The sequence below is a fragment of the Anas acuta genome, chromosome 1 (assembly GCF_963932015.1).
Source record: "Anas acuta chromosome 1, bAnaAcu1.1, whole genome shotgun sequence".
Classification (NCBI taxonomy): Eukaryota; Metazoa; Chordata; class Aves; order Anseriformes; family Anatidae; genus Anas; species Anas acuta.
The window spans coordinates 98,821,293-98,893,381 of record NC_088979.1 but is presented as its reverse complement, the minus strand read 5'-3'; the positions used below and the strand labels follow the sequence as shown (position 1 = coordinate 98,893,381).

The 72,089-nt window shown below is 36.8% G+C and overlaps 1 long non-coding RNA gene across 1 annotated transcript; it reads right to left on the bottom strand.

Moving 5' to 3' along the window:
* Nucleotides 1-16,225: 16,225 nt before the first annotated feature.
* On the bottom strand, nt 16,226-69,955 carry LOC137850198 (uncharacterized). Its single transcript, XR_011092347.1, has 4 exons — nt 69,794-69,955; nt 67,866-67,948; nt 20,891-21,022; nt 16,226-16,665 (listed from the first exon to the last, which is right to left on the bottom strand). It is a non-coding gene; the product is annotated as an uncharacterized lncRNA (long non-coding RNA).
* Nucleotides 69,956-72,089: the final 2,134 nt, after the last annotated feature.

Here is a 72,089-nt window from a genome sequence, read left to right as displayed (position 1 = left end):
ATCACTGTGATTTTATCAGCCACGATGAGACACAGCTTCTGCCAGGAAACATGTGGTCTCCATTCTCTCTCAAAGAGTTTCACCTGAACTGCTTGTGTAGCAACACCAAGATAAGAATTAATAATAATAGTAATAATTATTATTAATAATAATAAAACACATAAAGGTAGCCCTCCTCCCTGCTGCCCAATGTTATCCCATTTACTAGATTGCACTAACTATGAAAAATAAATAAAAAAAATAACTTTTATCAGATTCATAAACAAAGCCACACATACTAAGACAAAGCAACAAGTGGCCCTTGGATTTATTTATTTTTTTAACTACAACACTCATGTGCTACTTGAGCTGGAGAAGAGGGAATAAATGCTGCCCCAGATTCTTTCCAAATCACTTTTAAACAGAGTGGAAAGAACTTGTGTTTTACATCACATAAAATGAATTTGCATATTCTAATAATCATGTACCATTCTAAATAACATTGCTTTGTTTTAGGTAGTTCGACATTAATCAGTTTATGCTATGCTACTGCCTGGAATACTTGCACAAGCTGCAGGTGTTGTGTTGTGTCTCCATGCAACATTGAATGTCCTCAAAGGGTCTCTCATTTTGACCCTGAGGTGATCTATGGTCATAAAAGACCTGTGGTGGAGACAAACCTGGAAGCAACAGTTCTGTTTTGTCTGGGGTTGCCTCTTGAGTGTCTCTTTGCTTTCTACCAGCTGCAGTTTGAATGTAATAGTCTGGGCTGTGCTTCCATCCAGCTCTGAAGCCAAATTGCTCAAGTCAGACATAAACACCTAGCAAATTTTCACCTACACTCCCATAACTGATTTTATAGGCTCTGTTTTTGCCAATACCTGGTACAGCTTTCCTGTGATGAATTGAAATGTTAGCCACATGGTGTGTACATGTACCTTGAGAAGACTTTGGGATTTGCTTGAAAGTAGTTAAGGTCTGAATCCAATGTTACAGGGAACATATAGATAACATTATGGTAATTTAAGGAAGGTGCTATTTGGGAACTCTGTGATTATATTATCTTTATGACAGGCTTCCTTAATTGTCTACATCTCTTGTGATAATATGTGTTTTAAATTCTGCAGAGCCAGCAGTGTATCACTGTTATATCATCCCAACGCAGATACAGAGGATTCATCTTTGAAAGGAGAATGCTACCCCATGGCATGTGATCTGTACCATCTCTGAGGCACCACAGTACTTTTGACAAACATATTTTAATTTCATACCAAACTGAAATTAAACATTACAGAAATATATTTTTCTGTAATCTTTCAGATTACAGAAATATATTTTTTTAAAACTGCATAGGTGCATTCTTCTTGAGTAGTTTCTTCTCACAGACCTCAAAAAAAAAAAAAAAAAAAAAAAAAAAAAAAGAGAAATCTGTTCTCACAAGACTTTTAAAATATGCTTTTAGTGTCTAGCCCTACAGATATTTTAGATATTTTATTACCTGCAACTTCTCCTTTCTAAGTCATTTCCAAAATATCAAATCTGCCTACTGACATACATTAGATGGTTGAGTTTCAAAATTTAACAGCTGCAGAAAAAGCATGGAAATAATTATTTATAATCTGTGTAAAATGTGATCTCTTGCAAGGAAATGGTGCATTCCTGATATCTGTGGCACGAAGTTGATCAAATAACAAAAAACTTTCTCTTTTTAATTTACGGTCAGAAGGATGTCTACACAAGTCAAGTTAGTGCTTATAGTGTAGAAAAGATAGAGAAGAGCTTATTATTAGCTAGTTTGTCTGTCCATAGGAAACTGGCAGTGGCACATAGGAGCCAATCTGACCCATGAATCAGACTGATTTTGGACTAAATTTCATACATTCCTAGATAAACTTCAACCACTAGAGAAATGAGCTAGTTGAAAGTTTGCTTTCAACTAGCTCTATCTCTATTCTGTATTTCAGTCATTTCTATGAGGGAAAATAAATAAATAAATAAATATATAAATAAACTATTTTTGAGATCTATCATATCATATTTTTCTATACTTGACATGTGATATGTCCTGTAATTATTTTCTGTTGTCAAAATTATTTTCTGTTGTCAAAAACTAAATACAATGTTTGAATCATTCTCTACTGTAGTATTGAAAACTGGAGTGTGAAAACAGGCAGAAATGATAATTGTCAATGACACCCTTGAGATACAGTATGAAGAGGAACCAAAACAGTGGTGGAATCAAAATAAAAGCAAAAGTTATCCATTTTATATAGTTCATTATGTGTTATGTTTTAATTTATATGCAGATTAGATGTAATTTCCACATTAAAATGGGTAGAGGGTTTTTTTTTTTTGAGCTATTCTTATTGTGAACATCATCTTTGTGAATATCTACCTCATTGAACAGAAAGCACAGACTGGAAAAGAAAAGTCTGGAAAAAAGTCAGCAAATACGGCTACCAATTTCATCAGGAATTCACAATGCAAGCCACCACTTAGAAAACAGTTTAATGTTTCAGTGCAAAATTTCTAGCTCTCATCTTCATCAAATGAAAATTCACTTCTTTTAACAAGTAATACATAAGCGCTATTGAAGGAAATTTGTTCATAACAGCCTGTGATTTACTTCTTTAATGGAATAAAAAATATTTTTTCTTCCTTATAATATAGGGAATTTTCCTAATATTTCCAAAAATATTGTTCTGAGATTAAACACTGTGGAAATATCTACAACCTTAATGGAATATTATATATATATATTATATATATATATATTATAAATATATATATATATATATTAACCTTCTGCAACCATGAGGAATAACAGAAAATAATAACACAGTGCATTTTAAGGGTTTAGCTACAAATATCTTTCTTATTTGAGAAAATTTTAGTTTCTTATGCTTTGAGGAGGATGATAAAAGGTATTGCTAAATATAATACAGATTTCACTGAAAAGTACAATATATGGAACAATTTTTTTATATTGTTTTATCAAGGTAGAAAGACGCAATGAACAATGAAACTTGATCTTGCATTCATTACCAACTTCATAAATTGTACTTAATTTCTTAGGGGTGAAAAGAAAATTATGGAGGTAGAATTATTATATTGCTGTGAGTTTCTATTTCATATATCACAAATTTAACAGACTGAGTAGCTCAATAGACTTAGCAGTTTAAGTATCAGAGGTATAGTTTCCAGAAAAGACCCTCCCCTCAACGTGATACTAAATAATTTTCATAGACATGCTTTCATCACTTTAGCAAATTCCCAAATCCATAGACATGCTTGAAATAAATTTTATTCCTTCAGTGTGCTTTGGAGAATAAGCCTAAGTAGATTCTAGTCATGAAGCAGGGAAAATTAAGAGAAAGCTACAAGAGAGAAGAACTTTTATTCTTTTCCATTATTTAATGGACTTAACAGCATATCACTTTTTCCAGCCAGATTCAAATAGGAAATTACTAACGCTTTTCTTTTAGTACTTTTCTTTATGACATTTTTGTGTTTGCTTGTTTCCTTCTTCTTAGTAAGCTTCCACATAGGTTGTTGTCTTTTGGAAAATGATTCTTGGCCACTGAGCTTCTTCTTGCACCAAGTTGTAAGATCTGAATATGGATAGTGAACTTATTTGACAGAGTGGGGTGTCAATGATAGCTTTGTTATTAGTCAGTCATTGATTATATATCAGTCATATATCAGTCAGTCATTGAGGTTTAAAAGTTTTACCTGTAGAAAGTGTAAGCTCTCACAGGACATAGAGAAAATATTACAGTGCATTTATTTTATGTAAATGAAGCCTAGTAGAAGCACAGATCCTTAGGGCAATTTGAATATAAGGTAACAGTAATAAGCTAAATGATTCACTGTGCAAGTCGTTGGCAGTGTTGGGAGATTCAGCTGCTGCTTCTTTACCACCTAAAAATGTACACATCAAATCATACTGTGGCTAATTCTGAGTAGACTTGATATCAGAACAATATACTGCTATTTATTTTAAATAAATAAATATTTTTTAAATATAATTAAAATAATAAAAATGCTTGTTATCATTAAAAACTCTAATAACTCTTGATTTTAACATGTATTTAACTCAAATATTTATACTTGAGTATTTTTACAAGCAATAGAGTCTGAAAAATATTATTTATAATACTATGCAGAGATCATTGATGCTGGTGGTGTTTGGAAATACTATATAAGGTTCCCCATCTGAAATACTAGACAAACTGTTTCTTAAAATTAATTTTGTAGTACATATTGAAGCAGAAAAAAAATATTATGCAAAACTAAATAAATTTGTTCTGTGCACTTAATTGCCACATTCTGAGTATCTTAAGTACCAGGGACTCATTTAGTTTAATTTATCATTCTCTTCAAAGAATAATCTCTCCTCTGTATTATTCTTAAGTCTTTTGATATGATTGTAAACATGTTGTGTCTCTTTTCAAAGCAGCTACAAGTGATATTCCTCATTTCTAGATTAAATGTATCCCTTACTACTAGATTCCCTCATGCTTACCAGGCTGGACACTTAGAGATCTGGTATGTAGGTCAGAAGTACAGCTGTTGCTATATTTTTCATCCTTGCTTCATTTTCACAAGTTTCAAGATTACATTGAGACTCTTCTGAGAGTCTTCAACAAAGGAGTGTAAATGTAGGGCAATGTATGCAGAATAGTCTACATCTACAGTGCATAACAGAGGGACCAGAATTGGGGAAAAATATGGAAACTAGAGATGATAGCTAGGTACACTAGTAAGCAATTTTCTAAGGTTTTAGAAAATAAATACTTTAATAGATTAAAAAAATACTGTATTTAATAGAAAGAAAAAAAATGTGTATTTATTTTGATCCCAATGCAAAGTGAGGTCCTTTAAATATCATAAGAATTCTTTGATTTGCAGACTCTTATGAGAAAAGAGGGAGCAGATGTTTTGTCCATTGTCCCTGACCACAGCTTCAAATACAACGGATATTGACTAACCATCTTAGAGAAACTGCAGAAGCTATTATTTCCATCAAATGACACAACTACAATAAACAAAGTTATCAAGGGATTTCAATAAAGAAGAATGTGCAGTTTACTCCAAATAAATAGATGAGCATGAAAGTGCAGAGATTCATTCTGATTTCTCTGTGGTATTTTATGTGTAAAGACTTAATCCAGCTCAACTATTAAGGCTTAAATTTCCTCTAGACAGTAATATACACAATTTATTAACAAAAACAGAAGCAGAGTGTTGGCTTCAATCCACAATAAGTTTCAAAGATACATGAGGTAAACAAAATTATGACTATTTTCTCTGTTGTTCAACATACTACTACTTTAGTAAAAATTAATTGCACATAAATATGACTTCTTGAATTTTAAATATCTTGTGATGAGCCACTTGGCCATAGATGCACTGGCAACTAGGTTCAGATGGGTTTGCTCTCTTGCTTAGATGTTTTCTTTTGAAAGAATAAGAGAAAACAACAGCAAGATTTTCCCATGGTGGTCATTGAGTTAGATTAAACACTGAGATGAGAATATTTTTTCATGTTTAAAGTTAATTTGTTTCTAAAAAAAAAAAAAATCAAAAAAAAAAAATCTGTTTCATTTTAATAAGGTAAAATGTCAGCTCTTGGGCTTTAAGTTAGCTTTGATGTGGATCAGGACACAACAACCACATGCTTTAATCCACTTTTTTCAACAAAAACTGAACAACCCACCTTTCTTACAGAAGCAACTGAGATCCGCAGGATCAGATAGGTTAAAAACATGTTGAAAAGAAATCTCCCTATGTTAACTATGTCAGTGAAGATCATGTCCACTCTCTTAGTCCTGTAGTGAGTCCATCTGAAGCAGCCATTTCCAGAGTTGCAGAGAGCATAACGCAGTGGTTATGGTTCACCTGAGAAAAACTTCTTTCCATCTCCTCAGAGCTCTGATTGCCTGACCCTTGTTCCTCTCAGCAGCCACTTTACTCAGGTTATGAACTTCGTGTCTCTGCCTGGCCTGCTTGCACTTCAGTTATTCCTTCCACCTCAGCCCACCACTTCCCTGTGGAAGCATAAGTGATCCGATCCCCTTTCCAAAGGATGTCATTTGATCCTGACTGTAGAGGGCAGGACAGCATGCCATTTGTGCATGGATTACATCTCCAGAGCGTTCTAGCACTTCTCACGGCTCTCCAGTCACCATCTCTTTACCAAACATATGCTAAAGAAGAATTGGAAAAAATGTATCTCTCCTGCAGGAATCTTAAAGGTTTCCAAATCCTAAGAACTGGAAAGGGCTATTTGTCTAAAAACCTGGTTCCACTGGATCTGTACCACAAAACTATGGATTTCATGTTTGTTGGAATTACAGAATACCCTCCAAAATAGCTTAACTGAAATGAGTAGAAAATCTTTACAGCAACTGTAACACAAGCTCCAATGCTGGCTTAAAATCAAAAATCAATGCAAGCACTTGATTTTAGTATACATTTTTCTACAAGTTAAGACATAAATGCCTACTATATAAGCACTGTTCTATCACTGAAGATGTGGCTGATAATTTTTCCTCTTACCTCATGAATAAATGTGCAGTCACAAAACAATTTTGACTTGTAGTGTTTTTCTTTTTTTTTTTTTCATAATCTGTAGCTACATAAAAGTCCTTGTAATCACTTCTTAGTTGTAAAGCAGTCCTACAGAAATTATTTGCTCTATTGATATACTGAAAAAATATTTAGTTGGGTGTGTGGGGAAGAGAACATACATCTTCTGAAACTATTAATGAAAATTGCAAGTCTAAGTGCTTGTATGTACTTCATTGGAAATGTACTCCATAAATTGTTACTTTGTCTCCTGATACAAATTGCTAAAAACAGCTGAGACCCTGGAGAAGCTAGAAGAGACAGGGTAGTTGTACTGGCACCACACTCTGCTTCTATCTTTACAAGACCCAAGAGATTGGGTAATTTACTGTCTATGATTTTCCTTGCTCAGTACAATCACTTCTTTCAATTTGATGTTTTTAACATGCTTAGGCATGCACAGGGAATCAGAGCAGACTCTGTTTAAGTCTGAATGCTTGAAGTGTGATTTATATTAACAACAATTGTATCACTGAAAGATTATATATTGCAATTCAAAATAATGTTTATCACACATGTTTGCATAAGTCAATTCCCTAGGTGCTGTCATTGTCTAGGAAACTTGTCTTCCATGTTGTTTTCTTTATGCCATACTTATATTCAACCCCCTTTAAGGCTCTTGGTGCAAAAAACAAACACACAAAAATCTTATTAGAGCTCAGACCCCATCATGTAGTCCATCTTTCAGAACTCCTTGGGAAAAAAACACTTCACATGACAGTATGGGACCAGAATGTATGTGTCATTGGCTTCCTAAGACAGATGTTTTTTATAGAATAGAAAATGATAATTATAAATCAATGCATAGGAGATTTATATTATCCAAAGATAAAAGAAATTGATTAAAAAAAAAAAAAATCCTTGAAAATTTGACAGTTTCTGAAATATAGCAGTGGTTTGTCTCTGAATCCAATCCAGACTACAGAAATATTCAGATGTCATGAGGAAGTGGTGATCTTCAAATAATTATAAATCTAGCCAATGCTAAAGAGATGTAGGATTCTTACCAAGCTTCTTGTCTAGAGGCTTAATTTGGTTTTGACTTTGGTGGAAACTTTGCTTTCAGATCTAGGGAGACAAGGGGCTTCAGTGGAGTTGTCTAGAAGGTTTTAGGCCAAACAATTCTCTTTTAAAAACTGCACATCATGGAAGTAAATAGTTGTGTAGGAAAGGATGAAAGGTGTTTTAATTTTTTGACCTCAAAAATAACTGGAAAAAAAAATATATTTGAAAATCAACATGCAAATCAGTTTTACAAAAGCTATACAAATAGTTTTTCATTTTGAAACTATGCTTAGTAAAAAACATTAAAACAAGACATTAGTGACATAAAAAATAAAATGTTTCATGATGAAGTGGAATAATAAAAACACACTTTTTCTCTGTAATTTTTAAACATTTTTAATTATCACCCTACTTATAGGACTTTACCAAATCTTCAGGACATTAAAAATTACTATTCCTAACCTCTTACTTTATTGAAACTTAATTAGCCATGGTTAATTTATTCATACTTCAAGAATAACACAATAATCAGTTAAGTTTTGGCTTTGTTGTGTACTGAACACATAGGACCAACAGCTGCTGTATTCATTTCTATATTGTTTACATTGCAGGTCAGTTTAATATAATTTGGATTTATACTTCATCTTTACTCTTCTTTCTAAACAGAAATGTTTATCTGCTCTTCGTGTCTATTATTTCATCTCTGGTTCCTTATAATTTTTTTTCTTGTTTTCAATTTATTAACTGGTAACCTGAACAGCATGAATTTGTAGAACAGTAATTTTCTTTTCTTCTCCCTGTTCTGTTGACCTCAAGTATATTTGATAGAATGCATGAAGGACAATTCTGTAGGTCTGAGGTCACATGGCATGGCACAGCTTTCATCCATATAGCTAAAGTCTCTTTTCTTCCTAGTGAAGGCAGTCTGTCAGAACTGAGTGTTGTGATAGTCTCTAGTCCACATGAAGACCTGGTGTCCTGTGATCCGGAGGGTATTTGTGACTATTTATCATCACACATCAAATGTGACAAGAAGCATGCTAACAGTTTCACAGAAGGAATGATCATGGGCTATTGCTCAGGTCCAGTCCCTCAAATTGTTTAGCTTAATATGAAAAATGTAGGCCTGGGGTCCAAGGTTATTTCTAAGGAGGTGGAAAGATAAGTTAAGAAAAAACTACCATCAGGGGACTTACATTTGCCATACAGATGCCTCAAAAAATATGGAGATGTAGGGGTTAATTCCCAAAAGGTTGTAAACCAACAACATTTTGGCATTTCAGGAACAGAATGAACATATTAGATTTCTGGAGTGCCTTCATGATCTGTTTCTTAAGATTCTGTCACTCTCTGCCCCCAAACTGAGAGAATGTCAGTGACCATAATCCCAGTGCAGTTCTCCCAGATTATCAAGGCTGAATGAATAGGTAATTATAACCCATCCTTTTAATCCATGGGGACACTGAAGACAGAATAAGTTTATGTGTTTTATAGGATTTGTAAAATTTAAATCCTTGTAATTTAAAAGGGATAAGCAGGAATATAAATTGGCAGTTGCAATCTAGCAGGAGTACCCTTTAAAATCCTTCTAGATAAAAACAAGACTCACCTTCCAACAACCATTACTCCCGCTCTGCAAAGTTCCAGCACCTGAAATCAAAATGATTTAAGCAACAGAGTCTAGACAGAGTCTCGTGATATGTTGCAAATTACTCTGTCCACAGAAGACTCCAGCTTTACTGCTAAAATCCTACCTAAGCTGCTCAGAGTAGCAGCAAAAATTTTTTAGATAGGTAATTGATATTGATTCTAGCAGCAACTATTCACTTGAGCGTGTAAGAAGCAAACAGCAGCAGGAGCAAACTGCTTTTTCTTTTAATGTTTTCTGACTGTAAGTAGAAATCTATGTGTTCACCCACAGATTTAATATCCATTTATCCCATCCCAATGAGTTATCAACACTATAATAAAAATAAAAAGAAAAGTAGTAGTCCAAAACAGGAGTTCTGCAATTCCCATCTTTCTGGCTTTGCCATTATATACTGCTATCTTCTGATTTGTGAAAGCTCCAGTTAATAAGGTAGGCAATACAATAACTTTCATTCTATTTCCTTTGTGATAGCAAATGCTCTCCAGAAGTATTCATATTGCAAAGGTGGTGACTTTTAACATTTTAGAAGTACATAACCGTTACACAGGGGAAGATTCATATCTGTATTCATGTTCTCAGGCTCCCTTGAGAGCCCCAGCTGTCCTTGTATGCATTGGCTGCACTGCAAATGCGAGAGGGAATACACTGGGAATAGCACATCATTTGGCTTTGATTTGGAGCCTTGCCAGAAGGAGTAGGCCTGGGATTTCTGCAGTTTGAGAAGTACAGAGAGAGAATTGGATATTTACAGCCCTTGGATGAATGCTCATTCTTATTCCATGAAGGACTGTACTGAATTTACAGAAAGATAAGCCCATCTGATCCAACTGTTGGTACTTAGGGGAACGCCTGAAAAATTTATTCTGTCAGGATGGCTAAAATGTATTAGAATATTTATGGATTGATGTATTTTATTCAGTCATGTTTCTCAATGGAATAAGCATGAACATTTACAAGATTTAAAGGACACTTGCAAAGCTAAATCTTGACCTTTTGCTAAACCTTTTCACAGCTGCAGGTACCATGAGGTACTTCTGAAAGAAAGACCATGAATGCTCAAGCATGTGTTACACAACAAGGCACACTGTATCTCTGAGACTACAAATATGAAATTTACAGATTGTAAGCATACACAATGATTTGACATTAATTATTCTGATTTGGAACTCCTTCTCTCTCTCTCTCTCTCTCTCTCATAACGAAGATGATCAAGGGGCTGAAGCACCTACGAAGAAAGCCTGACAGAGGTGGTAATGTTCAGCCTAAAGAACAGAAAGCTTTGGGATGACCTCAATGTGGGTTTTCAGTACTTAAAGGGGACTTATAAAAATGATAGAGGGTGCCTCTGCTCAATCAGATGACAGGACAAGGGAGAATGGTTTTAAACTAAAATAGGGGAGATTTAGATTAGAGGTTAGGAGGAAATTCTTTACTCAGAAGGTGTTGAGGCACTGGAACAGGTTGCCCAGAGAGGTGGTGGATGCCCCATCCCTGGAGGTGTTCAAGGTCAGGCTGGAGCAATCAAATTTGTGCACCCTCAGTAAGTCTGCAGATGACACCAAGCTAGGTGTGTGTGTCGATCTGCTTGAGGGTAGGAAGGCTCTGCAGGAGGATCAGGATAGGCTGCACCAATGGGCTGAGGTCAACTGTATGAAGTTCAACAAGGCCAAGTGCCGGGTCCTCCACCTGGGGTGCAATAACCCCAAGCAGAACTACAGGCTGGGAGATGAGTGGTTGGAAAGATGCCTGGCAGAGTAGGACCTGGGAGTGATGGTTGATAGTCAGCTGAATATGAGCCAGCAGTGTGCTCAGGTGGCCAAGAAGGCCAACAGCATCCTGGCTTGCATAAGAAACAGTGTGACCAGCAGGTCTAGGGAAGTGATTGTCCCCCTGTACTTGGCTCTGGTGAGGCTGCACCTTGAGTACTGTGTTCAGTTTTGGGCCCCTCGCTACAAGAAGGACATTGAGGTGCTTGAGAGGGTCCAGAGAAGGGCAACAAAGCTGGTGAGGGGCTTGGAGAACAAGTCCTACGAGGAGCGGCTGAGGGAGCTGGGATTGTTCAGCCTGGAGAAGAGGAGGCTCAGGGGCGACCTTATCGCTCTCTAAAAGTACCTTAAAGGAGGCTGTAGTGAGGTGGGGGTTGGCCTGTTCTCCCACGTGCCTGGTGACAGGATGAGGGGGAATGGGCTTAAGTTGCGCCAGGGGAGTTTTAGGTTGGATCTTAGGAAGAACTTCTTTACCAAAGGGGTTGTTAGACACTGGAACAGGCTGCCCAGGGAAGTGGTGGAGTCATCATCCCTGGAAGTCTTTAAAAGACGTTTAGATGTAGAGCTTAGGGATATGGTTTAGTGGGGACTGTTAGTGTTAGGTCAGAGGTTGGACTCGATGATCTTGATGTTTCTTCCAACCTAGAAATTCTGTGATTTTGTGATTCTGTGTAATCTGATCTGGTGGGTGGCGTCCCTGCCTATGTCAGGGGTTTTGGAACTGGATGATCTTTAAGGTCCCTTCCACCCTGAGCCATTCTATGATTTTATGATTCTATACACATATCCTTGGAAGTTATTTCCTGTAAAAGAATAATTAATCTGATGGTCAAGTCAACATTTTTACAGTATAAGTTTAATAAGCCAAGATATTTTTACACTGTTTATGGGAAAATGGGGCCTAATTGAAATGATATATTTAGCTGATTCTTTCTGAAGAACATTTTGTCTCACTCTGTTGGTTTTATGTGGCAAGGTTTTAGTAATGGGGGTTCTGCAGGGGTGACCTTTGTGAGAAGAGTCCAGGGTTTGCCCCATGTCAGACACAGCTGATTGCAAAGACAGAGATTGAAGAGTGAGAAAAATATGAGAAAAACAACCCTGTAGACACCAAGGTCAGCAAAGAAGGAGGGGGAGAAGGTGCTCCAGGTGACGGAGTAAAAGTTCCCCTGCAGCCTGTAGAGAAGACCATGATGGAAAATGTTTTCCCACCACCACCCATGAAGGATAATGTTCACACAGTGATCACTGACACCTGTGGAGGACCTCATGGAGCAGGCTGACATGCCCTGAAAGAAGCTGCAGTTCATGGAGAGACCATGCAGAAGCAGGCTACTGGAAGGAATTGCAGCTCGTGAAGGATCCCATGAAGGAGCAGTGTGTTCCTGAACAATGGCACCATGTGGAAAAAACACATGACAGAGCAGTTCGTGAAGAGCTGCAGCCCATGGAAAGGACCAATGTTGAGCAGTTCATGAAAGACTATATCCCCTGGGAGGGAGTCTACACTGGAGCAGACAAAGAGTGTGACAAATAAAGAGTGGCAGAGACAAAGATTTATGAACAGACTGCAACATCCATTCCCCATCCCTCTGCACCACTTGGGGTGGGGGAGGACGTAGAAGAATGTAGAATGAAGTTGAACCTGGGAAGAAGGGGCGGGAAAGAGGGAAAGGTGTTTTTAGATTGTTTTAAGTTTTCAGTATTCTGTCTGTTATTAATTGGAAATAAATTAAATTAATCTTCCCCAAGTGGAGCCTGTTTTGCCTTGGACAGTAAGTCTCCCTGTGCTTATCTCTACCCATGAGTTTTTCAGCCCATTTTATCCACCTGTCTTGCTGTAGCATGGTCAGCATGGGACAGTCAGCCAAGGTTAACCCACCACAAACATTTTTTTCACATCTCAAATGTATGGGGATATATAAAATATAAATATAAATAGTACAGAAATTATAGGTGATTATTTTGAAAATATTTCAATAATTTTTAGTCTTATTAATCTTTTGCCCTGTATTATAAAGAAACAACACTACCATGTGCTACAACAAGCACAAAACAGATTTGTTCAAAAGTACTTCTACATATAAGGGAAGATGCCATAACAGTATACTATTGAGTATGAATAGGTCCCCTCCTTTCTTCCTTACTCTTCTTTCTTCTCTCCCTTTTTGTTACACTTTCTCAATTTAAGTAATTCTGAACAACATAAATCTCAACAAATCTAAACATAAATCTCTCAACACCCATTTCAGGAAAGGAAGCACTGTTTCAATTTCATAGAGACAGCAAAGCATAAATGTGAAGTCCAGGGTCACAGAGGAAGTTTGTGGCTCAGCTGAGTTATCAGCTGAGCATGTTTTTTTTTCAGAGTTTCAGATGAGTACTTCATTCACAACACATTTCAGCCTCCTAATAAAGATTTGTCACCAGTAAGTAAAATTCTACTGGCAGCTGGACTTATAAAGAATTTCTTCACTTTGCAAATGATGGTAACATTTAAAAAAAGTTTCAGGGATCTGCATATGAAAACTTGAGAATCACTACTTACAGGAGAATATACACCTGTAAATCATCAGCCACAAAGAAATTCAATGGGTAGTATTAAAATTAATCAAGAAAAAATCATTAGGATTAATTAAATTTTTCATTAATTAAATTTGTTTAATTTAAATTTAATTAAATTTAAATTTATTTAATTAAATTTTATTTTTTTTCTCTGAGCATAACATACCAACTCTGTCCAACTTCTTGACAAGACCTTTTCTCCCTTATAGCCATTTGTGCCAGACATAGGTAGCAGATAAGCTTTATGTTATGTGAAGGCAGAAAATAGCTCAGGCAGCAGACAGAGCTATGATGGGGCTGAGGCAGGCTCATCAGACACCAGCTGGACAGCCCTGCAATACACTGCAGCTCCACTCTGGCATATTCCAGAAATGGCATATCAAGAACCTTGGCACTGAGGATGCTCGAGAAGAGTATAACAGGCTCACAAATGCTTAGTAGCTATTCCTCATGTGAAAACACAAACCAGGAAAACAGTTGTGTCTGCTGAGGCAGATTCCCATTCAGGAAACAGAAGTGAGCTTTTCCTAGAGGTCTAGCTGGCAATCAGACCTTTAACTCTGGGGATCAAGAAACACAAAAAAGGGAGAAACATGCTAAGAAAAGCAATATGCAGTTTTACTAGGGTATCCCAAAGGCAAAGTATCCCAAAGTTTGACTAGGGTATCCCAAAGGCAAAGTGCAGTTATTGTTTTTTAAAATCTCTTCATATATAAACTAAACTCAAATCATGCCCCCAGGCATATGAGACTACAAGTAGTATCATGTTAAAAGGAGAGAAAAGTAAAATGTGTCATATTTTTGTCCTGCATTAATAGCAGACAGACAAACTGAGATTGTGTTGTATTCTGTCAAAGCTTCAAGTTTTGAGATATATTAATGTCCTGGTTTCAGTTAGAACAAAATTAATTTTCTTAGAAAATTCTTCTAAGGGACCAGCACCTGGTTCCTTAACTGCTTTCAAAGGGAGTTGTGGGTGGTGCCCAGAATGTCTTCAAATTTATGACTGTAATTACAGAAAGCAAATGAATCCTATGTTTCTATTCATTTGCTCTGTGTGAAGAGCATAGAGCTTAAGAGCACATAAGGAAGAGAGTGAAAACAACAAAGGAGTAAGGTTATTATTTTAAGGTAAGTCAATTAAGTTTCCAAAATATCTTCCAGAAACTAACACAGGTCCTCCATAGATGGAGATCTTTTTACTTAAGAATATTTCTTTCTTCTTTTTGCTTATAAAAATGAATTAATTAAGAGAAAACAACCTTAAATGAAATACCTGAGAATGCAGGTAAAGATTAGGAGACCCTACACCATTAAATTCCGAGACATAACTTCCAACCATTAAAATGGTCCCATTATAAATCATAATTTATGTCTGAAATAGAACCAAAGTTTAAGCTTCAAGAGTTTGGCCATTCTGGGTGGACAACTCTGTTTAGGGCTTCCAACAGATGTTCAACTCTTACAAGCTGGTTACTCAGAAACTGGGTGGGGAGGAAAGAAAGAGCATGTGATTTATATTTGTATGAGAATCAGGGCAACTTATTTTTGAATACTTTTTAATTTGGCTGACATGCAAATTTCCTCAGTTCTCAGTATTTTTCCTCAGTACAAAATTTTCTAAGTACAAAACCATAAATCCGTATTTAATCTGAGAAATCAAGCAGGATACATAGTTTATATGTCACTCATACAAATTCAACAGAAAGACCAGTTTATTTGTTCTAATAAACATGCCTAACTTGTATCTTATGAGTTATATACTTTCTTTCTCCTTCAGCAGACTCACTGATGACTCTACAGATGCCCAGTACCTACACAATGATTACACACAGATAAAACCAGGAGAAACCTGTTATTTGAAAATGGAGGTCAACCATTTGGTTGTTTCAGCTTGTTAGTTTGATTTTAAACAAAAACTGTATTCTTTCATCTCCTCACCTCACCTCACAGTTACAATTGCAGATTTCATGTGAAAGAAACATTTTCCAGTCTAGTTTTCAAGGGCAAAATGGCTGTGATAACATCCAGAGCAATGTGGGTGATATAAGGAAAATTGAAGACAAAAATGTCAGTGTGTTGTTAACAACAAGATGGTTGATAGTACTGAATTTTGTTTTTGCACATAGGCTGAAAGGAGAAAGTTACTATGTTAGCATCATGTTTCAATAAAGACAAGCCTCCAGGGAAACAGCTCAAGTACACAAAGAAGCAAGAAGCAAAATGTGCTGGAACCCTCTTGAAGGGGGGAGACAGAAATATGCTGTTTCCATGCTGACTTGGCTTCCTTTTAGGATAATGTGAAAATATACCTCTGTTTTGGCCAACACCATTCCAACACCATTCCAGACCAAAAATACATATTCAGTCTGCCAGTGCAGTATACCCTGCTACTGAATACCTTCTTCACTTATTTTCAGACTTAATAGCCTCACTGACATATGTAGCCTGGAAACTTTTCAAAGCATAAAAATATAAAGAATTGCAATACCAAATCTATGACCAGAGTTACATGGCTCATCAGAATATTCATACTGAAAGTAAAAAAAGTAAGCAAAAGCACCAATAGAATGTAAATATATGTCTCTAGTACAAGCACAAAGAGGAAATGAAGACAGAGATAACAGAGTACATTTAGCATATGTGCTTTTGTTTAATGTACAAATACTACAGTTAGAGATGAACTGCAAAATATAAAAGTACGTGTATAAGTGTTGTGAATCAGAGAAGTACTGAAAATATCTGAGGTCACCAAAGTCTCTGAAAACTACTTACTAACAATGTTTTAACACACACATGCACATAAAAAGATCAACACAAAGACAGTGTTTGAGGAATTGTTTTGTTTTGCATTTTTTAATGTTCATGCTAAAATGGAAAAACTTCGAATGGTAAGTTAATGAATCTGTAAATTTTTTTTGTCAGCAGAAATGATATTACTGGGGAAAAGCTCACCCAGAAATTCTTACTATATTCATTATGTGCAGACTTCATTTCAGGAAACAGGCTTTATATTCTTCTTTCGACTATAAGCTCAAGTAAATCTCTTGGGTGCTTCAGCTTTCTCATCTGCAAAGAGACATGATTAACTTGTTTTATGTGGTAGCTGAGCCAGTGACGCAGAGCGATACATAAAGACAAAGTGTTATTACACAAGTACAAAAAAAAATATGTTTTGAAAATTCATTTGGCTAGAGGTAAATTGATGTTTATTATGATTTACATCTAGTAAGACTATTGATGTAACCCCAATAGTAGAACTACACTGTTAGGGAGAAAATTATCATATAATCATAGAATGGTTTGAATTGGAAGGGACTTTAAAGATCATCTATTTCCAATTTGAAAATTTAAATGAATACCTAAAATGTGAGTAAGCAGTTACATAATCAGGAAAAAGCAAGTCTTCTTTCAAATACCACTTTAATCAATTATTTGTAAATTGGTTGTTGAAACTATTTAGAAATATTTTTCTTTTCATTTTTACATTATTAGAATATATAGGGTTAAGCAGAAGAAACATATTGCATAGGATTTCACTATGATCTATAGACTGTGAGGTGCGACTCAGATTTTCAATTATGAATGAAAAGTAGAGAATAAGATTAACTTATGTATGTCTACAAATTGAAGGGGCTGCATATTTACAGGAACTCGGGATAATAAACCATTTCAATTGGAGCTGCACCTTGGAGAATGTGGGATCCAATTCAAAATACAATGAACACATAATTTAAGGTGTAGATGATGTATAGGTGCTAAAAAAACAGTTCAAAACATAAGTGACATAAGTATTACAAAACTGCACATAAGTCAGCTGTGTCACACTGTTGAAGAAGAGAAGACAAATACATGAAATATGTAGTAAAAGCAGTTTTACTCCTAAGGCATTAAGTAATTCTTCAAACGTGTTGGTTTCTGCTGCTTCCCAAAGCATTTTGGTTTTGAATGCTACATTTCAGGAAGATATTAATCAGCTGAAGAGAACCCAGAGATTAGCACTGAGAAGCAGCAGAGGTCTAGAAAATCTGATTGATGAAGACACATAAAAAGCATTGTGGTATGAGACATCAGTCTTCAAATGTCTTTAAACTAGTTATAAAGAAGAAAACTATTTTCCTTGTCATTTATGTTAAGGGCAGAGAATAACCTGCTGAAATAGAAGAAGGAAGATCAAGATTAGATTCAATGAAGCACGATATCAATGGAAGTGAATACCAATGAAAAATATTTGATTTCAATCCTTGCAGCCTTTACAAATATATAGATAGATAGATACTGATTTGAGGTGGGGAATGGTCATTACAATATCTCGATGCCACATCTAGCAAAAAGCAAAGCATTTAACACTGTCTCCCATGATATCCTTGTCATTAAATTGGAGAGGAATGGATTTGATGGATTTAATTCCTTACTCGGTTGGTAAGGAATTGGCTGGATGATCATGCTCAAGCCATTGTGGTCAATGGCTTGATGTCCAGGTGGAGATCATTCACAAGTGGTGTTCCCCAGTGGTCAGTACTGGAACCAGTGCTGTCTACTATCTTTGTCAGTGACATGGGCAGAGGGATTGAGTGCAACCTCAGTAAGTCTGCTGATAACACCAAGCTGTGTGGTGTGGTTGACGTACTGGAGAGAAGGGATGCCATCCAGAGGAACAGGCTTGACAGGCTTGAGAGCTGGGCCTGTGCAAACCTGAGGTTCAATAAGGTCAAGTGCAAGGTCCTGCATCTGGGTCAGGACATTCCCAAGTACAAATTGAGGCTGAGCAGGGAATGGATCGAGAGCAGCCCTGACTAGAAGGACCTGAGGGTGTTGGTTGACAAGAAGCTCTGCACAAGATAACCATGTGTGCTTGCAGCCCATAAAGTCAACCATATCCTGGACTGCATCAAAAGAAGTATGGCCAGCAGGTCTAGGGAGGTGATTCTCCACCTCTACATGTACTCTGCTCTCATGAGATCCCACCTGAAGTACCGTGTTCAGCTCTGGGGCCCCCCAGAGCAAAAGAAGGGCATGAACCTATTAGAACAAGTTCAGAGGAGGGCCACAAAGATGATCAAGGGGGTTGTAGCACTTCCCTTATGAAGACAGACTGAAGGAGTTCAGGTTGTTCAGTCTGGAGAAGAAAAGGCTCCTGGGAGAACTTACAGCAATTTTCCAATACTTAAAGTGGGCCTACAGAAAAGCTGGAGAGGGACTCTTCTGGGAGTGATGGTGGACAGTCGGCTGAATATGAGCCAGCACTGTGCTCAGGTGGCCAAGAAGGCCAACGGCATCCTGGCTTGTATCAGAAACAGTGTGACCAGCAGGGCTAGGGAGGTGATCGTCCCCCTGTACTCAGCTCTGGTGAGGCCGCACCTCGAGTACTGTATTCAGTTTTGGGCCCCTTGCTACAAGAAGGACATTGAGGTGCTTGAGAGGGTCCAGAGAAGGGCAACCAAGCTGGTGAGGGGCTTGGAGAACAAGTCCTACGAGGAGCGGCTGAGGGAGCTGGGCTTGTTCAGCCTGGAGAAGAGGAGGCTCAGGGGCTACCTTATTGCTCTTTACAGATACCTTAAAGGAGGCTGTAGTGAGGTGGGGGTTGGCCTGTTCTCCCACGTGCCTGGTGACAGGATGAGGGGGAATGGGCTTAAGTTGCGCCAGGGGAGTTTTAGGTTGGATCTTAGGAAGAACTTCTTTACTGAAAGGGTTGTTAGACACTGGAACAGGCTGCCCAGGGAAGTGGTGGAGTCACCATCCCTGGAAGTCTTTAAAAGACGTTTAGATGTAGAGCTTAGGGATATGGTTTAGTGGGGACTGTTAGTGTTAGGTCAGAGGTTGGACTCGATGATCTTGAGGTCTCTTCCAACCTAGAAATTCTGTGTGATTCTGTGATTCTTTTACTGGGACTGTAGTGATAGGACAAGGAATAATGGCTTTAAACTAAAAGTAGGTTTAGATTAGGTACAAGGAATAAATTCTTCACTCAGAGGGTGGTGAGGCACTGGCACAGGTTGCCCAGAGAAGCTGTGGATGCCCCATTCCTGGAAGTGTTCAAAGCCAGGTTGGATGGGGCTTTGAGCAACCTGGTCGAGTGGGTCGAGTGTCCCTTCCCACGTCAGGGAGGTTGGAGTTATATGATCACTTACATCCCAAACCATGCTATGATTCTATGAGCCTATGATCTATGCTCAGTGATTTCTGTGTTTATTATAAACAGAGAGAACTGTAAAGGTGAATTAACTCTATTGAAATCATCTGAGTTACTATAGCTGAAGGTGAAAGCATAAACTGTCCTAAAATAACTTTAAAAAACAAAACCAAAAATACTCTTTTTTTTTGTTTGTTTTGTTTTGTTTTTCTATTTGTTCAGTCCTCTCAATTTCATTGGTACCTTTGCTACAAACACATCCTTCCAGCTGTTCTGTGCTACTTTCTTTCTCTTGTTTTGAGCAAACAGCAATAATTTCTTGGCATATGCTGCACACCTGGAAAAAACTTGAGGGTTTTGCTGCATTACACACCTGCAAATAGTTGACAGTTTTTATCTCCCAGCAATCTCCAGGAGAATGACAATAATCAGTGACAGTTTCACCTGCAATTTCAACTCTTTCCTGACACCATGTGTTTTGGAACTGAGGCACCTGAAGCACAACCTGCCTGCTGCTCACTGGCGCAGCAGGCCAAGAAGCCATCACCCAGGGGTACTCCATGGATTTCTCAATGGTTTGCTACAAAGGCTGCTCAGTGTACAATGTGACTTTGAAAAAAATTCTCAGGGTGTCAGTGATATCTTTTACTTTGAATCTGTTAGAGAAGGGTATGGAGAACCACATATGGAGAATGAGAACCATAAAGTGTGTCATAAGTTCCACCATATGTGGAACCATACAGAGAATGGTGTGGAGAACCATACCATACCATGGTATGGAGAACCATCCTCTCTTCAGAACACTTTTCTGTGAATTTCAGGAAAACAGTGCTGGTTTCAATACAAATCTGATGGAAAAAAGACCTAGTAAAATTTCCATTTAAAAGCTCAGAATTTCATAATCAGAGATAAAGACTCTTTTCTAGTTTGTTTTGTTTTGTTCTCCATTTTTTCCCATATGGTTCCCATATTAAACTCAAAGAAGAGAAAAAAACAGAAAAGGTTGTGATGGTAGCTATTTCTATGTGTTAAAGCAAATTTCAAGAGGGATTTATAATGGAAAGGTTAAAATTATTTGTTGCCAAGAAATCACTGTAAAATCATCCGAAAGCATTTCAGACAGAAAATAATTTAATTTATTAACAGCAAATCTACATTCACCCAAATTCCATTGTCTAAATAAGAGGTGAAAGGGCAGTGTAGGAGGATCTCACTGAAATGACAGCAATGTTACACAGCCTCAAATAATTACTCCAATTCAAAACTCCTTTGTTCCAAGTGATGATTTTCTTCCTGTAATGATGGCAGAGTTAATAATCATTGTATAGATTTTTATTTGGTAAGTTGAAAGGAATGATTTTATTAGCAAAGCAGTCTTGCTATGCTTTTAAAATGCCAATTTTGAGAGAATCTCAAGTATACTATTCCATTAAAAGGCAGGTTGGACTGCCTTATTATTCTTATATGAAAAAAAAATAAATCTATGTCCCAATTGACATGCTATAGCTAATAAATCTATTTTTAAGAGATTAAATTACTGCATCTGATCAACAATACAGCATCAGAGAGAAAGAGAAATGATTGCAGCATACATTCTGGGTCCTATTCTTCCTATCTACGGCACATAACATTTGCTATTGTCATACTAGCTTTGAAAACTTTTACAATTGTAAATTTAATTAGTAAAGTTCTTTTCTGAAATGAAGCTAGCTTGACTGATACCTTCTTATTTAATATAATACTTTGTGTATTCATTTCATAGTTGTTTACTATTCACATCCACAGTCAAGCTTTTCCCTTTTGCAAATACATTTATTGACAGGCATCAAGAAGCATCATTTTTAGTATATACTGACAATGAAACAACTTTGCTAGCCAAGAGTATGCAACATGTTGTGATTTTTTTTTTCCCTAGAATGAACTTACCATTGCATTGTGTATGCTGTTATTTCAGAAAGTTTTCTTTCTTTAGTAAAAAAAATAATAATCTTGGGACAATTGTTGAACAGTTCATTACCATTTTTTCCCCTACTCTCTAGGAGAGTTAAGACTTCTTGACCAAATTACGTTTGTTTATTATAAAGGAGAGATGAGATATTGTTCTGCTAGAAAGAATTAAGTAACCATAACCTTTTCTATATTTGTAACATTTCTTAATGGAAGGGACCCACACAGAAATATAATAAAGACATGGTTTCATACCACCCAGTGGGTGATAGTGGTTGTAGGGGATGGTCCAGATGATCTTAGAGGTCTTTTCCAACCTTAATAATTCTATTATTCTGTGCTTCCATATTAGCTTGATAGCCCATTTTATCTAATTAAATAGTTATCCAACAGAATTAAAATGTTTTCTCATTTATTAAATCACACCACCATTTTTCTGTCTTAGACCCGTCTGCCAGTCACTTGCAACTTTATTAAATTTAAGCTGTTGAGGTAAGAATTTCCATATGGATTATACCTATTATTATATCTTGGCTTTATTAACTTTGTGAAGATTTTTAATCATTTTAAAGAACAAGACCAAGGGGAAAATGCACTGCTAATTCCTTAATGAATTTTTTCCTTTGTTTGTTTGTTTGGAATGTGGCTTACCCTTACATCCTGAAGAAACTTGAAATTAAGTTAGAAGCCCTCTCCAAGCATCAGACATTCTTTCTGCTGTTTTGAGGCAAAATTTGTTTCAAAGGGAAAAGTTCATGGACAAGATAGACAATAGTTGTTTTAGAAATTAATTCCCTGGTATGTGCTCACTTCACAGCTAAGAACAGAATTCAGGGTCTTGGTTTTTTTTACCTTATTTTCTGACAGTTTCATCCTTTCATTAAGGCCCACAGAACAAATTACTGCCTACTGCTCTATCAGCTGCTCTGTTAGCTCAGGTGACAGAAGTTTATGTGGTGCATCAAAAGCCCCAGTAACACTGATTATTCACATGGCTATCAGTATAATTCAATATTAAAACAAAAATTATAAAAATAGTAAAAAAAAAAAAAAAATAGTAAAAAAAAAAAAAAAAAAGAGGCAAAATTAAATTCATTGTATATGAGAGGACATTTCTTTACTGTGAGGGTGACAGAGCACTAGAACAGGTAGCCCAGAGAAATTATGGAGGAGTCTCCTTCTCTAGAGATATTCAAAACCCACTTGGATGCCATCCTGTGCAAAGTGCTCTAGGTGATCCTGTTTAGCAGGAGGGTTGGACTAGGTGATATTCAGAGGTCCCTTCCAACCTCAGCCTTTCTGTGATTCTATGAAGATGAGAAGTGCCACAATCAAGACTGTGTTTATAAATATAATTCAGCCCCTTCTGTACATTATGACAATTTTTTTTTTTTAATTTTTTCTTCCCTGCAGAATTTCAGGAAAACAGAAGGGACCAGGCTGAAAAATGAAACATGATGTAGGAATGATGGGGCAATGAAGGAGACTCTTGCCTCAAGGTGCCCTAGTTCATTTGTAGCAGGAAGTAGTAGACATTGAAGACTGCTGGAGATGATCACTGTAATTGTATATTCCTTATTTTCTGAGTGTCTGTCTTAAGACATCTGCAACTTAAGTTGCAGAGCTGCTGTATACTCACGGCTGCATATGAAGTCAATGGAAACTGTGCTGAAATATGTGAAAGCTATGCAATATTAGAGACAGATGAGACAAATCCCAAGTGCTTCAAGCCAAACAACTTAAAAGTAATAGTTCTTTAGACAATAACGTCTGTGACTCTCAATCCCCATCTATATAAAAAAGATACAAACGAAGTCTTTTCTCACAGTGTTGTCAGAACACAGACATTATTGTTTATGAACCACTCATCTGTGAATAAGAACCCCAAAGTAAAATCTACAAGGAAAACCAGTTTGGCCACTGCGGAGGTAAAAAATGTTCATCCAAACTCCTCGTGGCAGTGTTCATTAGGGCAGCATTGTGAATTCTGCACAAACTCTATGCTGCATACGTGGGGAGAAGCAGCAAAAATAAGATGGGATTTCAAAACATAATCAGAATGTCTGCAAATGAAGACAACCTCTACTTTGATTCTAGCATCATCTAAGTAGAAAGTAATTTAATGTACAATATAATAGGTGTTATACTAACACAAACTTATTATTTTATGTACAAATTGTATGAAGATAATGTTATACATCAAAAAGTTTTCTTATTTTTGAGGATTAGCTTTAATAGTAGATTATTGTTGCAGGGAACACCTAAGAAAGAAAAGTCCAGTCTTGGGAGAGTGAGAAACCATTCAACACTCAAACCACACCTCTATAAAAAGGTTGGAAGGTGATAGGATTGTTTTTCCATTTCTTTCTTCTCTATTAATGTTGCTGTATTCATGGAGATTACTGGACAAGTAGATGAAATATGCCCACTCTTTCACATCACAAAGCTTACTCTTATCAAAAGTTCTTTCTGAATGCAGTTAAATGGTTATTTTTTAGTTGATACATGTCAGTTCAAAACAGAACACACAGAGAGGCATACTTAGCATTCATATCAATGTATTATTTGTCACACTTTCTTAAAGTGTATACTGACTCTCATTTAGATGCATATGTCTATTATGTCAGACCCAGGCTCTCTCTTATTTCATAAAGAATGCCAGGATCATTTTGATGAAAAGGTTGGTTTGCTTCCTTTTTTACAGTTTTTCTTTTCTTCTATTTCATCATTCATGGTGAAACACAGCAAAAAAGTGTTAACAACATCCAGCAGTCCCAGTGATGAGGATCATGTATTTACAAAGACACATGTTCATTTTGTTATTACACAGTTTTAGGTCTCCTGAAAAGTGCATATTACAAAAAACATCTGATAAATGTTGACAGATAGCAAATACTCTGAAACATTGACAGAGAGAAACAATATACATTCATTGAAATGCATCTGTATGTCATGCATATAGTCAGACCATTGGAGCCCTGCTATCCAGTGTTCTTCTCAAAGAAACCCACTCCCTATGAGTTTGCATTATACAATTCCCACAATAGCTTTTCTAATTAAACAAACCACTTTACACCCTTAACAGAGTACTTGCATTGTGCACTAAAACTTATGAGTCTAGAAGCTATCTGGTGTATCTTATGATTCTTATGGGGAGCAGTTATCTAATATGCATATGCATTAATGTAGTTTTTAGAAATGATGTTCACTAAATCTTTTGGGCTTGATATTTTTACTGTACGGCTAACAATTCTGTGTGTTTTAACCTACCAAGCAGCAGAGAAAGGTTGTAGAAATTCCTGACCTTCCAGTTTAAAATTGAGTGGTTTCAGCTTTCTTTCAGCTCATTCTAAATCCCTTTTCAGTATCCTAAGATATGTTGTAAGCTATCTGAAAAGGATTAATAAATCACTACCCCTCTCACCTTCACTTCTGCCTCTCCTTGTGTTCTACTTTTAGACACTGCTGTTACTGTATCCTCTCAAAGGTCAGATGGATGCTCTTGTAAGCAAAGATCATGTCTTCCTATGAAATCAAATTCCCTTCTTCCCCTAAAAATAGTAATAAAAAAACATACCAAGAAAACAGAAAAAAAAAAATATGATTCTGACATGCATTACTTCTAAACACATCTTTATGAACCCAGTTTCCAAGGAAATCTGTCAAAGGACTAACAGAATATATACTCTGGCAACAATATAAAACCTATGATCTCATAGTGAGGCCATAAAAGAAGATGGGGAATCACGGTTGGCATCTCAGCAATGCCTCCTCTACGGATAAATCAGAGGTGCAGGTGGTGTGATCAGTGTGCTGCCTGCAACCATAGCATTGCCCCACATCAGGGGAAATAAAGTAGGCAGGTGTCCACATCCCCATGCAATTCTCTGCTGAGCATACTTTGCCTCAGACACAGACACAGAACAGTGCTCAGGTCTCCTCCTTGGTGTAGACCAGGGGTGTCTCCACAGAGACATTCCAGAAGCCAAATCTCAGAACACCGTGTTCTGGCCATATAAATCCATACACTACGATTGCACAGTGCTTGCAAAATAGCATGTGTTGTTCCATGGCAAGAGAGAAGATTCCTTAATTCCCAGGTAGCCTTAAATTACTACCAAGGCTCAAGTTCTTATTTGCTGCAAGATCAAGCATGCATTCCTGTTTTATGGGATGCAGTAATAGATGAACTCAGCAGTCCACCCATCATTGCTAGTTTCTTACATCATTCTGTCAAAGTTCTGCTATTATAGAGCCTGGGATCAATTTTAAATATAATTATCCAGTACAGGAAGGCTTAAGCCCTTTAAAAGTTCAGTTCTAAATTCAGCTAATCTAAAATGTAGAAAAGGTCAGCATGAACAAACAAGGAGAAATAAAGCAATAAAAGACAATCCCATTAAGTGAAGAAATTTAATAGAAAAAGTAATCTATACATATGTTTCTTTATATTGTAAAATGAGAAAACATGTCCTGTACTTTACAACAATGAAGCATGGCAGGTAAATTTTAAAGCAGTAAAGGCACCAAAAACACAGCTGCTAAATAAAATTCAATTTTAATCAAAGATACTTATGTTTAGGAAGCCATTTAGAGGCAAAGGAGACTCCTGCCATTTCTTCATTTATTTTAAATGTATTAGGAGTTAATTCAGTGGGCCAAAATTTCCAGAAGCACTGTAATAATGTGCTCTATTACAACAAAATGACCACAGAACACAGCATAAAAATCATAGAAGGTAAGGTGAAAAGTATCTTCTATTTAATTTTCCTGCTAATAAACAATGTGCCTCAAAGCACAATCTCAAGGGTTTAGTTCGGTTTAATTTTAAATGTCCAGAGAGAGGGATATTTCATCCGTTCTCTTGAGATTGTAATACACTTCCTTATAAACTTTTCAGAATCTTTTCTTGACATTCAGCCTTACCTCAGAAAAAAGCAATCAAGTTTGTCTCACAAGAATTCCTTTCATCTACCCTTAGTGCCCTGTGACTGTGTTTATCTAAATAGCAAAGTAAAGAGTTACCCAAGTAGAAAGATGTTTCTAAAACAAAGAAAAAGTATGGATTCTAAGAAAATAATTTATTCTTATTTTATTTTTGTTCTTCAGTGAAATCATAACACTCAACTTGAAAGACAGTACTTGTAGAAAATAAGACCCCATCAGGCTCTCTCCCTGAAGAAAAATTTAAGTGCTAACAGAGAAAGATAAAACTTTTGGTCAGATCTTAATCTGATATAAAACTTTCTGTATGTATTAACTTGAGTGCAGGTCAGCCAAGTGAAGATCTGAGGATTTGGACCATTAGGTTAAACACAGTCTTTGGAATGGGATAATCATCGTTGATTAAACTTTATCATTTGTATTATATAAATGTCTCTGAGAACAACTCTTTCTGGATTTTGCTTAACTTCTTCTCATAATGATTTTGCACTGTGAAGGGAGCAATTTTAGGTGAAAGTGGCACAACAATGAACAAGGATTTGTTCATGCTAGTATGAATATTTTGACAATGTAAATTTTTTGGATAAAGCTCAAATGTGTGAAGATAACTACTCTTCTTTTCAGATAGTGGCTAATTTCATGTCTTAATATGAAATTACATGAGCATATCAAGTCTGAGAATGTTCCACAGACCACAAAAGTAACATTTTTGGCTAAATAAGTAATTTATGTTTTATAGAAAACTTAAGAATCATTTTCAACCAGGTGGGATTTAGGGCCTGAAAAAAATAGTTACAGAGGATCAGTAGTTCATGGCTGAGACTTCCACATATCTTAACATCATTAATATTTAGTGAAGATCAAGCTCATAAGCAATGGACTTAGAAACCTTTTGTACTTTACGTCACTGAGCCTTCAATCTCCACCCCAAACAACTCGTATTTTCCACTTGCATAAGTGAAATCAACACATCATACATCTGGAAGTAAGCCACTTGGAAATAAAGAACTCACAGTTGTATACTTGATCATCTTATCAGAAATCAAATATCTCAGGGCATATGTCTGATGAGGCTGCTGCTGTGACAGAGAACTTTCTAACTGGGTTTATAAATTGGCTATTGCCATCAACAACACAGTGTAAAAAATGAGTTAGATATAAACCTCAAAGGAGACGTGTTGCCTTGATAAAACTGTTTTCCAAAGTTTTTGTCAATACGACATTATATAATTCATTCTTATGTCTCAAGCCCACTCTCTAATTCTGGCAATGCGAAACCATTTACATGGTCCATAAGACATTGCAGTAGCAACATAAAGCCGTACTAATTGCTTAACTTAATGCATAATCAGTAGTCCTAAGGAGTTCAGTAACACCACTTGCATAGATAAGGACAGTAAAAGTACAGTTTTTGCAGGAGAGTTAAGGAGAAATGATGACAGTCAAGGACTGAATATATTAATATATTGTGTGAACTGTACCTCATAAGTGGCTTTTGAATGTATAATTTTTTTTCAGAGGAAAACCTTTAAAAAATAAAAACAACTTTACTAAATAGATACAACAACTTTAGTAAAACTCTAAAATGAAATGGCATTTTGTATCAAAAGATACGTTCTGTAAAACTAAACAAAAAATAAATAAATAAATTGATTTTTCGGAAATATTTTTTTTCTGATCAAAACGCTTTATATTATTGATTTCTGATCTCCACATGGAATTTAAAGATCATTGAAATGTAGTACAAATCAGTAAAGGATTTTAAAAAGGGGAAAAAAAAAGAAAAAGAAATTTCAGAAATTTCAGTGAAAGTATAGATTTCCTTGCTCATGCAACAGCCTTCAGACCTTATAATAATGATCTTGGTACATCTATAAATATCCATATAGATATATACATATATGAAGGAAATTGATATTGTGTCCCTAATTATGGAAGTATGAGCAGAATATTTCTGAATAATTGCTGAATGAAAGAAATTGGTAGTTGTCTGATCTAAAGACTTCTGCTATGATCAGAAAAGAGTAAATTCAAACAAGAACCCATCTCTGCTAGTGGAGAAGTGCATTCAATGGATGATAGAAGAGGAAGTGAATGAATGGACCTCCTTTGGACAGAAACTCCTGAAGAAACATAGAGGCAGAAGCAGGGACAGAAACAAAGGGCCCATTTTATGATTATGGAGACTACACTTGGGGTAAGAACAAGTAAAAAAGGTATTATTTTAATAAGACGTAATTATGTGACTTGTGTATTTTTAAAAGTAGAAATGTGAAATACCTGCCATCTTCTGAAACTCAACAGTTACAGTAACAGCTTCTTAGAAGCACTAAAAATCTCATTGATGCCAGCAACTCAAGCAACCTTTTGAGGTATTGTGGTATAGATCAGTTTCCTAATGTATAAGAAAAAGATGACTGTGGTAACTTCAACAGTGTGAACTATAAAAAAGTCACGTAAGGGTTCTTGAAAGATGTTTATAATAGAAATGCATTTTATAGCCTATCATTTAAGATATTCACACAAGTTATTGATGTTATAGTTTTATAGTCAGATGGAAATTACCAGAAGATTTAGTTTGTGAATCTCTAACAGTAAAATACACACAGTGCCTGAACTTTAAATGTGACTTTGCAATAGCAATATCATCTGCTACTTGTTAGCAAAGCTAATGGAAATATAAAAGTTTATTTTTTCATAGACATGATGAGGAAAAAAAAATCTTTAGAAAGGCTGTGAAACTTAATTACTCTATGAGCTACTTATCATGTCTGAGTTAAACCATTTCAATTCCTATTTTCATGATTAGTAGGATATTCACTGTAAAGAAATAAAAGATAAATTCTTGATCTTTATCACCCTGAATTTCTTACTATAGTACAAGATTTCTCTCTAATTATTAGAGAGAGTCAGCTTTTCCAAGCGTTCAAAATATTGGTAATATGCTAAGTATAAAATAGACCATATATTTAACTTTGCTACTAATCTACCATGGCAAAAATGTCAGATTAATTAGCATTTGATCTGTAGAATGTATAAGTTATGGTCTAGCTTAAATTTTTACTTTCAAATATACAGTTTTTGTGAATACCACCAACTTTTTTGGGTATCAATTCTCCACCAAGCTGTGATAGGACTTGATGTGACAGTGTACTCTCCTTCACAACCTCCCTGTTTAAGTAGAGAATCCAGCCTAAGCAGATAACCATCAATTCATGATGGAAGTGTCTGGTCATGATGGCTGTACCCTGGAGGCAGGAGAGTGTGGTGGTTTTACCGTGCTGGGCAGCTAAACCCCACAACCTCTCTCTCACTCCCCCTCCTTTAGATGAGGAGGGGGAGAAGTAAAGCAAAGAACAACTCACGGGTTGAGATAAGGATAATTTAATTAAAGGGAAATAATTATAATAATTAAATAAAGACTACCATGAACTAAACAATTTAGCTAAGGGGAAATAAAAAGGGAAAGGGGAAAAGGGAGGGGAAAAGGAAAAATAAAAAGAAGGGAGGAAAACAAACAAACAAAATAAAGCTATATGGAAGTGCAGAGGAAAGAAATTACTCTCTACTTCCCACAAATGAGCGATGATTGACCAGGTCCTTGAAGCAAGGCCTCAACGCACGCAGCCGGTGTTCGAGAGGAGGACAGACGTCTTCTCAAAGAGAGCCCACCCCTCCCCTCTTCTTCCTGTTTCCACCTTTTATTGCTGAGTGTGACATCACATGGTATGGAATATCCCTTTGATTGGTTTAGGTCAGCTGCCCTAGTGATGTTTCTCTCCTCACTTTTTGCCCACCCCCTAAGAGGGTTAGAGGAAGGCCCAATGCTGTGCCACTGCTGCTCAGCAGTAGACACAACACTGGTGTGATAACACTGCTGTTCCAGCTACAAGTACAGAGCACGGCACTGTATGGGCTGCTGCCGAGAAAGTTAACATTCCAGCCAGACCCAGTACAGAGAGACAGAACACAAATAGCCAAGGTCCAGTTTAAGCAATGCACACACCCCCACCCTTCCAACCCTAACCACAGCACTGGCCAAATTTGGAAGAAAATAACATCTGTATGCAAATGTGACCAAAAGTCAATCATCTTATCCCACAAAGAGTGAGCAGCCCAGAAGCCCTTTGTGCTCTGCTGACACTACAGCAGGCTGCACACCAGGACCTCCCCTTGGGCAGAGATGCCTCCCAAAATTACTTCTGCAGATTGAGAGGACCCTTACTGCTACAGAGTCAGTAAGCAGGCTGGGAAAATAACAACATGCTAATGCACTGTAATGGTGCTTTATGATCACTCTAAGATCTTAGCTAAGTAGCATACAGGATTTACGTAATTCATATAATCTTTTAAACATAATCCGTTGACCAAATCTGGGACTAGGAATGGATTCTGCCACACCTAGGCTCTTTATCTCTTTAGTTCAAAGAGTTTAGAAAGCAAGGGGGTCTGAACGTCATAACTCAACAGAAGAGACTCCTTGATGCAATGTTGCCTAACCTAGTTCCTTTTATGCAGTCTTCATGTAGTATAATGTCTTTCACTTAGTGTCTTTGAGGAGTATATAGTGTGTTTTATATAGTGTATGATTATAAATATCTTCCAATTATAATCAGGTGTATCTTGTCATCATCAAATCTTTAAGTCACATGAGCTTTTTTGTCAATAAATCATATTGCTGTTTCGCTCTTTTGAGTGAAGTACATATCATTCTTCTTTTCCTTTTTCCACTGTGACACTTCGTAAATAAAAAATCAGAGAAAAAAAAAATGACTTTAAGCTGTCCTAATGTGTAATGGAGCAAATATTATAAGCAATGATCAGACTTGTGGATAAATGGACATTTCAGGATACTCCTGGAAATATCACAGCAAGAGTTTAGTCTACAGGCATGTCTCCTCTTTAGCTGATGCTAATATTAAGTGGTAACTGACATCAAGAGGGAGTTGAATGAGGAGAAAAAATAATAATAATAAAAAATTAGAAGCAGAGCAGTGTCTGGAAACTTAAAATTTTCAATAGAAAAAATGATGAAATCAGAAATATTTGGTTTAAAGTAAACTAAAGTAAAGTAAGAATAGCAAAGTAAGTTAAGTCTAACCAACTACTTCTTGAACAACCAATATATTTCCTATTTTGTTTTAATTTTCCTGACATCTTAGCACACCTTGTTGTCCTACCAAAGTGACTCTCCCTGTTAGCTTGCTGAAGCGAAAATCAGGACAGAAATCACATAGCTTAATGAAGAAATTTGTCTGTCTTTCAAAAAAAACAAACAAACAAAATGATGAGGAACCTGCAGTGAGTGTGCTGTACATGACTGTGAAGGCTTGTTCTGCTCAATAGCCACTCAGATTTTGATCCTACTGTTTCCTCTCCAAGTAAAAGTTAAGTATGTACTGGGATATTTTACCTTTTTTTTTTTTTTTTTTTTTTTTCCTTCAAAGAACAGAAACTTTCATGTAACAGCAGGACATGATTTTCATGCAAAATCTAAATTTAAAATGATCACACTTTTTGGATGTGGTACTGAGTTTCCTAATCAACTTCCCGTTCATTACAATATCCCCTTTTTAACCTAGTGCCTAAATCAAATTTATAATGCATTTACAGGTAAATGCAGATAGGAATAGAATCACAGAATTGTTTGTACTGGAAGGGACCTTGAAGATCATCTAACTCCAACTTCCCCTGCCATAGGCAGGGATGCCACCCACTAGATCAGGTTAGTCAAAGCCCCATCCAGCTTGGCCCTGAACACCTCCAGGGATGGGGCATCCACAACCTCTCTGAGCAACCTGTTCCAGTGCCTCATCACCCTCCAAGTAAAGAAATTTCCTCCTAACCCTCTTTTAGTTTAAAACCATACCCTTTTGTCCTATCATTATCTACCCAAGAAAAGAGTCCTTCTCCAACTTTTTTACAAGACCATTTTAAGTATTGAAATGTTGCAATGAGGTCTCAGACCCTTCTCTTCTGCAGGCTGAACATACCCAACTCTTTCAGCCTGTCTTCATAGGAAAGGTGCTCCAGCCCTCTGATAATCTTCATGGCCCTCCTCCGGACTCACTCTGACAGGTCCACATCCTTCTGGTGCTGTGGGCTGCAAACCTGGATACAGTACTCCAGGTGGGACCTCATGGGAGAAGAGTAGAGGGGGACAATCACCTCCCTTGACTTGCTGATCACACCTCTGCTGATGCAGCTCAGGATGCAACTGGCCTTCTGGGCTGCAAGTATACACTGCCTTTCATCCACCAGAACCCCTAAATCTCTCTCTGCAGGGTTGCTTTCAAAGAGTTCTCCCAGTCTGTACTCCTGTCTGGGATTGCACTGACCCAGGTGCACCAACTTGCATGTGGATTTGCTAAACCTCATTTGGTTCACATGGGTCCACTTCTCCAGCCTGTCCAGGTTCCTTTGAATGGCATATCTTCCTTCATTGTTATCAACTCTACCACTCAGCTTGATGTCATCTGCAAACTTGCTGAGGGTTCACGCAATCTTTCTGCCATTGATGAACATATTGAACAGTGCCAGACCACTGAGGGACATTGCTTGTCACTGGCCTCCACCTGGACATGGAACCATTGACCATTACTCTCTGGCCTTTGAAGAAATTCCTTACCCACCAGATGGTCCACCCTTCACAGGAGGGACTACCATTATCCTTCACTTGCATTTTATATTTCAAACTCATTGTCCATTTAAAAAATAAAACCTGTACATAGAGTGAATATTCAAATAATATATTTGATAATCAATTCTTCATGTTAACACTGCTTCTTCTTGTTAACACTGCTTATACTAACCTTCATTGTAACATGTAAGCTTTCAGACTAGAGCCAGTGATATATATGATTAATTTCAATATCAACAGTAAAATTAAAAGATACTAGGCTGCATGGAAGAAGCACATGTATATGTTTTACTTAATGAAATGGATCATTCGATTATTTTTAAGAAAAATGAAACGATACATCCTTGCTATACCAAAAACACAGAATTCTGCATTTGTACCCACTGAAATTTAGATGATGTATGGGTAGGTTTGACATTGCTTTGTTTAATACAGATCCTTGTTTGTCCAATCATGTTTCCTATGGTAACTCATACCCTTTCAGGCTCATCCCTATTTTTTCCAGCTTTCATTTTCTCAGCAAGAAATTCAAGAGAAAATTCATAATATTTTGTTACGTTGCGGTGGCTTAGCCCCATCAGGCAGCTCAATATCACACAGCTGCTCTCTCACTCTCACCAGGTGGGTTGGGGGAGAGAATCATAAAGGTGAAAATGCAAGAACTCTTGTTGAGATAGACAGCTCACTAGGTAAAGCAATAGCCAGGCATACAAGCAAAGCAAAACTAAGAATTCATTCACTATTTCCCATTGGCTGGCAGGTGTTCAGCAACATCCAGGAAAGCAGCGTTCATCATTCATAATGGCTTCTTAGGAACACAAATGCCATCACTCTGAAAGTCCTCCCAATTCTTTTTCTCTAATCAATCTATTATTGCCAAGCATGATGGCATATGGCATGGAATATCTCTTTGTTCTGTCGGGGTCAGCTGTCACGGCTGTGTCCCCTTACAGCCTCTTGTGCACCCTCAGCCTCTTTGCCGACAGGGCAGCATGAGAACCTGAAAAGTCCTTGACTTAGTGAAAGCACTGCTCTGCAACAACTAAAAACATTGCTACATTATCCCCACTATTTTCTTCAAAAATACAAAACATAGCATTGTGTGAGCCTCTATGACGAAAATTAACTCTATCCCAGCCAAACTCATGATATACGTTTTGCAGCTAGGATAATAATTCTGTTTTTAGAATAGCACAAAGTATATATGTGGTTAATGTTTCAGTATTTTGCTTACAGCTGAACCTGAAATAATTTAATACTAACCACAGAAGGAGGTAAGGAACATTTAAGGCTAACTTTATTATGGTTAGTGGACCATGTTATTAAAGATACTTTTTTAAAGAGACATGTTTTTCAATTTCTGTTGACTGTTATGTTGAAAGGAACACAATGAATATTGATTTGATTGCATGCTATGGGTTTGACCTAGATTTAAAATTGTTAACTACAGTAACTAAATATGGAACATTAACACAAATAGCATATACATGACTATACAATAACAGAAAAAAAGAATGAATGAGCTGATGGAACTTCCATTCTAAGCTGGCAATACCCAGTCTTCTTCCCACCTTGTTCACCAGCTGCAGAAAAGCCTACTCTCAGCTGCATTCATATGCCTGATATGTTTCCTGCTCAGTTTGGCAGCAGGCTAAGGACAGTGATTTGAGGTGGAGCACCTTCCCCCGTCCTTTTGACAGCTGGTTGCATGACTGCTTGTAAATGAATGTGAATAACCTCATATTTTGGGAAATACAGGAGTATTAACTGATGAATTTTATGTCAAATACATGGACTGAATTTTGAGCTTTACCTTAGGCAAATTCAAATATTCTTTCCAGGCATGGCAAAAGATGGAGTATCTGGAGTTGTCTTAGCTTGAAATGGTTTCTAAGGGACCTCACATACAGAAAATTTGCATTATATAGCTCTGCGATTACATATTCCTTCTATGCATGTATTCCTTTCTCTTTCCCCAGAAGATGGATATAGAAGATTATCTAGGTAAATGTTTCTCTTTAAAACCTTTTTGTCTATGGAAAAAAGTCAATCCATATTCTGACCAACTGAGATTAATAGGAAATACATTCTTTATAAGCAGAAATGAAATATTTAGACATCAGAAATTCTGTATCTTCTTATCTTCACTTCAATAATAGACCAGAATCATGTTAATCACTCCAGATAGAACATGTTATATTTTAAATCCTTTTCTTTGAAAATCTGTCATAATTAGCATTTGATCTAGATTTGATCTGATGTCAGTTTCACAAACGCAGTCAGCCAATGGAAATATTAACCACTCCTTATTAATCCTAAGGAATTCCTATTTATGTAACTTCAGGATGCATTTAACTCAGAAACATATTAATTTATTTATTATTTGTTGCACATGTGTGTTGTGGAGTAAGCAGAGATCAGCTCAGGAGATCAGATGAATTAGCATTAGAATGTATTATATCACAACCAGATTAGCATTATGGGACCCATAGAAATAGATATTATTGATCTATCACAATTTCTATAATTAAAAAATAGCTGCTCTTGATTCAAATTAAGTGAAAGATTCTCATTTTAAACACATTATTTAAGACTTATTTTAGTTTCCATCACCATTATTTTCTTCATCTTTCATTCAAAATATTTTGAGGTAAATGGTTGCAAATTTTAATTGTTATTTTTTCAACATTTTCTCGAAATAGAAAAACTGTGTAATAGGAGCAAACAAAGCAAGAATATATATTAATAAGAAGCAGGAAGGCCATTTGCATTTTCCAGATTGCCAAACAAACTCAGATATCATGCTGGAGACCTTTAACAATAAAGTGGCTTTTTGGGACAGAATATAATAAAGTTACTTAAATACAAAGACAGTGATAAATTATAGAGACATAAAGAATACTCTGCAATGCCTTTTTTTTTCATGACCATGATAAAATTATTTTGTTTCTTTAAGGAAATAATGACTTCTAATCTTACAAATCTTACAAATCCTGATTAGGTAGCTCTGATTCATGTTGAAATCTAAGTCTAAAAATCATATGAGTCTTCAAGTCCTTTAATAAACTATGGACTTCTAACATTGTAAGACAATAATCTTGATTCTTATTTACTCAACAGAAGAATATGTCATGTTTTATGAGCACAGCACATTTTTAGTATTATCACCATTTACTAAAGAGAAATGGTGTGTCAGAGAGTATATCTGGGCTACTTTCCATATAGCTTCACATTTAAGGAAAAACATTTAAACTTCCATTACACAAACACCAAAAAAAAAAAAAATCAGAAAATTTTATAAAGAAAATGCAATAATGTTTTATATGAGATTTTACCACTGCATAAACCATAATGTACATTTTATGAAAACACTTGTTTCAAACTTTCACTGTGGTAAACACATTTTTTTTCTTTAAACTCTGAATGCCTGTGTCACTTGCTCCTGTAATGCACAGACTTATTAACAATATGGGTGAAATCGTGACACTACTGTAGTTGTGGGGAAAAGTACCATTGGCTTCAAAGAACCCAAGACTTTAAAACTGAAGGACAGGAGAACAAAGATATATTACAAGGAAGGTAAACTATTATAAGCTGGGGCATTATGAAACCCTCTACCTTCACATCTTTTTTACATTGCTGTAAATAGAGCACTTTTGAGCTCTGAATTTATCATTTATTTTTTGACCTCTCTCAATTCCAACACAGTGAGAAATGACTGATGTTCTCCTATTAAGCACATGATTAACTTCTAAAAGGAGAGATTCATAACAAATCCAGGCAATTGAGTTGAAGGGCACAGTAATCGGAAAGCATATAAATGGTAGCTTTTTCCAGAAGAAAGCAAACAAAATTCAGCAGTAGAGTAATGAATTTTAGAGTGACCATGAGCTGCTAAATGAGAACAGGTGGCTGTTTCCACAAAGAAAGCTATTTGTAATAAACTTTAAATTAGCAGGGGGGAGGTATAATCTTCAAATACTTTTGAAATCTCACAAGTGTGAAAGACTTCATACATCATAACTGAAATAAAGAAAGGTGATTAATAATTGTCCTTTACCTAAATGAGCTGCCAGATGCACTGACTCTCAAGTGGAAAAAAAAAAAAAATCTTGAAAAAGTAGGTATTCCTGATGCAAAATTTTTCATGTTAACCCTAGTGAGATGGAAGTCAGCAATTGTTAAAATCTCCACAGGAAACCATAGAATTACTTAAGGACTTTTGGGTGAAAAGATAGCTGGGTTCACTGGTTTTGTTTCTCCAGTGTAACATCTGCATAACTCTCACTCATGCATAACAACACATAAGTAATACTATTGACCTGAACACACTTATCTCATATGCTTAAATCATTTGCTAAATTCAGGTTCTAAATTTGCATTTATTATCCCACTGCGGAGGTAAATGTTACTGTGGTACTGTTTGTATTTTCTAGTTATTGTGATGTTTAAAATTGGACTAGCTGCATTTATTCAGGTTCTTTGACTTCGTCAACTTAAAATGTATTTGGAGATATTTTCTCAGATTTGTGTGAAAGAAGGTTGGAGAAATTAAGTCTTCCAGTCAACAGATAAAAGCAGAAGACAGACATAATCTTTCAGGTTCCGGGCAAGGCTGTGAAATTACTACAACGGCAATTAGGGATTATTCAGGTGCAGGAATCCTGGCAGGAAAAGAGTGGTGTTACAATAGAAGGATTTTGGAGTTAACACAAATTTGAAGACATGCAAAAACATTCTGGTAACACACTTGATTCCTAAAGCTCCACTTCACTTTGTGACTGTGGCCATATTTTCCACATCACTGCTTCACTGGAAAAATCTGTTTTTAAGATGTGGTCAGGACAGAAAAACAGCTATGGTGGTACCAGACTACTATGATAGTTTGCTTATAGCCAAGCACACAGAAATAAATCCTTTCCTCAGGTCTTGCTACCAGACATTCTCTTCTATAAAAAAGAACACTAAAAGCCTGTATCTCATTTTTCTTTTCTTTGAAATTATCTAACTCTAGTTTTAAACATAGAAGTAGTTTTTTGCACTTCCTACAACCAGATATGTTTTACATTTGTACATGTATGTAATACGCATGTAGTACACATGCATGTGTTACTATTTTTTTGTTACTGAAGTATCAAATTACTCAAAAGAATTCAAGATTCATTCAACATGTTGATGAAATCTTAAACACATAAATGTACATTAAACTGAAGCATATTAATTACATGAGATGTCATCAATTGAGTAAAATGGGTTAAAGTATCACTTCCTTTCATTTTCAGATTTTACAATATTCATATTTCTTCACCCATGATCTTATTTGACAAGCATGTCCTTGTGGGGCACATCACTTAAACCGTGAAATTTATTTTCATGTAAAATTTTATACCTAGTAGCTATATCTCAATCTTATTTCCATAACAATCCTTTAAGTTAGACTTTCTTTAAACAGTATATGGGAAAATTAATGCTCACACTTCACAAAAACTTTTAATATTAAAAATATCTATTAGCAATAATAAATAGTATGACAGTTTTCATACTGAAATGCCTCTCAAAAAAGACTGTGTCAGGGTTTTTTGACATTCATAAAAGGTGTTCAACTGAGTTTGAAATAAAGAAAAAAAATTTTTTTTTGAAAAATAAGGAATAAAGAAAGCACTGACTTTTACATTAATAAGAAATGCCTATGGACTTCAATGCTAGTTAAATTAAATAAACCTCATATTATCTATCTCTACAGCTTGTTGCTCTGGTAATATTAGTGTCAGCATAGAGCTGGACTGAACACTGGTCTAATCCAGTGTATATATTTTTTCTTAAATTACCTATTGTCAATATTTTATTTTTTTTTAGAAAGGACTGAAGCTCTCTGCTAAGTGCTGAGAAATGCTACTGAGTTATTGTAAGGATGACTTTTCGAATCAACACCTCTTCTCAGTTTTGTACAAATCTTCAAATTCAGCTTTTTAAGGAGAATGTATCAGACCGTGCAAACCTGATTTTGAAAAATTACTTTAGTAATAATAATAATAAAACACTAAGTATGTAAGTTGCATTTCCTGCAACTGTATTTATTCAGAACTGATGCAATATTCATCCATCTGGATTCAGACTAAATTAAATGACTGTCCTGAAAACCACTTGAAAGAGCAGAGAGTTTTTTGTAACTGAATTTTGTTATATTTGATTTGTGGCTACCAAGGGACATTTTAGAAGACGGTCAGGTGTCCTTCTTCACCACTGAAGGTTTAAATAAATTCTGCAGTTGCCATAACCTTCTTAATTCTCATCTAGCAAGGCAAGTGATAAAACCAATGTATTACACCTGACCTTAGGAATATCACTCCTTGTGAAGTAACTACTCCTTCATCTTCTGCCTGTTTCCTCTTCTAGATGTAATTGAAGAAGGGGCTGTCGAGCCTGGCTGTGTTCTACAAAGTCAAGAACAAGCCTCAATGTTTGCTGCAGATAAAATGTTCCCCAAATGCCACTTGCAAGAAATCGTGTCATAGGTCTACTGCTTCAGTTCTAAAATATTACTGAGAAATATTTAAGTTCTTACAAAAGTTTATTAGACAGCAATGCCACTCAAACTTATATAAAGATACTATACTAATATAAAATAGCTCTTCCATCTCGATTTCACCAGTGCTATGCAGACTCATAATTGCTAAGATACCGTTTCTTTTCTCACACCCACCTCAATCTAGTGTTCTCTGTTTTAAGGGGTTAAAACAGAAAAGGTGTATATTGTGAAAATACTTAAATATCAGATGCATGTCAGCCTGCCTCAGAAACAAGTATGGGTAAAACAGTAAAACAGTCCTCCTTCTGCTGGGATGGTAGCTGTTTTTGAGATACACCTTGGTGAGGAAAAACTATCTGTGATAATGATTTATTAGCTTACTTCACTACTGTTAGTTTGGTTAATTATTGGTTTCTTTGGTTACTTCTTGTTTCAGTGTTTGCCACACGTTTGTGGCTAGATAACTATATATAGTCTGGAGTAGACCAATAGTTGTTATAGTCTGCATTTGTATTATAACTTGATCCAATGGGTTTGGATCTTTAGCATAAATTGGTGCTGAGGACCTAACATCCGTATCATACACACTGAGGGCAGGTGCTGCTTCACAGTAGGTATAAACCGAACATATGGGCTAAAGACTCATCTTCTAGTTTAATTGTATCTCAGAGAAATTTACCTTGCATGTTCCATTATTGCACTGCAGAGTAAAACAAAGCTCACTAAGGAGGAGCGATTGGGGAATTTTTATATAGCATGACCTTGATCCCAATTAGCTTATCGATTCATACACATGTATTTCAAAAGAATAAGAAGAAAAGTGAGGTCTGGAAAAGGAAAAGGGATATAGTATTCTTTTTTTCATTTCTAGGTATATTTAAGCTCCATTAAAAAAAAAAAAAAAAATGGATGTCTTGTTCTCAGATACCACTATGCAATTTTATAACCTATGGGCCAAAAGGATATCCCTGAATTGTCAAGAAGAGGACAAAAAAAAATCACTAAGCAATTAACAAAAGTGCATGTCACATTACACAGTTGGAGTACTTGAAAGATTAAGATGAGTTCTTAACCTTAGGTTAGGCTTCTGTGGTTCTTTTCCTCAAGGCACCTTTAAAACATATTAATGTCTTTCCTGAGTGTTATATTGACACGAGCAGTTCGTTCCTACTTATGATGTCTTGGAAAAATGTATTTAGCACATTAGACTTATTAGACTTGAGTGTCTGAGAACGGAACTCTAGAATATGTGACTTGACTTTCAGAAGTGTCAAGTACAATCTGACTTTTGTGAATGAGGAGGTTTACTTTGGTAACCTCATGAGAACTAGATTATCTAGTTTTTAAGGCTCTATTTTCAAAAATAGATTTGTAAAATTCACAGAATCACAGAATCACAGAATTTCTAGGTTGGAAGAGACCTCAAGATCATTGAGTCCAACCTCTGACCTAACGCTAACAGTCCCCACTAAACCATATCCCTAAGCTCTACATCTAAACGTCTTTTAAAGACCTCAAGGGATGGTGACTCCACCACTTCCCTGGGCAGCCCGTTCCAATGCCTCACAACCCTTTCAGTAAAGAAGTTCTTCCTAAGATCCAACCTAAAACTCCCCTGGCGCAACTTAAGCCCATTCCCCCTCATCCTGTCACCAGGCACGTGGGAGAACAGGCCAACCCCCACCTCACTACAGCCTCCTTTAAGGTACTTTTAGAGAGCGATAAGGTCGCCCCTGAGCCTCCTCTTCTCCAGGCTGAACAAGCCCAGCTCCCTCAGCCGCTCCTCATAGGACTTGTTCTCCAGGCCCCTCACCAGCTTCGTTGCCCTTCTCTGGACCCGCTCAAGCACCTCCATGTCCTTCTTGTAGCGAGGGGCCCAAAACTGAACACAGTACTCAAGGTGCAGCCTCACCATAGCTGAGTACAGGAGATTCTCCTTAGTCCTCTATTTTGCATTGATGTATTTGTAAAAAGATTTTTTGTTGTCTTTAACGGCAGTAGCCAGATTGAGCTCCAGATGAGCTTTGGCCTTTCTAATTTTGTTCCTGCACAGTCTTGCAACATCCTTATAGTCCTCCTCAGTGGCCCACCCTTTTTTTCCAAAGATTATAAACCGTATTTTTTCTCCTGAGCTCAAGCTGCAACTCTCTGCTGAGCCAGGCCAGTCTTCTTCCACACCAGCTCATCTTTGGGCACATAGGGACAGACTGTTCCTGTGCCATTAGGATTTCCTTCCTGAAGAGCACCCAGCCTTCCTGGACTCCTCTGCCCTTCAGAACCGCCTCCCAAGGGACTCTACCAACCAGTGTCCTGAGCAGCTCAAAGTCAGCCCACCGGAAGTCCAATACAACGGTTTTACTGGTCCCCTCCCTGGCCTTGCCAAGAATAGAGAACTCCACCATTTTGTGGTCACTCTGCCCAAGACAGCTCCCGACAATCACATCCTCCACCAGTCCTTCTCTGTTTGTGAAGAGAAGGTCTAGCGGGGTACCACCCCTGGTAGGCTCACTAACCAGCTGCGTCAGGAAACTATCTTCCACGCTCTCCAGAAACCTCCAGGACTGCTTTCTCTGGGTTGTGTTGTGCTTCCAGGATATGTCAGGGAAGTTGAAGTCCCCCACGAGAACAAGCGCTGACGATTTCGCAACTTCTGTCAGCTGCCTGTAGAACTCATCCGTCTCCTCATCCTGGTTAGGCAGTCTATAACAGACCCCTACCGGGACGCTAGCCTTGTTGGCCTTCCCGCCAATCCTAACACAAAGGGACTCAACCTTGTCATTCCCAGCCTCGAGTTCCACAACATCAAAAGATTCTCTAATATAGAAAAACACACCACCACCCCTTCTGTGCTGCCTGTCCCTTCTGAAGAGCTTATGGCCAGTCATTGCAGCACTCCAGTCATGAGAGTGGTCCCACCACGTCTCCGTGATGGCAACCAACTCATAGCCTGCCTGCTGCACGATGGCTTCCAGCTCCTCCTGTTTGTTACCCATGCTGTCTCCATTCCTCCTCAACTCCCAGGTCCCCTCCCTCTGCCCGACAGCAACAGAAAGACATATAATGTAATGCATCATAGAATAATTGCCCAATGAATCATCAATATAAAACTTAATAAGGGGGAGTTAAAATTTCTAAACAGATCAAAGAACAAAATTAAAATAAAAATATGATAATCTGATCACTTGGGGAAAAAAAAATGGTATCCCAAAGAGAGTCAGTATGGCAGATGGATTTGTGATACAAGGTAAATTAGGCACAAAAATCTAATATCATAGATTTTAATTTACCAGGAAGCTTAAGTGATATTATCTCTATTACCACTGATAGATTGGATCTGCTGCCACCATACAAGTCTCTGCTGAACACATTTATGAATGCTCCAATTTCTAACGCAGAAAACAATAACAGTCAAGAAATAAATAGCAATCACTTGGAAATATAAAGCATAAGCCCAGTTTTGAATCTGTGTTTGGGTTTTCTTTTGCGTGTTTTCTCAGGTTTCTAATATTATTGTGTTGTGTTTGTTTTGTGGTTTTTGTTTGTTTGTTTGTTTGTTTGTTCTTCCCTAGATGTGTGATGTATACAAGTATCATAACTAGTTAACTAGTTAGCTACTGTGGTCAAAGAAAGTCTTCATGGGTACAGAAGACTGGTTTCTGGTTTACAGGATTTTTGTTTGTTTGTTTATTTGTAATGTTTAAAGATCAGAGAACTAAGCTCAGGTTTAAGTCTTTCTATTCTGGGAGAAAAATCATAGATAAAAAATAATTGCTGAAATTAAGAAGCAGACAGGTGACTGATTGATGCAGAATAAGATTTAAGATCTCCTGAAATCTAGATTGCTTGTCTAGCCTGTTCAGGACATTAAGCTGAAAAGATGTGGTTTGAATATGCGATTGAATATTTTGTCAAAATAGCTTTGCCTTCAGTATGACTTTGGTTTGTTCAGAGTAATAGAACTTTCCAATTAATTCTTTACTGATATGTTGATTTTACTGGTCATATGGACTTGTTCACAGTAATTGAATGATTTTTATTATAACTTGTCTACTGTGCATTGAGTCGGATTATCATGACAGAGGAATAAATCACTCTTTATCCAGAACAGCAGTGTTCATTCATTGAGTCATCACAAACCTACTGTATTTTACATTTACCCTTCATCTTAATCCAAGTTCATTCTCAGGTGTTGACGAACAATCGAAGACATTTGTGGTGTGTGCTGTGATTCTGAAAATATATACTTTTCCGTGTTTATTGGAGCCAAATGTCTCCATATGCATGGAGGTATCCATATGCAGTATATGCACAATTAATATATATATATATATATATATATCACTTTCTATATGCTCTATATGTTCCATCAAGAAACTAAAAAATACAAATTAAGAAAAATACACATATGACAAATACAGAATCTCCCATGTCCAAACCAGGGCACTTAGAGCACATATATTAATCAAAATCATCTTAAGAACTTCATATTTCTAGTAGTTAAACATTAAAAATTCCAATTCTGATTAGTAGAGAAATATCTTCAGATGCTTTGGTAGCAGCTGAAACCCAGTCTTCATTATTTGAAAATTGCATTAACAAAGTGAGTTGATATTCACTATGAGAGAAAGTGGCAACAGGAGAACACTGAAGGGAATATCAATTTCAAGAAGGTAATGTCAGGGTGGGAAAAAAAAATAATTAGAAAGCTCAAAAAAATAAATACAAGACATTTTAATAAATACAAGATGCTTTTTCAGTTGATTAGAATGTTTGATGAGAATAATTGAGTAGATTTATTTAAAATTATATTGCTTATATAGTGAAAATTTTGAGGACTTTAATCTCCTGAAATTCCATTAGTTAGTTTATCTTGCTTTTTGTGTGTGTGTGTGGTTGGAGGAAGCAAGAATGTTTTTTTCTCTCCAAACTGATTCAGGAAACAAACACAAGCAAACAAACAACAACTAAACAACAACAAAAACACAAGGAAACCACTTGGGTTTTCAGCTTACATTTATAGGATTAAAATAATAATAATAGTAAAATAAAATTATTCACTGGAACTGTTTTGGTATTTATTGTATGTTCATTCTTGTAAACTTATTTTGTCCTTATTTTGTTTATCTCTATAGCTACCTGAAATAAAACCTTTCCAATCAATGCAAAAGTTGTTCTCCTATGCCTATCAAGATTTTGACTTAAGTCAATGTAATATTATGCAACTAACACATCTGAGATAACCATTGCAAAACATCTATTGAATTATAGGAGAAGAATAATTAGGTAAGAAAATCAGTCCTGGTCTCAATTGCTAGCTAAGGAAGAAATTTTCTCTCATAACTGACTCTCCTTCCCTGGAGACATTCAAAACACACCTGAATATGATCCTGTGCATTATGCTCTAGGTGGTGACTCTGCTTGTCAGGTGGTTTGGACTAAATGATCTCCAGAGGCCCCTTCCAGCCTTAACCATTCTATGATTCTGTGATTCTGTGAAAATGGAATACTCCTATATGACACCATAACAGAAATAAGACATTGAGAATCACATTCAGTGCTACAATCTGCAATGTCCTTTGGAGGAAGAAAAAAAAATAAAAAATAATAAAATAAAATTAAAAAAAAAAAGCAGGCGTGAAGAAGACACTGATAATTTAGGTAGTAAGCAGCATATGCTTGTGTCTGACTTTTGTTACTGTCATTCAACAATTATCTGCTTAGTTGCTATTACTAAATGCTAACTAAATGCTAATACTTATCAGTGGGCTATTGCTGATAGGAAATTGCAGACCAAAGATTAAAGCCTGGAATTTAAATGAAATAGATAGAAGAACACAAGCAAGGTATTTGAGTTGTTGGCAGTAACTGTACGACATCATTTTACCTACAAAGTGGTATTTAGGTAAGCTCTGGAAAAATAGCAGCAGCAGCGGGCATTAGTATACTTTTTTGTCTTACTTTTTGTGAATCAAGGAAACTTAACCTCTACTGCAAATCAGTCTATTATTAACTTAAAAAACACTTCCTTTTTCTCTTTCCTGACTCTCAGGGTCTTATCAACACGCTTATCAGTTTATCAGCTGAAACTGATTAACACTTAATCCAAATGTCACCCTTTCCAAAATTGGATTTATACACAGAAGACACTTTAACTTTTTCTTTATGAAAACCCATGCTTGACTTTTCTTTCATTTCCTTCTGGGGTGCATTTCTGTTTCATCCTAGCTATTTTGCTGCAGGCAGCAGTAACATATATTCAACTGGGGTCCACCTATCCCTGTGAGTCGTAGTAATTGGCTTTGCAGTATGCCATCAGATAGAATGGTGTAGGCAACAGAGGGAACCCCACCAGTCTTCTGTGTTCTAGAGATTTTCTTACTCAGCTGGGCCCTGCAAATACTTAATGCAATGAAAAAGAAAGTAAAAGCAAAAGAAGCAGAAACAGAAGCAGAAAAAGCAAAAGAAGCAGAAACAGAAGCAGAAACAGAAGCAGAAACAGAAGCAGAAAAAGCAAAAGAAGCAGAAATGAAGCAGAAGCGGAAAAGGAAAAGGAAAAGGAAAAGGAAAAGGAAAAGGAAAAGGAAAAGGAAAAGGAAAAGGAAAAGGAAAAGGAAAAGGAAAAGGAAAAGGAAAAGGAAAAGGAAAAGGAAAAGGAAAAGGAAAAGGAAAAGGAAAAGTTCTGACAAATCAGTCTTTCTTCATTAAAAGAGTGTATTAGATGTAGTTGTCAAGGTCATTTGCAGACAGAAAGGGACTACTAGTATCAGCCAGTTCCAGCCAGCTCTGATGGACCCACACAGCTAAGCTCCTCAGTCTTCTGATGGTGGCATCTCATAGAATACGTATTTAAGAAAGCACAAAATACTGCATAGCAGTGAGGCAGTGAAACAAAGTGTATGAAAGAATAGCTTTCCCAGAGAAGTTGCAGATGCCCCTTTCCTGGAAGTGTTCAAGGCCAGGTTGGATGGGGTTTTGAGCAACCTGGTCTAGTGGGTGGCATCTCTGACAATGGCAGGGGGCTTGGAACTACATGATCTTTAAGGTCCATTCCAAACCAAATCATTCTATGATTCTATGATTCTATGATTCTATGATTCTGTGATTCTATGAAATGTGGCCTGTGGAGAAACCACATAGGAGGAAATTTACCTTAAAAGGACTGCAGCCTGTGGAGAGGACCTACACTGGTACAGGGGAAAAGAGTGGGGAGGAAGGAACAACAAAGAGGAAGTGAAATGAACTGACCATAATCCACCATTCCCCATCCTCCCTGCAATGCCTGGTTGGGCAGGAGGTAGAGGAGTATGGACTGAAGAAGTGATGATGTACCTGGGAAGAAGGGGGTTTAGAGTTGAATGGTGAGAAACAGACAAAAACTACTTTAATTGGAAATAAATTACACAAGTCAAGACTGTTTTGATGATGATCATAATCAGTAAGTGACCACCCTAGCTTTATCTCAACACATTAACTTTTCAGTCTTATTTTCTCACCTCATTGTTTTGAGTAGGCAGAGTGAAAGAAAGGCTGGGTGGGCAGTTGGCAGCTGGCCAAGGTCAACCAACACCACAGACACTTTGCACACAGACATTGCACTAGACAATCTTTCAAGGTCCCTTCCAACTCCTAACAGCTTAGCCTAACAGGCAGAAATCACATGTATAAAAGTTGATGTGTATTATTGCAATGATGTCCTGTGTCAGTTATTATAGGCCTACTGGTACTGAACATTAAAGTAGGGGAGCAAAATTTTCCTTAAAAACTGCCCATATTTTCTATAAATTGCATAATAACAAGAAGTCTCAGGGCTAGAAATGATGTTTAAAGAGCATATTATTTATACAGGGACTAGATTAACATTAAAAAGTATGCAAGGTTGCATAAACAAATGCTCAGCTTCCTGAAGCCTGTCCTACCTGATAGAACATTTTGCTCCCTCAAATTAATTTTTTAAGGCTACTTTCAATATTCAGTTAACTTTCAAGCAGATAAATATTCTACACCATGTAATTTTTGTGCTTGCTGGACACTTTATCTACACCCAGTTCCAAATTAACACAATTTTCATTTATCTCTTCATTTGAACTTGCTGATATAATTGTAGCTGTTGATGTTTCATATCAGACCTTGCCTGCACCTTGCACCAACATCTCTTCTCCCTTTGCCTTCAGAATTTCCCTTAACCTTTTTTTAATGTTCACATTTTCCTCTTACTGCCTTGGTGAGCACTGCAGCTTTTTCACATTCTTGGATCCTAAGACACTGTTACAAGTGCATGCAGACATGCATTCAGTAAAATAAGTTCACCCTCAGAAGGCTCTAGGAGGAAAAAAAAAAACATAATATTTAAACAGCAACCATCATTCCAGAAAACAGTTTCTTATCAAAGCTTTGCTGTTGTGTTCCATATTTTAAAATTCTGAAATGGGGCATAAACTAGTTGTTTGTACATTTTTGGTAATTCTGGGACATAAACAAATAGTTTGTACATTTTTGGTCATTTATATTGGCCTGTTGAGACTGCAGACTAAAGCACACATTTATTAATTCTAGGGGAGGAATGAAGAAAGGAGATCACAGAATGGTTTCTATTGGAAAAGACCTTAAAGATCATCTAATTCTAACACCCTGCCATGGGCAGGGACATCTTCCACTAGACCAGGTTGCTCAGATCTTTAATTATCACAAAAGCACAGGCATGTTGAAAGGAAGTTTTATAATTGGCCCCAGGGTTGAGGTTCATACATCAGAGAATAATTAAATTTCATTGTTAAAATATGTAACAGGCCCCAAGCCACTAAATTAATTAACTTTAGGAACATTATTGAGCTAGAATTCATAATCAAATAGACAGACGGTATTTTAAAAGCCTCTTTAGGCATGAAGTTTAGTTTTATTTTTGAGGAATTTGATGATTTAAAGATTGGCCAGCATTTATAACTAGCTTGTTGATATTCTGACAGTAGTGACTTATTCTTCGTTTTGTTAAATATCAGCCACAGCTCTACTCTAAGGATATATTTTCTTGATATTATTAAGCTTATTTAATAAGTTTCAACATACTGTATAAAACAACAACACACCTTTCAAAGCTCATATCCTTCTAAATTATACATGGAACCATACAATTCTAAACACCCTCTGAACAGAGACAAGAAATCTTCTATTTGACCTTTAATAGAAAATGCATTGTTCCATGTATATGAGGAAAGCTTTATATTTTTAATGACATTGTTAAACACTGTTTTAGTGATAGGTTGTAATTCTGATTAGACCCATGTGAAGACATCATATTTCAGAGTGCTAAATTTTAACATTAATGTTATTTAGCTCTGAGAAGATTCAGTTTCACTTGAGATTTAAAGTCAAAGATTGTCAAGTAAAATTAGCTAAGCCATGTGATTTCTGAAGTCAGCAGTCAGAAAAGAGAAGTCTAAATTTTTTCAGAGTTCCTAAAAAATATTGATTTTGCCTTTATTTTTAGTATAAATATTTTTGTTGATACTGCAAGGAGAGGACAGAAATAAGAATATTGTTTTCCAAAAAAGGGATGAAATAATATTCTCCTTTTCTGATATTTTGATGAAAACAGAACAAAACAAAAAAGTAGCAAACAAGCCCCCATCTTCTAAATATAGTGAAATTTATGAGATATTTTCTTGTTTTCTTTCAATTTGCCTATATTCACATTAACAACTTCAAGAATAGGACTCAAGAGTTCTTCTATCAGTCAAAGTAGGGAAGATCTAATAATGGTCCTATCAATTAAATGTTTAAATGCTGAAGATCATGGTATGAAATCTATGTTTCTGAGTAACGCACATTGTCAATAGAAGAGAGAAGAATTCAGAAAGGAAGAAAAGGGGATGATTATCCATATAATAAGAAAGTCAGGTTTCACTGAGTTGCTGGTTACTTAGATGAACATTCACATCTTATAATGCAAAAGCTGAATATATGTCCTTGAAGGAATTAACAATTTATATTTTTAACAGGAGTATTGTCCATCATATTTTCTTCATATCACTCATGTTGTGTATCTTCAGTAATTTAAAATAAAAATATTTAGAATAAAGTCCTCATAGTATCATAGACTTGTGTAATGGTTTGGGTTGCAAGAGACCTTAAAGATTATTTAATTCCACGCTGACATGGGCAGGGACAACTTCATGTAGACCAGGTTGCTCAAAGCCCCACCAACCTGGCCTTGAACACTTGCAGGGATGGGGCATACACAGCTTCTCTGGGCAACCTGTTCCTGTGCCTCACCACCCTCTGATTAAAGAATTTCTTCCTTAAATATGTTTCAATTAAATTTTGAACACACACAGTTTTTACAGGTTTCAAAAATGAACTGATCTTTCTGTTTCTCATTTGGAAATCAGGGGTAACCACATGGAAATCAGAACAGTAAAACATTCACATTCAAAAACCAGTGCAAGTAACAAAATAAAGATATTATAGTCAGACAAAAGTATAGGCTGAAAATCCTGAGCTAGAAGCAGTATATTTCTGTAATCATGGAACCTAACAGATACAAAAATAAAAGACCACATTCAGAAAGAAACTTCAGATCCTGGTTATGGATTTGAAATGCTTTTTGATTTTGTAAAAAAAAAAAAAAAAAGAGCCTGAAAATGGAAGTGTGGAATATTGGAATATCTGCCAGGCAGAAAAAAGAGAAGAGCTTAAAAAGACAACTATGAGCTGGTTTGCCAAGTCATTAAACAGCAACTTTTAACCCCCTTCCTTCTAAACCATGTACACACAAAAAGTATTTCAGAAACAGACTTCAGAATTGACTCAAGTTCAAAGAAGCTCCTGGGAACAGCTCTTCCCAAGCACCTCACTTCTTCAAAGTGCTAATGAGGTAGAAAGAAGAATTTACAAAGCAATTACTATGTCCAAGCGATCAAGTATGGCAAATTCCAAGCTGTAGGATATGTTGAAAACAAAAAAATAGAAATAATTAAAAAAAAAAAAAAAAACAGTGTGTAAGAGAAAAAAGAAATGAGTAGAGATAAATATAGGAGGGAAGGAAAGATAATTATAGCAGGCATTCTACTCTATATTAATATGTATCCATAGATAATGAATACAAAAAGAAGGGCATAACCAAGCTGACCAACGCAATACCTATGATGGAGAATGGCATGAGAAAAGTGCAAGGAAACTACAATCCTGTAAAATTAACCTCAGTCCCAGGAAAGGTTATGGCAAAGATTGTCCTGGGTGCTGTTGAAAGGCAGTTAAAGAACAAAGCTACGATCAGGCATAGTCAACATGGGTTCATCAAGGGTAAGTCCTGTCTTAGTAATTTGATCTCCTTCTACAATAAGGTCACTTGGTGGATAAAGGGAAGACCATGGACCATCCCTCACAGCATCCTTCTAGATAAATGTTCCAACTGGGAGATAAACAGGTTCACGTTATGCTGGTTGATGAACTGGCTCAACAGTAGAGCTCAAAAGGTTGTAGTGAACGGGGCTATATCTGATGGGCAGCCGGTCACCAGCGGTGTTCCCCAGGGCTCAATTCTGTGTCCAGTCCTGTTCAATGTTTTTATCAATGATCTGGATGCAGGAATGGAGTGCATCCTCGGCAAGTTTGCTGATGATCCTGAACTGGGAGGTGCTGTTGACTCCTGGAGGGGTGAGAGATCTTGCAAAGAGTTCTGCATAGATTGGAGCACTGGGCGATTACTGATGTCATGAAGTTCCACAAAGGAAAATGCCAGGTTCTGCACCTGGGATGGAGTAGCACCAGCCACCTGCACAGACAGGGAGACAAGTGTCTGGAGAACAGCTCTCCAGAAAGGGATCTGGGGTGCTGGTAGACAGCAGGCTCAACATGAGCCAGCAGTGTGCCCTGGTAACCAGGAGGGCAAACTGCATTTTGGGATGCATTAAACACAGCATAGCTATCTGGCAAAAAGGGGTGATTCTCCCACCATATTCAATACTAGTGCAACCTCACCTTGAATATTGCGTGTGGTTCTGGGCTCCACATTATAGGAAGGATGTTAAAATCCTTGAAAGCACCCAGAAGAGGGCAACAGAACTGGTAAAATGGCTGAAAGGCGTGTCCTGTGAGGAGAGGCTGAGCGTTGTCCAGTTGTGAGAAAAGAAAGCTGAGAGGTGACCTCATTGCTCTCTGCAACTCCCTGAAGAGGGTTAGTGGAGAGGGAGGTGGCAGTCTCTGCTCGCTGGTCATCTATGACAGGACACATGGGAACAAAGCTGCTCCAGGAGAGGTTCAGACTGACCATTAGGAAACCTTTCTTTACCATACATGAGGAGGTTGGTCAAAAAATGAACTGTCTTCCTAGGGAGGTGGTTGATGCCCCATGCCTGTCAGCGTTCAACAGGCATTTGGACAATGCCCTCAATAACATGCTTTAACTTTTTGTTAGTCCTGAAGTGGTCAAGCAGTTGGACCTGATGATTTTAGAAGGTTTCTTCCAACTGAAGACACTCCTCTTCTCTTCTCTTCTCTTCTCTCTCTTCTCTTCTCTTCTCTTCTCTTCTCTTCTCTTCTCTTCTCTTCTCTTCTCTTCTCTTCTCTTCTCTTCTCTTCTCTTCTCTTCTCTTCTCTTCTCTTCTCTTCTCTTCTCTTCTCTTCTCTTCTCTCTTCTCTTCTCTTCTCTTCTCTTCTCTTCTCTTCTCTTCTCTTCTCTTCTCTTCTCTTCTCTTCTCTTTCTCTTCTCTTCTTTCTCTTCTCTTCTCTTCTCTTCTCTTCTCTTCTCTTCTCTTCTCTTCTCATTCTCTTCCTCTTCTCTTCTCTTCTCTTCTCTTCTCTTCTCTTCTCTTCTCTTCTCTTCTCTTCTCTTCTCTTCTCTTCTCTTCTCTTCTCTTCTCTTCTCTTCTCTTCTCTTTTCGCTTCGCTCATCTTGGAGGACAGACATCTTCATGAGGAGTGCCCCGATCCCCACCCCCCCTTCTCTTTTCCCACTTTTTATTGCTGTGTGACATCACATGCTGTGGAATAACCCTTTGGTCAGTTTAGGTCAGCTGCCCCGGTGATGTCCCCTCCCCACTTTTTCACCCTCAGTCTACTGGCTTTGGGGGGTTTGTAGGGAGTCTGAATGCTGTGCCAGCATTGTTCAGCGATAGACAAAACAATGGTGATATCAATGCTGTTATAGCTACAGGTGCAGTGTACAGCACTACAGAGGGCTGCTGTAGGGAAAATTAACTCCATCCCAGCCAGACCCAGTACAGCTCAAAGTGAAAAGTAAACCTACAAATACTAGTATATATATTATGTATACTGTTGTATACATAATATACTGTTATAGGTTGACTATACATATATTATGTATATGTATAGTCAACTATACTGTTGACTTCTCTGAAGATCTGAACTTACAATCAAGAGCTAGAGAATTTGGCTCTTCTCTGTCCCTAAGTGTGTCTATAACTGGAGTCAAGAATATTTGCATTGTCCAGGGTACCCTTCAGGGAGAAGGTCATCTTCACTGCTGGGAGCAGTGTAGTTGAAGAACTGCTGTTATCACAAGATAAAAGCTTTTAAAAAATGAAGTAAGGCTATCAGCTTCTTCGGGTGTTTTGTATTTTATTTGTCCTAACATTTTGGAAGAAGCAAGGCACAATTTTTCGCTTTGTTTTTGGGGGCTGCAATGTGGTGTGTATATGTTGTTTGCTATTTTTTCATGCTGCCCAGAACAATTTTTGTAGCTGTTATTTTTGCTACATTTAGCACAGCCAGTTCCCTTTCTTCATGGAAATGTCAGTAGTGCAGTTATCGTTTTCTTCCAGTGTGTCAGTGTGTCAGCTTCTATAAGTAACTGCTGTCCTCTGCTCTTCACAGAGGAGTGAGCTCTACTAGAAGAGCTAGTACAAGACAACAGTTGCTATCCTTCCCCATCTCTTCCATCTCTTAGTTACATTATGATTATTTTATGTTAATGTATATAACTTTATTAGCATTTTATTTTACCATGTAGCCTCTTAAATGTGTCAAAAGAGCAGCATCTCCTACTTTGGGAACTGAAGGTTAAAAGACACACTGTTTGCAAACGATACAGTGCCAGAGTGAGACTTGTGAAAATGAAAGCAGGAAAGAATCCGGCTACTGAAAGTAACTTTTTATTTCTATTTTTTTAATAGCAAAAACAAAACCTCTCCAGAAGATGGCCTTAAATGGACAAGACATAAGATAGCTGACCATTTATCTTCTGAAACACTATATTTCCATTGTGTTTTCTGAATTAACCATTAAGCAAGTTTTTATTCCTCTTACAAATGAGGCTGTTGGTTATATTATGTTTCTCCCACCTTTGGAAGGTCAGTGTGTTGTGTTTAGGTATTTCCTAGCTGGGGTGTACCAGGTAAGAGGTAGTTTGGAGGAAGGCTGTAGACCAGAGGAGGGAATGGAGACAAGGCATAGCTGAACTGTTCTGTGTAGCACATTCAGTTGTGAGTATTTTATCTGATTTTTTTTTCATTTGATGGTGTTCATCCAAAATATATATATATATATATTTCCTATGGAATCTAGTTTAAGAAAATACCTATAAACCTAACAACTTATATTCAGTATAAACTTATGTTTCATGCAGCTTGGTTACCTAGAATACTTCTGATGACTGTTACATATAGGACAGTTGTCCCAGCCTTCTAGTCTTTTTGCTTTGGATGAAACAGTGCTGTCCACCTTTCAATAGGAGGTCCAAACATAAAACAAAAAGATCAGAGTGTCAGTCAATTACTTGGGGACTATTTTATACCTCTGTTCACTTAGGTCTTTATTTCTTTTCTCAGAAAACAGTGGGTTCCCTTCCTGAGTAGTCTGTCATGAAGACTGAAATCTGTTCTTCTTTGGTTTGTATTTCTGTGAAGAACACAGTTTGAGGGATTGGTAGAGAAACTTCTTACCTAGGTATGAGTTTCTGCTCTTTGCTATGCATTTGGCTGTAGTTTGCAGTTATTTCCTTATATAATCATTTTTCTCTGAAATGTCCGAATGTATAAAAGCAAATGAAACAAAGTAACATGAATCCTTTTGGAACTTTGTTAGTTTGTGAAGGACTAAAGAAAATGTTTTTTTTTTTTTTTCCAATGGATAAATATATACACCCAGCTGTATCCAGTAAACAATATTGAAACACCAAGAGTTTGATTAATCAGAAGTTTGACGGATCCTGCTTTGTCCCCAAACAGAGACCCTTTCTGAAGTCAAGCTAGCAATATCTGTATGTGCTTACTTGCCTGCTGAACTTCTGTTCCAGAATAGAATATTCTGGAACTTCTGTTCCAGAATAGTAGAAATTATTAGCCATATGATTTTGTGGTGCAGCAAGAAAGAATTCTGGGTCTTCTTGGTCTTCTACCACAATGAACTGTGCAAAGTTCAAAGGAACTGAAAGTTTGAATGGCTCTGTAGCACAGAAACATCATATATTTTGAAGTGAAATAACTAGCAAAAGAACTTATCATTTTTTTATTTTATTTTATTTTATTTTATTTTATTTTATTTTATTTTATTTTATTTTATTTTATTTTATTTTATTTTATTTCACTGCAGGCATGGATTTACTGGGAAACTGTAATTTATTTATTTTTCCATGGCATTGTAGGGAATTAATATGCTGCCTACCACCATGGTTGAAAAATCTAATTAGCTGTCAAAAATAAAAATTTTCCTCAACTGTAATTATTTATGAAATTAAATGCAAACAAGCATCTACATGGATTGAAAACAAGCAACAAAGTCCCATTTAAGCCTTCAGGAAAGGGTGAATCCTGAAAGGTATACCTGTGCTGATCCAGCTCTCTCTGAAGACATGCAGTTAATTCCATGTGAAAGTTAAAATAAGTTTAAGATATATATGTTTCCCTAAGAGAATTCTCAGCAGTATGTTTCTGTCAAAAGGAAGAATGGAGTTAAAAAGTAGACAGAATTTTTTTTTGCTGTATTTCAGAAAATTCAGCTGATAAATCCTGCCTTGAGAACATGAGATGGGATTTTTCTCATTTGGTGTCTTCAAGAGAAAAGTTTGCTAAGCCTTTGGAGCTGCAAGCACCTAGCTCTTCACCTGTACTGTTTAGCAAAATAAAGGTCAAATAATGCACATCAACATAAAAAAAAAAATAAATGTTTCTTTGCCAAAAATACCCACATTTCTCATATAATTTGGTCAGAACTGAACAAAACTAGGTCAGGCTATGGTTGTTACCTTCAGATGAGCGCACAGCAAAGCTGAAGAATAGAAATTAGGTTTTAATGAAAAAGAGATAATTCCACAAGATTTCAGTCTTTACATGTTTGAATTGTACTATAGTGATAAATATTCTTTTATCTCAAAAAATATGCAGAGCATTTAGAAAAATAGAATCTGTAGTTCACAAAAATAATTGATGCTAGAAGTTGTCAGTGAAGAGGTGGCTGACCTGCTGTACACCTTGCTTTGCTTAGCAACAACCCTTAGCAACAACAGATTATTAGCACATATCATCAAATAGGAGAGAATCATGGATAACAAAATGCTAATAGTTTTTTGTATCAAATGGGAGGTGGAAATGAACCTTCAAGACTTTTTTTTTTTTTTGCTATTGTTTGGATAAAGTCACTATTTGCCTAGAGTTGTCTTTTTCATTAAATATTTAACTATTTTTAAATGTAAATTTTTGGTTTTGGCTTCTCATGTTCACACATTGTGTCAATAATTTATACTTAAATTCTCCTAAGATTCTATATTTGTTTCTTATGACCATGAAATTCCCTCCTATGGTCCTCTACAGTCATTACTTTGTATATAAAGTTAAGTCATACTGATTTTATTTGAGACCCTTGAATATCTGAATCTGAAAATTCAATTATATACTCCAATTTCTATTTGTTCTCACAAATTTAATGCCAGGCATCTTCTCCCTACGTGCAGGAGGTACAGAGGTTTTACCAGTCTTCATTAAAGAAAAAAAAAAAAAAAAAACTTGTCATCGTGAAAAAAAATATTTTTTTAATACTGTTAGAAGACATCATGAGATTCCCTTTTGCTCAAAGATTACAAAATAAGAACTGCAGGCAAAAAGCAGTCTGATAGGATTTTCCTGAGTAGGCTTGGGCTGTTGCTGTAGATCAGTGACCCTGAGTGGAAGCAGAGTTGTGTGACTTGACTCCATCAAGGGAAAATGCATCGGGGTTCATGGCAGACGAGAATGTATTTAGTACAGAGAGAGTGTATCAGCTAACCTTGAAATGGAAGCAGTCAAATCCAAGACTGGACACTCTGATCTCCTCTAGGGTCTAACAGAATTTCTCAAGTGCCACATTTAGCTTTTCTGGAGTACTGATGCTCTTTAACTGTTTTGTAAAAATGGAATCTGTCTGCTGTGCTACATGTGAGGTGCCTCAGTTTGCTTCATTTCTATAATAAAATACATTTTTTGAAACTCAATACAGTTTCTTTTTGTTTTGAAGAAAAATCCTCTACATTGTTTGAAAATATATATCAGGAAGGAATAATACTTATGCTTAATTCACAAGGCTTTTTTTTTTTTCTTCTATATAGTAATTAATGGACACACAAGTCATGCCAATATAGTCTGCAGTATTCTTTAGTAATGTAAAAATCTCTTGAATTTTTGGAGAAATTTTAGGTATTGAATGATCTACTGTGCTTCTCTAGTACATAACAAACAAACAAAATAAAACCCCACCTTTATTAGTTTCCATAACTATATTTTATTGCAGGAACAACAGTTGTGTTGTATTCAAATGTGATTAATACAGTTGAATACATATATAATATAACAAGTTATTTGCTGTACAGCAAGCAAGAGAAAAAAAATAAATAAGAATTTTGTCCCATGGCTTTAATACTCTAATACTCATTAAACAATGGTACAAGTAATAACAAACATGATCTTCTGGAGAACCCAGCCTGTCTGTTGCACAGCCACAAATTGCTCTGTTGCATCTAGCATGTGTTTTTTAAGTAGCTGTGTTGTGCTCCCACATGAAAAATACTGGTATATTTCAGTTTCCCTGGGCCTGACTGGGACATACATACCTTGGCAGCCCTTCAGTGTTCAGGTTGTGAATGTTGCTGCTTAACTGAAATGGAAGCTTTCTTCTGCAAGAACCAAGGACTAATTCTCAGCTCATTAACTTATACATGAAAATTAGACTGTCTAGTCTCGCTTTTTGGACACTGTGGCTTTCTATCACTAGTCAGAGATGCTTGATGGCCATGGTAAATGACTGCACAGACCTTGTAGAATAAAACTCTGAAATTATCATTTTGCTCTTTAGCTGGAACAAGATAATAGATGAAGTAAAAACAAAAAAAAAAAAAAAAAGAATTAAAAAAAGAAAGAGAGAGAGGGAGCGAAAGAAAGCTATATCTGTGTTTGAATGTTCCCATAATGTTTCTGTAACTCTGGTAATTTCATACGGGATTTTCTCAACATTCCAGTGAACTGGACCTCTCCATGAACACTTCTTCTTACCCTCCCTCTTGCACAATCACTGTCCTACTAGCTGTTGCACAAATCCTCTCTCCATCCAGCCTTTTCCCTTTGAACTGTTGAGTTTCCCCATTTCCATTATAGATATTCTTGATTTTCTTTAAAAATGAAATGCTACTCTTCAAACCTTTGAGAAGGGATTGGTGAGAAAAAGAAAAGCAAAAACTTGTTAGTATAAATCCATGCAATGATGTTATTATAAAAATATATCATCATAAAATTAAGGAACATACATGCCATATTGCATGTATAAGATAGTAGAATTAAGTTAGACATAGAACCTAAAGTGAAATTTGAGCTTTTGACACTATAATTTGACATTGATAATTTTAAAAGGACATTAGTTACATGCTAATGCACTACTCATCTTTCTTTTTTATACTTTTATGTTTCCTTTCAAAATGAAGAAAAATTGTGTATACTTACTTTTAGGGCTCAGGATCCTGGAAGGAAAGTATCCACACTCTATGCTTTATATCTTAATATCAAATCCTCCAAATTACCTTATTTTTTACCCTCCCATAACTCTCTTCATTAAAAATAAAGACACATAGTTTTGTTGTTGTTGTTGTTTTCAATTTTCTCTTTAACAGAGAAAATAAAGAAAACAGAAGAAAGATGCTAAATGCTAACAAGGCTCATGAGGACATTGTTTTTGTAATATATGTTCAAATTACTTTTTTTTTGTTTTGGTTACAACAATGTGCCTTTGCTACAAAGAAGGCTAATGGTGTCCTGGGCTGCATTAGGAGGAGTCTTGCCTCACAAACGAGGAAGAGTTTGTGAGGTCCCCTCTACTCAGCTTTAATGAGGCCATACCTGGCGTACTGTGTTTAGTTCTGGGCTTCCCAGTGCAAGAGAGACATGGAGCTAGTTGAGTCCAATGAAGAGCCACAAAGATGATAAAAGAATTGGAGCATATGAGGAAATGCAGAGAGCTGGGACTGCTCAGACCAGAGTAGAGAAGGCTCAGGGAGGATCTTATTAATGTATATAGATACTTGATGTGAGAGGGTGTGAGAAGAGAGAGAGACAGGTTATTTCAATTGGTTCCCAGTGGCAGAACAAGAGACAGTGAGCACAAACTGACACACAGAAGGTTCTGTTTGAACATCATAAACACCATTTCTTTACTGTATGTATAACTGAGCACTTGTACAGGTTGCCCAGAGAGGTGGCAAATCCCCATGCTTGAAAATATCCAAGAACCATCTGGACATGGTTCCGTGCAAGCAGCTGTAGATGGCCCTGCTTGAGCAGAGGATTATACCAGATGACCTCTGGAGGTCCATTCCTGCCTCAACCACTCTGATTCTGTGACTCCGTGAAACTATAAATCAGGATCAATTGGCAGTTACAGAGGCAAAACGAGTATTATCTGATATTGTTTGCAAGTTTTTTGATGCTTGCTTTACTTTATTGGGTTGTCAGATATAATCATTTTGAGTTTCCATCTGTGGCATCAATGCCACAAAAGTCTTTATAGTTGGTATAGTCTTGAATATTTTAAAATTCACTACTCCTCCAGAGAAACTAGGAAAAAAAAAAGTTTTCTAGAATATTATTCATTCTTCATGGAGTCAGTATTTTTCTAAGATAGGAAATGGTCTTAAAATTACTTGAAGTACCTCAACTGCTGTCATTTTATAATTAACAGTTTGCTATTTAATTAGCAGGTTTCAATGCATTTTATTAGTGAATTACTGATGAGTAAATATGAATAGCTTGTATTATTTTGTTGATAACATACACTTAGTGCATTGTTAATCTGATAAAATGTCTCTAGGGTACTGTGCTTATCTGTTCCAGCCCAAATGATTGCAGTTGTATTGCACAAAATGATCTTAGCTGGTTAAAGGCTCTGAGCACTGAGAATTGTACCTGGAAGCAGCATTGATAAATGTATAAGGAAGTAAAGGTCATGGTAGGTCAATGCCAAGGATTCTGCCCTGGGAGAACAGGCAAACACAGAGAAAAGTTGGACTTGCTTACCTTTCTTTCATATAACATCTACCACAAATATCTGGAACATAGAAGGATGACCTGGTACCTTATTAAATTTTTCTCAGCAACAGGATATCCTTATAACCTGGAAACTTTGAAAGACTGACCAGCTCTTGGGAAAAGCAGGCAGCCTGTTTCCTTCCTGAAATGACAGTTGGGTTACAGATCATGGGGCTTTCAACTCCAATAAAAACTCCAGTAAGAACAAAATCAAAACAAAACAAAACAAAAAACCACCACTGCTAAACTGTAGAAAATGTACGAAAATACAGGTCACCATGTGAGAACCGAACATTTCAATGCAGCTTCCTCCAGGAATTTCCATCAGGAAATGAGCATTTCATCTCATGAATGAGATTTCATCTTCCTCCAGTAAGAAAGGAATATTTCATACACCTTCTTAGGTTTAGAGATTCACTGATGATTCACTGATGTCTTTTGAACATTAGAAAAGCGTAAAATAGGCAAATTAAACAAACCACAGGCATGACTGATACTAGATATCTCTGGAGATATTCAAGGCCTGTCTGGACACCTACCTGGGCAGCCTGCTCTGAGAAACCTGCTTTGGCAGGGGGGTTGGACCCGATGATCTTTCTATGTCCCTTCCAACCCCTATAGTTCTGTGTGATTCTGTGTGATTCTGTAAATTGGGCTTAATAAAAAAATCCTTCGGTAAACTCAACTTTCATAACTGAGATACAAAGAAGTATTAGCTTAATTTTAGATGAATATATTCTACGAGAACATGACTGGTTACAGTGTTCAGCATTCATGATAAGGTAAAAGCACATCTTCATCAGGGATCTGAAGCACATCTAAGGTTAACAAAATGCTGACATACTTTTTGTTGCTAGTAACACTAAGGGCAAAGCCTCAACAGAGTTCAGCAAAGCCTTTAACTATATTTAACTTTAAACACCTTAGTTTTCCCTTTGCTTTCAAACCTTTTTCAGCTATATTGCAACAGACATCTTTAAGACATTTTAAGACCATCTCCTGCTCTATTCTGTGCTGGTGTGGCCTCACCTCGAGTACTGTGTGCAATCCTGGGCACCACAGTACAAAAAGGATGTAAAACTGTTGGATGTAAAACTCTACTTCTGGAGAGTGTCCAGAAGAGGGTAATGAAGATGGTGAAGGGCCTAGAGGGGAAGATGTATGAGGAGCGGTTGAGGTCGCTTGGCCTGTTCAGCCTGGAGAAGAGGAGGCTAAGGGAGGACCTTATCGCAGTCTACAGCTTCCTCAAAAGGGGAAGTGGTGGAGCAGGCACTGACCTATTCTCCTTAATCACCGGTGATAGAACCCTTGAGAATGGTGTCAAGCTGAGGCAGAGGAGGTTCAGGCTAGACATCAGGAAGAGGTTCTTCACTGAAAGCATGGTTGTACACTGGAACAGGCTCCCCAGGAAAGTAGTCACTGCACTGAGCCTGTCTGAATTTAAGTGTTTGGCCTGTGCACTTACTCACATGGTCTAAAATTTTGGGTAGACCTGTGTGGTGCCAGGAGCTGGACTTGATGATCCTTATGGGTCCCTTCCAACTAGGTATATTCTGTGATTCTGTGATTCTGTGACACTGGTATTCTCACAGCACCTTATTAAGTTTGTTTTAAAAATCTCTAAAATTAATCCATTTTCCTCCTAGCAAAGAAAAATTAGGATTATCATATCAGTTTATAGTGTGTCTGTGCTGATGTTAAGTGTAAAGTTTTTTTGATTGGTATTAAGCTTATGCTATGCTCATTTTGCTTTTTTTTTTTTTTTTTTTTTTTTTTTTTTTTGGTAAGGATAGCAAATTGATAAGCTTGTAATGAAAATACTTTCAACATCTTCCTTAAAGCTCAAGTAGCAATTGAGTTACATGAAGAGTCATATATTCATTTTGATAAGCAGCTTCCCTAGGTATTTTTTATATTGGTAGTCTCCAGCTGAGATAGGAAATCTCCAGTCATCCATATAGTGTACTAGATCCAGTAGTCCAAGGTGCTTAGATTTATTACAACTTATTCTTTACAGTACACTCTCTCAAACTCTGATATACTGGTTTTATCCTCAATGCATAAGAACATCCCATAAATACCCTATTGCTGCACAGTTCTCCCAAAGAAAACATATTTGGGAATCACTGCTTTCTAAATCTCCAGAGACAGTGTTTATGTACAGAGTGATAGTGATGAAAATCCAGTGAGAAGGAAGGTTTTATGGTGCACAAAACTTCTGAGGACAGGATTCTGTCAGGTGGCCAAGGTGTGCTGCCTCTTCATAGCCTCCATGCCTAGACTCTTGCGCTTAGTTGGGAAGAGGCATAAATGTTTTCTTGGATTTGTCTGCCTTGTCAAATATTCACATAAAGTAGAACATACTTTTAAAATCAATTGGCTACTAACTTTCCTTAAAGCAGCTAGAAATATCTCATTCTGAGAATATTTTTTTAGTTCCTGTATCTTTATATATTGAATGCTGAGTCTTTCTTGGACATCTGATTTTGTAACCTTAGCTTTTATGTAATACTGAGGTTAATTTAAACAATTCCTTTGGTAGTTTCTGTTGTCAGACTAGATATTCAACCCTCACTTATTAAATGATAGACTTGCTTCTCCTACATAAACTCCTTGGTTTTGTCCAGCATTTATGTTGCAACAGAGAGGCTGTTATCATGTCACAATATGGTATCCCACTGGCATTATCTCCTTACAAGAGTAAATATCTGTATAAATAGTTGTGGAGAAAAAAATATTTTGGGAGTATATGCATATTACCTCTGAGCACTGTGCTTAAGCTACCATACTGACATTTTTCACTTCTGCTCTTGCTGAATTTGAACTGCAGTTGCAAAAATTAATGGCTGCTTTTTTATTTTGTCCTTCAGTTTCAGCATCCTTTTTGCACAATGAGTTTCTGAGACATTCTATGGTTGTCAAAACATGTGCAAAATACTGAAATAGTAGTAAATATAAATTAACCATCTAGATAAATATAGGCCTTACTGGAGAACAATAAAAAGATGCAGACAATAGAAGGCAGGACTATTGAAACAACGTTTTCCATCATATCCCTTCAGTTCCAAAAATATCACTAAAAGGTACAATTGTTCTTGTCAATCACACCTTTGTCTCAATTTGACTAAAACCTTCCACCTACATTAGAAATCCATTAGCCATGCTGTTTTTATGACAGGTTCATTACTCCACGAGGCGGGATTTTTTTCCCCCTATTTATCAAATCATTCTTTAGACTCCATTTTTGTGTCTATTTTACATGGCAGCCTGAGACCACAGAGCTGCCTGTGTGCAATGATTTAGGGGAACTCAAACAGGACCAAACAAAATAGATGGTCACTGTGAATAATTCATGACATTTCTTCAATTTCTTCAGCATATATCCAAGAGGCAAGGCTACTGATGGTAGGAAATGTTTTTGATTATGAGGGCATTATGAAGATTTGAGATTGAAGTTAACAAAAAGAAATAAACTCAGACCCTGACAGATGAGTTGAAATGATTAAGTTATCAAAAAATAATTATGTTCCTGAATACAGGGTGAGATATTGTCTCAAACTATTATTGAATGATGGAAGTTTGTACTAACTGGTGACTGTGGGCATCCAGTCTTGGGAATTTTAAACTGAAAAGATTTTCAGAGATAATATTTCACTTTTAGAAAATTAGGTTTTATGGGGATTTCAAGTCTAAAACCATAGGCAACTTTTGAAACAAATTTGCCCTGATTTTGTTTTCATTTTCTAATGAAAAGTGACTGAAAAAAAAAATGTCTTTTAAGTTATTTTAGAATACAAGCTCCATTTAAAAAATGTCCTTAAGTACTTTTGAAAACTATGACCTTTGTACATTTCACAAGAAACAAAGAAAAAAAAAGAATGGAATTGACAGAATGTTTGAAAGACTAGCAAACTACATGTATATACTCTGAGAGGGAAAACCATTTTTTATCTGTTATGTTTTCAGCTTTTTGTATACATACATGGCTGTAGTTCAAGAAGAAATAGTGCATAAATTATGACCTATTTTTGATAGATTTTGAATAATATTAAAGGAAGGTAAATTTACCTTTCCAAAATGTCTGTGTTCATTAAAAAGTTTAAAAGTGCTGATAGTGAACTCAGCGAAGAGAAATATTAGTATGTGTTTTCTGCACTGAACAGAAAACTCTTAGCAATACATGTACAGATATAAATCTCAAATTAATAATTTGCCATAAAATTTTCAGAGCTGTACTGAAGATTCAAAAGGTCTGTCAATGACCTTTGTGTGGGTTGTTAAATAAATAACCAGACATGTAGATCCCAGTGCGCAGTGCCTGTCTACACAATAGACACACAGACTAGTTCAGTGGAAGGGCTTATGCTAGCTTACAACTGGTGCTGTGCAGTTACAGTGCTTATGGTCTCCAGCTGTCCTGTCTAGAGTATTCCACAGAATTGTGACATATGGGTTTACCAGATTGGCCAAGCTAACTCAGTAATTTCTGTGATCCTTTAAGGATGTGTCCCAGAAGTTTACTTGGCATTTGTCAGCTAATGCCTGACAATTAAACTACAATGTTTCCCATCAAAAAATATTGATCCTCGATAATGAATCTTGCTAGATTGTTTATTTGGGGGATTGAAACAAGAGAAACACAGTCTATCCATCAAACATAAAACATTAACAAAATAAAAATTCATTGCAACACTGGATTGAATTTGAAAAGTAATTCTTAATTAAAAAGTATCACTTGCAATGAACTCTCAATGTTGCATTTGCAATTTTCTAGCTTATAGTTTCTGAACAGTTAGAACATTGTTTCAAAATGATGTCATGGCTTAAATTAACCTATACTTTAAATAATCTGGGTGGTGGTAGTATTTTTGTTTAAAGAATTAGATTAGATAATTACAAATGAATAAACTATTTTGCTCTGCTAGGCAAATAAAGATTTCACTTCTACTGAAATTAAATGGAGCACTACAAATTCAGCTGTAACAAAATATTCATTTTTGTTGATTTCACAGCATCTCTGAAAATGTCATCTGAGCTAATATTTTCGTCTTCTCCTTTTCATACCAGTCACTGTACCTCCTGAAAACTACAGAAAGGAAAAGACTTGAAATTTGAAAAAATATTTAAAACTGAGTTTACAAGTCTTCTGAATGTGTTTTCAAAGATGATGAAAAAAAAATAAAAAAAAAAGTATATATATTTAATTAATTATTTTATTTATCTATTGAAGACCAGCAGTTAAATGGCAATAGAGAAGCTCTGGAAAGAACAGATTCTTTTCCATAGAAAGGTAGACTTCTAGATGTTGACTGGGAGAGCACTAATGCTCAAGTGGCTTTCCTTCAATATGGATGAAATATTTACCTAGTGAAGTAATGTGAGGAATAAATAATTTTATCAAAAGGAATGGAATAGAATGGAACGGAACGGAACATAATAGTTCTGCTGGAAGGGACCTACTATGGTGTTTTCATAGCAATGCGTGGCTAAGGTGCTAAGGTCTACCACACCACTCTCTCACTCCCCCTCTTCAGCAGAACAGGGGTGGAAAATATGAAGGGAAAAAAAAAAAAAAAAAAAAAAAACAGAAATTGCTCACTAATTACCATTATGGGCAAAATAGTCACAGCAATGAATGACAATTCATAACTGACTAGAGCAGAAACTAAAGGCAAACTAAAGACACCTTCTGTCTTCTGGCTCCTTTCTCTGAGTGGCACAAAGCAACAGGGAATTAGAGTTATGGTTAGTCTATACAGTTTTGAAATCTGCTGCTCCTCCATCATCACCCTTATTCCAATGTGGGGTCTGTCCCACAGCATGCAGTCCTTCCTGAAATTATCCATTGTGGGATTCCCACAGACTGTAGTTCTTCAAGAACTGCTCAAACAATGGTCCATACCACGGGGTCCATCTGTAAAGAGCAAACTACTCCAGCATGGATTCCGCACAGGCAGCAGCTCCCAACATACCACCCACTCCTGCCTGGGCTCCTCTTTCAGGTCCATCTGCTCTACCATGGGCTCCTCCACAGGCAGCAGCATGGAGATCTGCTCCACTGTAGTACCCCACAGGCTGCAGGGGGATTGTCTGCTCCAACATGGGCCTCTCCACAGGCCCCAGGGGAACTTCTGCTCTGGCACCTGAAACACCTCCTGTCTTTCTCCTGCACCGACTTTGGTGTCTGTGGGATTATTTCTCTGTAGATTTTATCACTTGTCACTCCCAGCTGCAGTCACTTTTTAAAATATGCTATCACAGAGGTGCAACCAGAATCTTTCATTGGCTCACCTTTGGCCAGTAGCAGGAACCTTTTGAAAGAAGCTGGGACTGGCTCTTATCTAACATGGGCTTCTGGATTCTTCTCACTGAGGCCACACCTGCAACCCTTTCTCTACCAAAACCTTGCCATGAAAGCCCAATGCAAAAGTATCATCAGGTCCAACTGCTTGACCACTTCAGGACTAACAAAAAGTTAAAGCATGTTATTGAGGGCATTGTCCAAATGCCTGTTGAACGCTGACAGGCATGGGGCATCAACCACCTCCCTAGGAAGACAGTTCCATTTTTTGACCAACCTCCTCATGTATGGTAAAGAAAGGTTTCCTAATGGTCAGTCTGAACCTCTCCTGGAGCAGCTTTGTTCCCATGTGTCCTGTCATAGATGACCAGCGAGCAGAGACTGCCACCTCCCTCTCCACTAACCCTCTTCAGGGAGTTGCAGAGAGCAATGAGGTCACCTCTCAGCTTTCTTTTCTCACAACTGGACAACGCTCAGCCTCTCCTCACAGGACACGCCTTTCAGCCATTTTACCAGTTCTGTTGCCCTCTTCTGGGTGCTTTCAAGGATTTTAACATCCTTCCTATAATGTGGAGCCCAGAACCACACGCAATATTCAAGGTGAGGTTGCACTAGTATTGAATATGGTGGGAGAATCACCCCTTTTTGCCAGATAGCTATGCTGTGTTTAATGCATCCCAAAATGCAGTTTGCCCTCCTGGTTACCAGGGCACACTGCTGGCTCATGTTGAGCCTGCTGTCTACCAGCACCCCCAGATCCCTTTCTGGAGAGCTGTTCTCCAGACACTTGTCTCCCTGTCTGTGCAGGTGGCTGGTGCTACTCCATCCCAGGTGCAGAACCTGGCATTTTCCTTTGTGGAACTTCATGACATCAGTAATCGCCCAGTGCTCCAATCTATGCAGAACTCTTTGCAAGATCTCTCACCCCTCCAGGGAGTCAACAGCACCTCCCAGTTCAGGATCATCAGCAAACTTGCCGAGGATGCACTCCATTCCTGCATCCAGATCATTGATAAAAACATTGAACAGGACTGGACACAGAATTGAGCCCTGGGGAACACCGCTGGTGACCGGCTGCCCATCAGATATAGCCCCGTTCACTACAACCTTTTGAGCTCTACTGTTGAGCCAGTTCATCAACCAGCATAACGTGAACCTGTTTATCTCCCAGTTGGAACATTTATCTAGAAGGATGCTGTGAGGGATGGTCCATGGTCTTCCCTTTATCCACCAAGTGACCTTATTGTAGAAGGAGATCAAATTACTAAGACAGGACTTACCCTTGATGAACCCATGTTGACTATGCCTGATCGTAGCTTTGTTCTTTAACTGCCTTTCAACAGCACCCAGGACAATCTTTGGACTAATAAAAATGAATAAACAAATAAAATTGCATGCCTAAAGTAAAATTCTTCCATATTCAATACTAGCAATGTATTTTCTTTCCTTTTTTAGGGGTAAAGTGTCTTAAAGAGTTTTAAAAGAATTTAGTTTAAAAATTACCAGCTGAATTTACATGCTACATTCCCACCTCCAAGTAGGCATTTTAGTCTGAATCTTGATGAAAATTAATTAATTTTAAATTTATAATACCATCAACGTAACACTTTTCAAACACTTATATATGGCCTGTGAAAAGCTAGGATTCTGGACAACTCTTGCCTCATATAACAGTTTCACTGGCAAACCTGCCAGGCATCAGGGTTTGAATTTATTTTTCAAGGTTCTAATCTTTAAATTATCATTTGGATTTCTTCTTGAAATACATTTAATACTAAATCTTTTTAATTAAATATTTTTGTATTACTCCTTTCATATTTCATGAAGAAAAAAAAATAAATAATGACTGCATATTTAGTTCCAGTTGGGATTAAAATTCTCTACAAACTTGACCTTGTCATAAAACCAGTTTTCTGTACCTTGGATATATGTCTTGGCATAAGCATTAACCCAAACACATCAAGACAGATTTAAACTCCCAAAACATACGTGAAATTATTCCTAAAAATAGGTTCTATATACTTTATAAACTAAGATATAATTTAAATCATATTCCTCATACATGCATTCCTATTCAGTTCTTTCAACAAGGAACAACTAGAAATAAATTCCTGTCAAGGCAATCAGACCTAATTCTAAACAGCACATCACTTTGTCCTCTCAAACTATTTAAATTTTAGTCCCTTGCATTTTTCTCATTATATCATAAAGAATTAATATGCAATGAATTCTGCTTGAGAATATCTCTTTACAATTCAAAGTATATTGCCTAAATTGTAGTCTATTATCATATTTGTCCTTTCAAATACATTAACATTTACTGTGTTGCATGGATAGTTTTCTCTATTTTGTATTATATGGTACTTCCAAACCACACAAAATTGTGATGGTGGTATTGTAATATATGGGCAGAACCAAGTGTTTAATGTTTATCTGTACCACTGCAGTTGGAAAAAAATATATTCTACTGCAATCCATAATATGAGTCTCACAAATGTAATATTTCCCCTTAAACTACTCATTTGATAGGCACAAGTAAAGCAACCTAGTTTCCTTCATTTTCCTACATTAATTAAGAGAGAGATTAGACACAAAAGGAAACTAACAACAAAAAGTAAAAACGTTTATTTCTAAGCCCTGAGTTTAATAAGTCAATATCTAAATTACAGAAGATGTGTATAATGGCCTATTGGTATAGCCCGTGACATAAACAGAGAGGAACATTTGAGAAGTTACTTATATTGTGCTAAAAACTGCAATAATGTATTTCATTTTTTGTAATATCAATTATAAACGGACTTCAAAGTAACACACTTAAAGTTCTCTTTAATTTAGGATATATGCAGACTCTCACAAAAGTGTTTTTTTACAATATGTCAGAAAGCGAAAATAGACAAATCAATACCACCATCACCATTTTGTGGGAAAAAAGAAAAAAAAAAAAAAGTATCAAACAGTGCTTATAAGTATATCGAGGTTTAGCCCAGCTGGCAGCTAAACACCACACACACACAGCCGTTCACACACCCTCCCCCCTCCCTCTCTGGGACGGGGGAGAGAAATGGAAAGTGAAGCCCGTGAGTTGAGATAAAGACAGTTTAATAAGACAGAAAAATAATAATAACAATAATAATAATAGTACAATGATGGTAATAGTACTACTAATAATAATGTGTACAAACAAGTGATGCACAATGCAATTGCTCACCACCCACTGACCGATGCCCAGCCTAACCCCGAGCAGTCCGGCCCCCTCCCCCGGCTAGCCACCCCTATATAGTGTTTAGCATGACGTCAGATGGTATGGAATACCCCTTTGGCTAGTTTGGGTCACCTGTTCTGGGTCTGTCCCCTCCCAGCTCTTGCTGCACCCTCAGCCTGCCCGTTGGCAGGACAGAGTGAGAAGCTGAAACGTCCTTGTCTTGGTGTAAGCACTGCTCTGCAACAATTAAAACATCGGGGTGTTATCACCACTCTTCTCATCCTAAGCCAAAACACAGCATTCTACCAGAAAATTAATTCTGTTCTAAATGAAACCGGGACAAAGTATTTAGCAATGTACATTAAACTGTAAGTCCTATTATCAGTTTCATGTGGGCAGACATTCTGAATGCATGAAGCCAATTTTTTTATGATTTACAGATGACATAATTAGGCCTCTTTGTATAATAGGTTAACTGGAATAAGAATACTTATACAGATAAAAATACTCGATGAAAGCAGTTTTAGTTCATATATGGTAATGACAACATGTTCCATAGTTTGTGGTATGCTGTGGTGTCTGAACTAAAACCCATCAGAGTCAATTAGACTGCTTAAGGTATTCAAAGTTAAAGATATTTTGAAGTGCTTGGTTGAAATTATGAGCTGAAAGAAAAAAATTATATATACCTTTTGAGGTAACAACATCTTACAGAAAATTGTTCAGATTCAAATTCTAAGAAACTGCTCATTTTAGTAAGGAAATATGTTCTGTAATAACAGAAATTATCATTCTCACTGAGAATGTGGTTACACTCAATTATTGAGAAAATGATATAATCACTTAGATTGGAAAAAACCTCTAAGATCATCTAGTCCAACAGAAGACAGAATTTGAAAACCTGTGTTTATGTATGCACATATTTATGTCTACAGAGTGTGATGAGTACAAGCATCCTGTGGTGGGTTAAACTTGGCTGACAGTCATACTCTCACCCAGATGCCCCCTCCCTCCTGCCACCCTGCCTCCTCAGCAGGGTGGAGGACGTAGAGGGGAGAAAACCAGGAAAGAGGGAATGAAGAAGTTTGCAGGTCAAGATAAAAACATGCAAATTACTTGTCAATTACCATCACAGACAAAACAGACTCAACTTGGGGAAAATTAACTTAATTTATTGCAAATTATTAATATTCAGGAATTGAGAGTATATATACATACATACATATATATATATATGTATGTAAACTTAAAACACTTTTCCTACCACTTTCACAGGCTTCTTTACTCCAGACTCCACTACTCCTTCCTGGCATAGCACAGTGTGGATGGCATGTGGGAGAGGGTTATGATCAGTTAGTAGTGGTTTCTCTGCTGCTCCTTCCTCCTCACACTTTTCCACTGCTCCAGCATGGGCTCCCCACAGGATGCAGCCCCTTCAGGGCTTATCAGCTTGCCCTGGCATGGGTCCTCCATCCACTCTGGTGCTGTGGCTCAACTCTTGCTGCTCTGATTGTGGTGTTCCTCTGTTGCTTCTCTCTCTTTTTGTCCCTTCTCCTCCTCTTTCTGTCCATCACTTTCCATCCCCTCCTCCTCAGGTTGTCCCCAAGGTGCCACCATCTTGGCTGCGGGGCTCGGCCATGCCCTGAAGTTGGAGCCAGCTAGGGCTGGCTGAGGCTGACACAGGGCAGCTCTGGCATTGCTTCACTGAGGCATCCCCCAGCAGAACCTGTGCATACCAGCACACAAGTATGGAAATAGTATATGTGCATCTATCCACTCTCTTTTGACATACATTTGTATATAGATATCATCTGTTTTTCATATATGCAAGGAAAATAGAGAAGGGAAAAGAATCAGCATAAAATGCATTCACCAGGAGACATTTCATTCTACAGAAATGCATACACAGAGTAATTTACAACTTGGAAACATAATCATGAAAAAGACAGATGTATATTCATTGAATTCATTCCATTTCATAGCCTGATCAGTGACATATGTGAGTTAAACTGACAAGATTTTACGTTTTTATATTCTGACTGTATCCTACATATTTGTATACAGCAACAGTTTAGATGCCATGGCAGGAAGGTTCCAGTTCATTTTTAAACAGACACTTCTAGTAAAGGTTTATTTTGTATATAAACAAGGTGTGAAATTAAGAGTTTTGTTGAAAGAGATTACTTCAGATGATTACCCTTATGAATTTTCTTTTTCACAGAACATATTTCATTCCACTCAAAGTCAGAACAAAGCGAAAATGTCCTACCAAAATGTCTCACTGGTATTTTGCACTTTATGA